The sequence below is a fragment of the Muntiacus reevesi genome, chromosome 13 (assembly GCF_963930625.1).
Source record: "Muntiacus reevesi chromosome 13, mMunRee1.1, whole genome shotgun sequence".
NCBI lineage: Eukaryota > Metazoa > Chordata > Mammalia > Artiodactyla > Cervidae > Muntiacus > Muntiacus reevesi.
In genome coordinates, this window is record NC_089261.1 from 57,943,638 (window position 1) to 58,015,726 (window position 72,089).

A 72,089-nucleotide genomic window follows, 5' to 3' on the forward strand; every position below is an offset into this window, starting at 1 on the left:
GATAAATAATTAAGCATTAATTTTGTGCAATATAATATAATAAGATCTATTTGGGGCTGGATGGTTAGGATATAAAGGTGAGCAAAAGTAGATATATTTTCTGCTCTCATAGAGTTTACAGTCTTGAGATCACACAAGCAAATGTAAAATTACATCTGTGGTGAGTGCCTTGAAGGAGTGGCACAATAGTCTAATGACTGAATGCAGGCTTGCTGGCCAAGTCTGAGAGATAAGTGATGGTTTCTGTAAGGAAATGACTCGTGAGTAGCATAATTTTCAGTAAATGCCATTTTATATTTTGTAAACATATATATATATTATTATTATTGCATATATAGATTTCACCAAACATATAGCAGAAAGATGATAGAGTAGAAGTGTGAAGTGTTTAGCACAGGGTGTGGGGAGACCTGGGAGGCCTGAAGTCTCTCAGTGTCAGCTTTGCCAGCAGATGGCTGTATAGCCTAGGGCAGCTCAACTTGTCTTCCCTCGGCAGTTTTTCAGCTCTACAGTGAAGGAGTTGGATAAAATGATCTGTTAGGTCATTTCCAGATCTAAATGTCTGTCAAAATTTGTATATTTTCATTAAAAGTCTTGTCTCTCTTAAGTGTTTTGATTTAAGAAATAATTCTACTCAGGTCATGTAGAATTTCCTAAGAAAAGATCATTTGTTCAAGAAGTATTTTGGGGTACTTGTTGTCTAATTGTGTGTGCGTGAATAAGTGTGATAGGGGTGTGTGTGCGTGTGTGTGTGTGTGTAGAGAAAGGGGAAAACATGTGAGTAAGATGGGTCATTTTAAGTGAAAATAGAAATATATTTCTATGTTGACAAATACATATTTTTTGTTTGTTTCTGGGAGATGCATTGACTGAAGAACAGGGTTTCAATCAACAATTACTTTTTGGAGCATTAATTAAGTATTTCTTTGGGACTTTTTGTATGAATCCTGACTTTGTTTTCAATTGTAAGATTTCTCAGATGTTTGCATGCAACAGTCTTAACACCTGCTCTGAAAATATCATTGGAAACTGGATGAAGAGTGCATGCATGCATGTGTGTGTGTGTGTGTGTGTGTGTGTGTGTGTGTGTGTGTGTGTGTAGTTCATTTATTGGTAACAAAAGTCCTCTTTGGGGGAAACACAAGATCTATTTTCTAATTTCATAGAAATATACTTAGAAATGGCTGCATGATTTGGGAAAGTTATATGTAATAAAAAAAACTAAAATAGATTTTAGAATTAGACTAGCTCTGTTTCTTGAAGTGAGTGATCTTTATTATTTTGTTTATCAGTTTGTACTTATTCTGGTATGTGATTAGAGATGCTTATGATTTAGAAATAGTAATATAATCCAAGTGAATCAATTGCCCATATTTTTTAAAAATAAGGACATACTCTTCCATTTTTTATTTTATTTAATTTAATGTCAAAATATCCTGTTCACAATTTTAATTTCTACTTTGGGCTTCAAATTGCAGGGAACTTGTTCTTTCACCACTGAAGCAGTCCTTCTCACCAAGGACAGCGTGGGAACTCTGTTGAACTCACAGGAAGCGTGAGTCTGCCATGATTTCTTTGGGTACTGTTGAGTCAGTGAGGAAGAAGGAAGCATAACTGACAAGGGGAGGAGCCTCACTGGGGTCACTGAAAACAGTCAAAAGAGAATGGCTCATTTCACCAACACATTCTTTCCTTCCTGGGAAACCGAGGTTCGCCAGGGGAATGCAGTCCTCAATCCCTTTTGATCTCGGAGGGCCTTTGAAATACACACATAATTACAAATAGAAGCCTATTTGTGGCATGTGGAAATACTTAGGTAGCATCACCTTTGGAAAAGTGTTGGTGTCCCTCCACAGATCTCAGTTCAAAAGCTGAATTCATTTCCTGGAAAAAGTTTTGGATTTTTCCCATTTTCCATAAAGAACTTTGTGTTTCAGTTGCTAACTGCCATTTATAGTCTGGTCACACAATGAGATGACTATTAATGCATGAATAAATACATGTGAACTACTAACAGGTGTCTCTAGAAACTAAGGTCCCTTTCCACGATTCATCTGAGAACTATAGTATAGGCAAAAATAGTAACACACATAACCTTGATCAGCTGTGGGTATATCCAAATAGCCAAAATGCAGCTGTGGGGGGATTAGGCCACATGGACTAAATCCTTTCTTTATAACTGCATTAAAGTGCAAGACAGAAGAGATAAAATAAATGAAGGCGTTTACATATTTCCTAAAACTACAAAGTCTGTGCCAATAGTTCAGAAATGCATTTTATTACTATGCGTATATATTTGTAAATATGGAATTTTTTAGTCACTAAAAATTATACCAGTCATTCCTAAAGGAAATGTACCCTGATTATTCATTGGAAGGACTGATGCTGATGCTGAAGCTCCAATACTTTGGCCACCTGATGCGAAGAACTGACTAATTGGAAAAGACCCTGATGCTGGGAAAGATTGAGGGCAAGAGAAAGGGTGTCAGAGGATGAGATGATTGGATGGCATCACTGACTCAATGGACATGAGTTTGAGCAAACTCCAGGAAGATAGTGAATGACAGGGAAGCCTGGCATGCTGCAGTTCCTGGGGTCTCAAAGAGTCAGACATGACTTAGCGACTGAACAACAAAAATTATACTGTGTATGAATATTTGTTGCAATGGGGACAAGTTTGTGGTAGACTGTTAATTTAAAAATCAGATTCTTAAAACTGTGTACTGGATGGTCTGTTTGTAGTAAATAGATGTGTATATATTTATAATAAAAAGAGAGCTGAATTGATAACTAGCAGTTGTTAACAATGATTGCCCCTCAGTTCAGTCGCTCAGTCATATCTAACTCTTTGTGACCCCATGAACTGCAGCATGCCAGGCTTCCCTGTCCATCACCAACCCTCAGAGTCATGTCCATCGAGTCTGTGGTGCCATCCAACCATCTCATCCTCTCTCGTCCCTTTCTCCTCCTGCCTTCAATCTTTCCTAGCATCAGGGTCTTTTCCAATGAGTCAGGTCTTCACATCAGGTGGCCAAAGTATTGGAGTTTCAGCTTCAACATCAGTCCTTCCAATGAACACCCAGGACTGATTTCCTTTAGGACTGACTAGTTTGATCTCCCTGAAGTCCAAGGGACTCTCAAGAGTCTTCTCCAACAGCACAGTTCAAAAGCATTAATTCTTCGATGCTCAGCTTTCTTTATGGTCCAACTCTCACATCCATGCACGACTACTGGAAAAACCATAACATTGACTAAATAGACTTTTGTTGGCAAAGTAATCTCTCTGCTTTTTAATATGCTGTCTAGGTTGGTCATAGCTTTTCTTCCAAGAAGCAAGCGTCTTTTAATTTCATGACTACAGTCACCATCTGCAGTGATTCTGGAGCCCAAGGAAATAAAGTCTGATTACCTGTAGATAGGTGTTTTATTTACTCTTTTTACTGATCTGTGTTTTGCAATTTTTCTTCAATAAGATTGCATTGCTTTTTCTAATAAGAAAGAAACAATGACTATTACTTTAAATATATTATATCACAAAAAGTGTTAAGATCATTTGAGAGCAACTGAGCCACTGATAGATAACCTGCAGTGATCATATAAGACATGAGTGAGAAGCAAAGAAATAACAGTATAAATTATTTTCTTAATTCTGAGACAAATTCCAACGTGTGGGTTTTGCCCTCATCACCAAGAATTTCTCTGACACCAGCTGGGTGTATTGCAATTTAAATCATTTCTGACACTTACCTACCAAGAACCCCACAGGTTAAGGGCTGAGTTCCTCAAGACTAGCTCTCACCCCAACATACGCACACACACATACACAAACGCATCACAGACACATACATACCACACACAACTGCAAGTCTATCTGTGCCCTGTGCTTCTTATTGACCAGCTATGTGGCGATTCCAGTGACTCCCTCTTTGGATTCAATTAATTTGCTAAAGTAAGTCACAGCACTCAGAGAAACATATTACTTGCCACATTACCAGTTTATTATAAACAGGTGTAACTCAGGAAGTGCCAGAGGGAAGAGATGCACAGGGCAAGATGCAGGGAAAGGACACAGCTTCTATGCCCTCTGAGAGCACCACCATCCCCAAATCTCTGCATATTCACCGAGGAAGCTCTCTGAACAACATCATTTTGAGGCCTCTTTACATAGGCATGTGTGTGTGCTTAATTGCTCAGTCGTGTCTGACTCTTTGCAACCCCATGGACCGTAACCTGCCAGGCTTCTCTGTCCATGGGATTCTCCAGGCAAGAATACTGGAATGGGTAGCCATTTCCTTCTCCAGGGGATCTTCCTGACCCAGGGATCGAACCTGGGTCTCCCACATTGCAGGCAGATTTTTTACCATCTGAGCCATCAGGGAAGCCCCATCACATAGGCATAGTTGATTAAATCATTGGCCATTGACAATTGATTCAATTTCCAGTCCCTCTCCCCTCCCCAGAAGTCAAGGGATGGGCCTGAAAGAATGATATACTGCTATTTGAAGCAACATGGATGGACCCACAGAATATTATGCTTAGTGAACTGAACTGAACTGAAAAGGGACAAACTACTATATACAAAATAGATAAGTATATACTGCATAGCACAGAGAATTATACCCATTGTCTTATAACCTATAATGGAATATAATTTGCAAAAATATTGAATCATTATGCTATCCACCTGAAACTAACATAATATTGTCAATCAGCTGTATTTCAGTTTTAAAAAGGATACCTTTATCATTCTTATCAGTTAGAAAATATGAAGAGTTTTAAGAGTTCTGTGTCAGAAATGTAGGGGAAAGCCGAATAAATATTTCTTATCACAGCATCACAATTCCTTAGGGCCAATCTTCCCCACAGTGTGCTCCCCAGAACACACATGCCACAAAACACTCTGTAAAAAGTACAAAGGAGTTCAACTTTAAGACCTACTACAATATCAGCAAGATTTAAGAAAGGACTAACTTACACTATTGGGTGTAAGACAGGTTCTATTCTCCACAATGTGGAGAATAGAGCTAATACTTTGCAACAAGTGTAAGTGAAAAGTAACCTTTAAAACTTGTATTAAAATTGCTTTAAATTAAAAGAAAGGGCTAACTTTTATTGGGGCTTCCCCAGTGGCTCAGCTGTAAAGAATCTTCCTGCGATGCAGGAGATGTGGGTTCGATCCCCGCGCCTGGAAGATCCTCTGGAGGAGGGCATGGCAACCCACTCCAGTATTATTCTTGCCTGGAGAATGCCATGGACAGAGGAGCCTGGCGGGCTATAGTCCATGGGGTTGCATAGAGTCGGACACAACTAAAGTGACTTAGCTTGCACGCACACTCTTTTATTGATTCCAAGAACACTCTGGAAAGTTCTGCAGTGGAGAAACCTGCAGCAACTACTACTTATTGGACCAAAGATACCTTTTCTCATAAAACCCTTATTAGCATTCCACGGCTTACTTGAGGAGCCAGTCTTCCAGTTAAAGCCAAGGAGATGCTCCTCTTTGTTTTAAGCCCCAAAGGCCTCTTGTTTCAATTACTGCAATTGCCTAAAGAAGAAATTCCGTAGCCAAAGTTTTCAGTTGAACATGCCTAAATGAGTTAAAGTGCAAGTAAGGGACTTCCCTGGCAGTCCAGCCCATATGCTACGAGGTGCAACCAAAAGGAAAATAGAAATTAAAAAAATTATGAAGTGCAAAATAAATACAACTGCCAAACAAAGAGCCACCAGTGTGTTCTGTTGCCTGACACTGAGCAGAATTCTCCTTGGTGAGAAACACACCAAACATTTAATTTCTTTCCAGACTCTAGAGGAGAGTGGACTCTCCACAGCCAACTACGGGGGGCTCCGACTTTCACCTCCGGCCATCATTCTTCAAGACCTCCTCTTGGCTTTTGCCAATCTGTTCTCATTTCCTTTGTTCTGTAGAAACTGATGTTTCAACAGGACGTGATGAGAATTTCCAGAGCTGGCTTCCAGTGTACCCAGGTGCTTGTTGGGTGTTTGGCTTACATAAGACTAACCACGTGGGGTATATGTTAAAATTAATTTTTGTTACAGTTCTAAAATGGCAATAAAATATCATTTTTCACTGTGGTAAAATAGATATAATATTTACCATTTTAACCATTTTTGAGTGTAACAGTTCAGTGGCATTAGGTATATTCACATTGTTATGCAGTTATCATCACCATCCATTTCTAGACATTTTTGATCACCCCAAACAGACACCCGTACCTGTCTGTACCCATAAGACACTAACGCCCCACTTCCCTCCTCCCACCCCCACACCCCTGGTAGCTTTTAGTTTACTTTCAGTCTCTACAAATTATTCTTATACTTCGTATAAATAGAATCATTAATATTTGTCCTTCTGTGTCTGCCCTTATTTCACTTTGCATAGTATCTGCAAGGTTCATCTGAAATAAAATAGTTTTCTATGAATGATAATAATTATTATTTTATATCAGTGAAAGGGGCAATACTGTTCATAATCTTTCACCAAGATTTCTTTAACCCAGTAAAAGAGGGAGCACCAGAGGCATACATCCGGTCAGATTCTTTTTTTTTTTTTGGCCACACCAGGAGGATTGTACAGGCTCAGTTCCCCCACCAGGGACTGAACCTGGGCCATGGCAATGAAAGCTCAGAATCCTAACCACTAGCCCATCAGGGAACTCTCCAGATTTTTTTCTTACTCTGTTTTGACTGAAATAGAAACTCCTAACCATAATTACTGGTCATCAGAATTAGTAAAATTTTTCATGACCTCTGATACTCCTAAATCTGTCTCAAACATATACCCAGAAAGTATATATCCTGGTTTCTCTCTCAGCAGTAAGTCAGTTGTTAGGATAAAAAAATTTTTTTAATTTTTAGGATAAGAAAAAATTTAGGATTAAAAAAATTCCCACACGTAATATCCAGAATGTTCTCTGTCACAAATTCAGTGTTCTGGAGAAGGGAATGGCAAGATGACAGTAAATGGAGTAGGTCTCCACTTTGATTTCGTTTGGCTCTGGAAAGTGTTTCTCCAGATTTCAGGACGGCATTTGCATTAGTTTCTTTTATTTATCTTATTTTCAGGGATATGACATACAAGCACATTCCATAATGTCTTAAATTTCTCCAGTGAATGAAAAAAATCACATATTAAAATCAAACTTAAGATATTTATACCATAATTTGATCCTTTTAAGAAATCCTGAAGGTCACAATATTTTATATGATAAAAATGTATACTCTAATGTGATAGACTAAGGCTGTTAAAAAATAGAATATATCATTGAAATATGCTACTTGAAAAAACTACTTTTAAAAAATGGCATTACTAGTGTCATGGAGAAATGCTTTTATCTCATCCCTGATTTTAAAAGCTTGTTTAAACACTTTCATCTCGATAAACAGTTTACTTCTGTGTGGAAGAGAAGGCTTGTACTTACTGCCAATTTCTTCACAAAGCATGCTTAAAAGATAAACACTCAGTGACCACAGTTTAAATATATTAACTACTTTCATCAACTACGTTTTGGAGATGAAGCAAGGGATAAGAACACAACCATTTTATCCAAACAAGTAAACACTTCCTCCTTGAATTCGTAACCAACATTGGCAGTATCTTTCCAGCTTACATCATGGCTCACAAAATAATTGCCAGCTACATGAAAAATCTCTAGTGTGGGGGTGGAGCAATGAACTAACCAGTAGGTCACTGAGCACTTCCCTTTCATTTATTTCTGCACATTTCTGCCAAGCACTGATTGATACTCTGCACATCTTTGATTCTTTCCAAGTGTAAGCCAAGTGTCTGCCAGAAAGCGCTCATGACAGACATGGCCCTTCTATGCTGAATGGCATTAATATTATATGATGTACAGCAGTCCACTCGGATTATGAAATTCTCAGTGGCTAATTAAAGTTTCTTCCTGAGCATGGTAATTATCATTAGCCTTATAGTTGGATTTGTAAACTTTTCAGCAGTATGTAGCTTCTATATTTTTGGTTTGTTCATATGTTTTGTTTTGTTTGGTATACAACTTTGATGAATGCTTCTTTAGCTTTGGTCTCTTCTCCACCTTTAAATGACAAAAATTTATCAATTTCATATTAGAAAGCATTATTTTGTGCTTGTTCAGGAAAAACTCAATTGGTTTATCAGAAAGGTCACGATACTTTGAAAGCAATGCAAAAGCCCCTGTGGCTTCTTGCCATTCTTTAACAAAGTTTTGAAACAGACAATGCAATTGAAACCAGAGGCAAATTGATTGCTGGTCTGATAAAATCCAATTTTCACATATTCATCAAGATTCACTTGTTCTAACATATATGGCCTCACATTTGCTGTTTGCATTGGACTCCTGTTCACTGTTTACATTTATGCTACTGTGGTTCTATTTATATTACCATTTTCATCACTACCTTTATGTTTTACTTAACTGCCTCTAAGCATGTGATTTCTTTCTGTGACTTGCCTATCATAACACACAATTAAAAATGTAGAATTAGAGGTAAATAGCATTTATATAAAATCTAATACGGCAGGAGTGAACCATTAACTGGTACACTAGTTGAGATAAACATTTTCGGAACATAGTGATTATTAAGCACGCAACTAGATTCCTATCCAAATGATAAATTGATCTTAACATTCAAACCTGCAAAACGAACAAGAACTCAAGTGTTCCCTTGCTCTTTCCTTCTGTAGCTAGCCTGGGAACACAGATGATCCACAGTGATCATCACAGATGATGCCTGTGACCAAGAATTCCCCCTGGGGTGGGATTTCAGGGTGTTGGGATGGCTGTCTGCCCTCCAAAATAGCTCATCCTCTAACTAGCCTGATAGCCAAAGTCCTCAAGTCATTAGTGATTCCTCCTAGGAGCAAGATAGATCTGGCTCACAAAATTCAAGGTGACTTTTATTAAATATCATGAAGCCCACAGCATAAAGGTGGTTTATAAATACAAGCAATATATGAAACAGACACAGTCCCTTGCTTCTGGAGCTTATGATTCAGACCTTAAATAAAAACATATAAATTGCAAACTACTGATTATGGTAAGCGCTGAAGGAAAAGAAGGACGAAAGAGAGAATCATAAAGTGGCAGGTGGAGGAGGGGAGATCTAATTTAAATTGACGGGTCGAGGGCAAGTGCTGTGTGAATTATTCTCTTTGAGATCCTCAAAAAACAGAATAATCCACGGGTACTATATGTATGTACATTCTTTTTTCTAATAACATTTGTGTGGTATAGGAACACCTAAGAGACAACATCCTTTGTTCTTTCAAGGATTATTATTGTCATTGTTGCTTTTAGTGTTTGCTGTTCTAGGCACTGTTTTGGGCTCTGGTGTAGAGTTGTGGATGGGACAGACAAAATTTAGGTTCTCATGCAGCTTAAAGTTGAGATGCTCCTCAGAATATGAAAGGAGAAAAATGTAACTGAACTCTGGAGTAGTCTGTTTAAAAAAAACATGGAACTTCCCTGGTGGCCCAGTGGTTGGGACTTTGCTTTCTAATGCAGGGGGTGTGAGTTCAATGCCTGGTCAGAGAGCTAAGGTCCCATCTGCCTTGCAGGCAAAAAACCAAAACATAAAACAGAAATATTGTAACAGATTCTATAAAGACTTTGAAAATGGTCCATATAAAAATCTTAAACAAAAAAGCTTATAAAACCTCATTTCATCAATAATGCAAGATCACCATGGGGATAAGAAATATGCCCTTGCCTGACAACACCTGGCTGTAACCTGCCTGCATGTTAAATCATACATTTTTTTAAAAGGCATGTATCAGTCAAAACTAGAGAATAGCAATGTTGAAGATAACCGCCCCCCCCAAATGGAGCTGCTATATCAAGTTGTATAGATCAGTGACACCAGCCATTAATATCATCTTCCTCTTGTGATTGAAATTTGGACTCAAATGGAAATTGGTCTATAGAGAGAATTGTTGACAAGTCTATGTTACATTTTTATAACTGACCAATACATTGGCATTCTGGTCAATCTGTAGAAGTACCTGAGTGTTTACAAGAGAGATCATACATCAAGTCTGCAAGGCCTGGTAGCTGCCCATCAGGGTGGCCCCAGGCTTTCTCCCTGAGACCACTGGCTTTAGGGTAAGTTCTCTTTCTGATCAGCAGTTTGCATTAATCGATAATCATGAGATATTTGGAAGATACCTCATCAACTATCCCTAGTGAGGAAAATAATGATTTGGGATGTAAGGCAGGAAATGGTTATTTCAAGGTTTATAATAAACCATTTTCAACAAAATTGGCTGATATTCCCAAGAACTGCCGAATAGACTAGAAAAGGAAGGAGCAATTGAACCCACCACTTTTGATCCTTTTGTCAGTGTAGTTGCCTGCACTTATCAATAGGAAGACAGGCTAAGACAGTCAGTGGAGTGCAGACGTTTCTCATTTATCCCAACAAGCTGAAATAGTACGTAAGATCAAAAAGGAAGCATTCAGCAGTTCAGTCTTGTCTCCTTTTTATGAAACTGAAAAGAACCAAAGTAAGCACATTTGAATTTGGCATAAATGGGACTAAGAATATTTATCGTAGGCAGTTGAATATTAGTCATAAGATCAAAGCTGTTCCTTCCAAGTTTAGCAGAAAAACACAAAGAATTGGATAAATATTGAATTATGCTATAAGGCAACTGCTCATACTTTTAATATAATCTGCTTTTTATGAATTTCTTTCCTTCTCCTTTAAAATCAAAGCCCATCACCAAATACAATTTTAAAAATACTACATTGAATTGCTTTTCCTCTCAGCTTAGGGAAGGGTTTTGCTTGCTTCCATACCATCATCTTTAGCAGTTTTTCTCCTGAATAAAAGGGGGGGAAAAGCTTGAAATTTCCAGAGAAATGTAGTGAAAAATAAGCTGCTTGGAGAATGATGTGGCCATGTCAGACGTATCACATATATTACTCTTCAGTTAATGTATTTAAAGACATCAGATTAGATTATGGTAATTATTTTGGAAATTTGGTTTTCCATTTTATGGAGCTTCCTATAAACTGGAGCATATTTAAGCACCTGAAAACATCGGTCAGGTTTTCTAAACTTTGCACATCAGGATCACTTGGCTGGGACACAGGTGGATGGTGGAGAGGGTGGGGAAGGGTCAATTTTAAAATTACTAATACCTTATTCCCACCCCTGAGAATCTAGCCCCCTACCTGATCATAATCTTCCATCAAAATAAAGAACTACTATTCTAAAAAGGAATTGTGGTAACAACCATGAAAATTCTCGAAATTCAAAAGGCATTTAAGTTTAGGTTAGGTTGCCAGATAAAATAGAGAATGCTTATTTAAATTTGAATTTCAGATAAACAACAAATACAAATACTGCAAAGGCACCCTATGTTTTTATTTACTGACAGCCCTAAATTAGGTTTTTTGTTTTTTGTTTTTTGCTTAAAAATTCTTTGGAATAAAGTTGTTTACCTACTCTTGGAGCTGCTTAGAAACAGACTTGATTTAAAACAAAACAAATATCATGTGATATCACTTATATGTGGAATCTAAAAATTGGTACAAATGAACTTATTTACAAAGCAGAAATAGAGTCACAAATGTAGAAACAAACTTATGGTTCTGAAGGGGAAAGGCAGGGGTGGGGATAAACTGGGAGACAGGGATCGACATATACACACTGCTATATATAAAATAGCTGACTAATGAGAACCTCTTCATAGCACAGGGAACACTCCTCAGTACTCTGTAATGGCCTATATGGGAACAGAATCTAGGAAAGAGTGACTATGTGTCTATGTGTAACAGATTCACTTTCCTGTATAGCAGAACACATTGTAAATCAACTATACTCTGATAAAAATTCATTTAAAAATGGAAAACCAAACAAAAACTGGGTAAAGGTGCTAGATGTATTCCTTTCCTAGGTCCTAAACCTGTTCATCTCCTCTTAACACTTCCAAGTTCTCCCTTGGCTGTGTCTTGACGTATGTCCAGGGTTTGTAGTTGTCCTTAGCAGGGAGGGGCAGGGAGAAACTAGGCCACACCATCTTGTTGAGGCTCCAGAGCAAAGTACATCTCTGCTGCCATGATTGGAAGTTACTTTTCATTCAGAAAAGTAAAAGAAGTGCTCTTCGTAGGTTAAGTGAGAACATTAAGAAACTGGGAGATAGCTGCTGCTAACATTATATATTCCTTTAAAGCCTGCATGCGTGTGTGCTAAATTGCTTCTGTCAAGTCGGACTCTTTGTGACCCTATGGACCTTAGCCCGCCAGGCTCCTCTGTCCATGGGATTCTCCAAGCAAGCATACTGGAGTGGGTTGCCATGCCCTCCTCCAGCGGATCTTCCCCACCTAGGGATGGAACCTGCATCTCTTACATCTCCTGCATTGGCAGGAAGGTTCGTTTCCACTAATGCCGTCTGGGAAGCCTCTATTTCTTTCCAACTTCTAAATAAATACATTAGATAGATGTAGACCTAGGAATCAGTACTGGGAGATTTGCTAACTGAGGCAGAAAACTCTCAGATCTGCTGTTCTCTCTGTTTTATGTATCTCAAAGTGGAGGAGCAGTGACCGTCTCAGCTTCACATAGTTCCTTGCTGTTTCTTCCCTGCCTAAATATCCAATTCTCCCTAGACCATTGATTACGTAACTTTTCTCATTTATTTGTGATGGTGTCTTTCCTATTTACAAATTTTTGTTCATATTGTGAACCAGGTATTTTTTTTTATCGTGCCTTGTAAGTAATTTTGCTGTTATAAAGAAAAGTTCTTAATGTCTATCAATTTGTTTTATTTTAACTTCCTTAGTAAAGTTTTTATGAAAGAAGCTTGTCAAACTTATCAACTGCTACCCCTTCTTTAGTGAGAGTTTATTTCATCTCTAGAATCTCATCCTAGTGAGTGGGAGTGTTTTGACACCAGGAAGTAGGAGACCAATCAAGGGGTTTGGGTCCCTTTTGTGTGTGTTTGCGTGCTCAGTCGTGTCCGACTCTTTGTAACCCCATGGATTGTAACCCACCAGGCTCCTCTGTCCATGGAATTTTTCAGGCGAGAATACTGGAATGGGTTGCCATTTCCTCCTCCAGGGGATCTTCCCCACCCAGGAATCGAACCCACGTCTCTTTCATCTCTTGCATTTGCAGGTGGACTCTTTATGGCTGAGCTACCTGGGAAGCCTTTTATTCCTCACCAGATACTACTAAGTACGTTCAAACAGTCCTCATCTTGCTTCCAGCCCTCTTGTGAAGGAACAGTTTCTTGGGACCACTGCCTTACTCCTCACACACGGGGGGTGTGCAGACCCCTGTTACTACCTCCTCTGGGTCAGAACCTGTGTGCTCAAGGTATCCTTCAGTCTCAAGACATTTACCAGTGATACATGTGCTGTGGTGATTTCCAAAAACCTAACGTTAACCTCATTAAGGCTAACTTGTATACCTACACACATTCTCCTGTGTATTTCAAATTATCTCTAGATTACTTATAATACCTAATACAATATATATATATAAACTATATATAAACAGTTGCATGGCAAGTTCAAGTTTTACTTTTTGAAACTTTCTGGAATATTTTTTTCCCAAATATTTTTGACCTGATAGTGGTTGAATCCAAGGATTGGGAATCCATATGGAGGGTATGGAGGGCAGACTGTACTGACTTTTAAAAAAAATCACTTTTCTACTTTTTTCCCTTAGTTTTCCCACTCAAGTATTGATAATATCCATAAGTACTATAGTTTTTTTTAAACGTCATAGAAATGGAATCATATAACATAAAGTATTTTATATCTAGATTCTTTCACTAAATATTATGTTTTTGTGATCCATCAGTGTTGATCTGAAGCATTCTTATGGTTACAACTTTACAGAAACAGTCTTTATTTCCCACCCCTGCTCTGCTCCAAACCAAGGCAACCTGCTTGCGTATGTACGGATGAGTCCCTTCACTGTTTACCTGGAGTTATAACAACATTGTTAATTGGCTATATACCCCAGTATGAAATGTTTTTGGTGTTAAAAAGAAAATTAAAAAAAAAAAGAAGTTGGGTATGTTCATCGTCGGTTCATCCTTCTTTTGGTATCTTGGCTTTAAGAAGGAAGGATCTCCTCTTAGATCTTCACCTTGGGTAGACCCTGGGCTTTCATTTCTGTTTTTTACACTCTTCAAAGCTACTAAAGCCAGCATTTGCCTGGTTTAGGAAATGTTCCTAGGCAAAAGCTGTTCAAGTGTTCTAATAATATTTCCGGGGTCCCTTCACTATTTAGATTTTCGCCTGGAAATTCACCATTTTAAATTGCTCTTCCCTCCAGCTGGGAGAGTTGGTCTAAGCAATGTAGCCTTCCGTATTATGGGAAATGGAGGTCTTTTATAATAAAAAATTATATTCAATCTGTATTTCTATCCACTTTTTCATTCCAAATGCATTAATGTGTGCTTATATGTGTGCATTTCTTAATTAGAATTTCCTAGTGCATTTTTGTATTATTTTTTCCTCCAGAGATATAACTTGACTCACTTACAGCTCTAATATTTTTTATTTCCTAATTCTTTAATTTCTGCTTTTATCCTTATTTCCTTTCTCATTTTTCTAAAAATTCTCTAACTTATTGAGTGTAATACTTAGTTCATTTACCGTTAGGCTTTCTTTTTTAAATATTGAAAAATTTTAAATAATGAATTTGTTTTTGAGTTTATCTTTGTATACATCCCATTAGTTTTATTATTTCATATCCTTCTTTTGTAAAGGGTCTGTAATTGTAGTTTTGATTTCCTTTATGATCTAAGGCTTATTTGGAATAATTTCCTCCCTCAATTTTCAAAGGATTTCTTTTTTCATCCTTGTTTGACCACTTATTAAATTTGAATGTATTTTACTATTTCTAGAGAATGTGACCTTTTCAGTTTCATATTTTTAAAAAATTTACTGAGTTTTTTCTGGCTTAATATATTATCATATATATTTATATATATATAACATATATATGTTTATATTTAACATATATATATTTATTATATATATATATTTAACATATATTTTATAGATCCTTGTCAAAAAGAAGTAATGATACATTGGGTCTAACATTGAGGATAAACATAACATAGATTAGATAGATAGATACACAGACACTAATTTTTAAAATTATAGTCATCTAAGGTGATTTTTTTCCTACTTGATTTGTCTAGTCATTGTAATTCAAACGACAGGTAGAAAATATGAATCTTCTTAGGGGTAATATGTTCAAGCCTAAACCCTTCTAAATTTGAAGACATTTCCCTTTACTTTAAATCAGGGTGTCCCTGGTAGCTCAGCTGGTAAAGAATCCGCCTGCAATGCATGAGACCACGGTTGGATTCCTGGGTTGGGAAGATCCGCTGGAGAAGTGATAGACTCCAGTATTCTTGGGCTTCACTGGTGGCTCAGCTGGTAAAGAATCCGCCTGCAGTGTGGGAGACCTGGGTTTGATCCCCAGGTTGGGAAGATCCCCTGGAGAAGGGAAAGGCTCCCCACTCCAGTGTTCTGGCCTGGAGAATTCTGTTGGACACGACTGAGCAACTTTCACTTTCCTTTACATTACTTTAGAAAACTTAATTTTTTCACTAACTAGTGATACTGGAAAGAGTAAAGCACATGGTTATTGTCTGTGAAGTTCTTATTCCCTGAACCTCTTTCAAACTAAACGTATACCAACTATACCACAGTTGAATACATATCACCCATAGTCTTTATGTATCTTGTCTCTCCAATAAATAACATGACGACTGTGTTTTTTCCCTTCATGCCTTGGACAGTCACTGTGTCCATTTTTTCCTAGTAACCATATGTTTAGGGGAGAAAATGAGCAAGAATGGTATCTCTAACTAGTATTTTGACTTTGGAAAGTCCCTCCCTCTCTCTTTACTTCTTCTTTAATCATTATATTGATAAAGTATAGGAATAAAATAGGAATTTGATAGGAATAAAGTGCTTCTAATAGAAAATTTGAAAATAGTATCTGCAATATTAAAAAACAGGAAAAAATGGTATGCAACTCCATCCCTCCAAGGCAACAACTAGCTATCCTTGTTTCCTTCAGTTTTTTTTTTTTTGAGAATTATTTCTACACAGTTGAGATCAATTTTGTGTCCTGACTTTCCTAATATTTCTTTATTATTTTTTATATCATGGGCATTTTCCATTATTTAAAAGTTCTCCATCAAACTCATGTTTAAATGCTTCAATAACATTCCAGTATGTACTAAACATCTGTTTAATGATAGAGTATCATTTTTAATATCTTTGTATTATAAATAACATGTTGATAAATTTCTTCTTTTTTTTCCCTCCAATAATACAGTGGACCCTGAAATTTCAGGTGCATCAGAAGCACCTGCAGAGCCCCTTGTCCAGAGTTCCTGAGTCAGTAAGTCCAGAGCAGGCCAAAGAATTTCCAATTCTAATATCTTCAGGTCATGCTGATGGTGCCAGAACCACAGTTTGAGAGTCACTGGAATCACTGTAACGAATAGAATGTGCAGGGATTTGCTTCGATAAATTTCTGAGAAGCACTGCTTCTTCCTTCCATAGTAGGTTGTATCTTTGACATTGCAGGGGAAAAATTGTAATGCTTATTCTTATTAGAAAAGGAAGCAGTGATGTCTATTTAAAGGTTCTCTAAAGTCGTTTAGTCACTGGCTTTTACTAACCCATTTGCATTTACTGTGGAATCTTACTGGAACATGCATTCATTTGACCCTGGAGCTCCATCACTGTACAGCTGGTCTCTTTATTATTTTTTTTGGTAGGTCACCTGCTCTCATTTAATTCATTTCCTCTGGTGTTTTCCTTCCTGGGGGAAGTCTCTGACATCTGTCCCACATACTTCTCTATGAATACAAAGGCTCATCTTTTATCTTTTTATTTTTAACTTTTATGAGTCAATTACTCTTAACCTTTTTATAGTTGTGTTTTTTTCATGCCATATGTTTTAAAAAGACACTCTAGACTATAATTCTTTGTGGCCACTTTTTAAAAAAGAAATCTTATTTTTTAACACCTTTAATTACGTTCTGTTGACATTTATATTTAGGTCTGAGCCTAATGTCAAATACTAGGAGCACATGGCTTCTCACTTCATTGGCTCCATCATGTGGTGAATTTGTGTATCACACTGGAAAATCTGCTGTATATAGTGAGTCGGGATGTCATATTATCACATCCTTATGATGAACTTAGAGAGGTCATCATAAGCTGGGGGATCTACAGTAATCCCGTTACTTTAGTAAATAGACAGCAAAATGAGAGCTAATAAACATCAACCATTAAGCCTGTGGACATGAGTCAAGGACGTGAACTCAAACCCTGGCTCAAACCATTTATAACAAGTGTGGGTACCGGGTTAATCTCCTTGAGCCTCTGTTTTCTGCACAGCATGGGGGTACCGGTAGCATCTATCTCGCAGGGATGTGAGAGGAGCAGTTAGCATTATGATAATGTTCACCGTGGTCATTAAATAGTTGAATAATGTTAGCTATCACTGTGTGCTGTGGTTAGTCGCTCAGTCATGTCCACTCTTTGCAACCCCATGGGCTGTAGCCTGCCAGGCTCCTCTGTCCATGGGGATTCTCCAGGAAAGAATACTGGAGTGGGCTGCCATGCCCTCCTCCAGGGGATCTTCCCAACCCAGGGACTGAACCCAGGTCTCCCGCATTGCAGGCGGTTTCTTTACCATCTGAGCCACCATTAGCTATCATTAGCTGTTAACAAACCCTCACGTTTGGTTTTCCCTTTACATTCCAACTCAATAGGAAGAGTATCAGGAAAGAATAATTCCCCTCACTTTTTAGAAAATTATACCACAATGGTGTATTTTTAGAATGATCAGAAGTAGCTTAAAAGGGACTTCCCTGGTGGTCCAGTGGCTAAGACTCAGTTCTTCTAATGCAGGGTGCCTGGGTTTGATCCCTGGTCAAGAAACTAGATCCCACACACCACAACTAAAGATCCTGCATGCTGCAACAAAGACGGAAGATCCTGTATGCAGCGACTGAGACCCAGTGCAGCCAAATAAATGAATAAAGAGAAGATGATTGTGAATAATTATATTTAAAAGTAGCAGGAAGTTAAAAACTGCAAAAGGTAGATACTAAAAAAATCTTTAAAATGAGTTTTTTGTTTTTTGTTTTTTAGAAAAGAGGAAGGAAACTACTGGAAAAAAAGGTCTTCTTAACTCTACTTACAAAGTGAAGTTTGAAAAGCATCTGGCTAAATTAACTATAATTTACAGTCAAAAGAAATAATTATGAAGGGAGCAACATAACATCGTTTTCAAGGGTGGGAAAAAAACTTTCAAATATTAAAAAACGATTTATAGCCCCAAATCCTTTCAAAGGTCTATTAAAGAGAAATGTTTACTTTTATAAATCCTTGAGAAAAATACACTTAGGACAAATCTAGGTGTTGGAAATTTTTCTATTAAAAATGAATTTAAACTATTTGATTAGAAAAACAGGATGAAAAAGTTACTTAAGATCAGTGAAAATAAAGCATGTGAGGTATTCCCTACCCCCCTTAAAACCATACATCATGACTGAGTGGAATCGGCGTTCTTGCCAGAACCAGTCTTACATGCAGTTTCCAACTGTGGTTTCCTCAGATAGTTAGTATCATTCAATAAGTTTTTGTTACACCATTATGCAAATGTACTTTATGTTCATTATCTTTCTACTTAATAAATTCATCACAAGCCATCCAGTACCAGATTTTTTGTTTTGTCAGCTACACAGTCTTGTTCCCACATTCTTCATCAGCATTTTCAGACTGATTGTGAGGGAAAGAAAACAAGAAATGAGAATGATTTCATGAATTTTAAACATGCTGTAACTCTGTTTCAGTGCAATATTCCAGGGTATAACAGCCATCTGCCACTGCTCCCAGCATACCCAGTCTCAGGGCGGTGCCGAGTTGGTTGGAATGGGGATTAACATGTCCATAGTCAATTCTTATGTCATTCAACTTGTTGTGCAGAGCAGAAAAATGTCTTCTGTGTCAACCTGAACTTCTGTGGCAAGCAGTCTAGAAAATCTATGCCTTTGATTATTGAAATTTGGGGATTTTCCAGAAATCCCTCTATTATTGACTGCTATTTTAATTTCATTGTGGCCAGAGAGCAAATTTTGCATGAGTTGAATCCATATAAATGAGTTGAGATGCCTGGAGCATGGTCTGTCTTGGTATATGTTCTGTGTGCACGAATATGGTATATATCTTCATTTACCTAGATCTTCTTTCATTTCAGCAATGCAGAGTTCTCACCTTTCATTGAATTTATTCCTAGGTATTTATAATACTATTATAAGTGGTACATTTAAAATTTTAATTTTCTAATTGCTGCTTGCTATTATATAGAAATATTGATTTTTCATATACTGATCTTTTACCCTGTGAGCTCACTAATTTCAGTGATTAATTCTAGTAGATTCCAAAGATAATCTACATGGACAATTTGTTAATTTAAAGACAATTACTTAATTTAATCTATTAATCGAAAGGCAATTAATAGTTTAAGAATTAGACTTTCTATGTAGACCACTGTGAAGAGGCAGTTTTACTACTCTTTTCTAATCTTTATACCTTCTATTATTTTAGTTATTTTTCATCTACTGTACCATCTAGACCTCTGATACACAGCCAAATAGAAGTGGTAAGAGCAGACAGTCTCACCATCTTCCTCATAGAATTGACTAATTGACCACTAAACATGATAGTAGCTGTTGGTCTTAACAGTACCTATACCTGTCTTCATAACATAAACTCAGTTCTAATTTCTAGTTTTGTGATTGTTTTTGTCATTAATTGGAAATATATCAAATTGTTTTTTCTGGATTCACTGAGATATCACAGAAATTTTTCTCTTTTATTGATGTTGTTAAATTACATTGTTTGATTAAATGTCAGGCCAACCTTGCATTCTTGGAAAAACTCCAGTTGACCATTGTATCTTTTTCTATATTGCTGTGTCCAATTTACTAGTATTTCAAATAGGATTTTTGCACTTGTGTTTATAGATCTGATGGTGGTCTGTGATTATTTTCTTCTAATGTTCACTTAGATATTTCTATCAGGGTTATCCAGTTATTATAACATTTATTGGTAGTATTTTCTCCTCTCTTTTCTCAGAGAGTTTATGCAAGATTGACATTATGTGCTCTTTAAATGTTGAGAGAGTTTACCAGTAAAGTCACCCGGGCCTGGAGTTTTCTTTGTAAAATGGTTTTTGGTCATGAATTCAGACTCTGTAGTAAATGTACAACTACTCTGATCTTCTATTTCTTCTTGGTTTTGGTAGATTTGTTTTCCCAGGAATTTGTTCATTTATTCTAAGTTATCAAATCTTATTGATCTAAATTTGTTTATAATATTCTCCTCTTAAGATGTGAATTAGAATTTTTTGACCTCACCACTACTGATGGAAACAGTGACAGACTTTATTTTCTTGGGTTTCAGCATCACTGCAGATGGTGACTGCAGCCATGAAATTAAAAGACGCTTGCTCTTTGGAAGAAAAGCTATGACAAAACAAGACAGCATATTAAAAAGCAGAGATATCACTGCCAACAAAGATCCATATAGAAGGCTGTGGTTTTTCCAGTAGTCACATACAGACATGAGAGTCGGGCCATAAAGAAGGCTGAGTGCTGAAGAACTGATGCCTTTGAACTGTGGTGTTGGAAAAGACTCTTGAGAGTCCCTTAGATGTAAGGAGATGAAACCAGTCAATTCTAAAGGAAATCAACCTTGAATATTCATTAGAAGGACTGATGCTGAAGCTCCAATACTTTGGCCAGCTGATGCGAACAGCCAACTCATTGGAAAAGACCCTGATGCTGGGAAAGATTGAGGGCAGGAGAAGGGAGCGACAGAGAATGAGATGGTTGGATGCCATCACCAACTCAATGGACATGAGTTGGAGCAAACTTGGAAAGATAGCGAAAGACAGGGAACGTGGTGTGCTGTAGTCCATGGGGTCACAGAGTCAGACACAACTGAGCCACTGAACAGCTATTGATATTTGGGGCAAGAAAACTCTAGTGGGAGACTGTTCTATATGTTGCAGAATGTTTAGCAGTATCCTGACTTCTCCCCAAGGGATGCTGATAGTGTGAAAACCAAAAATGTGTCTAGACACTGCCAAATGTTCCTTGGGGACCGACAGCTCTGGTTGAGAATCAGGGTTTTAATGTCTATAGGATCTTTAGTGATCTTTCACTCCATGTACTGGTAATTTGTCTCTTTATTTTTTAATTTTGTTAGGAGCTTTGTATGGTGTACTAAACAAAGCAGGCTCTGCCCTAGATTTGGCCCATGGACCATTTTGCTGACCTTGACTTAGAACATTAACTCTTTTTTTTTTTTTTTTTTTTTTTTTTTTTTTTTTTTTTTTAGAACATTAACTCTTTTGCAATGGTGGTGATGGGTGTTTAGTCGCTAAGTCATCTGACTCTTTGTGACCCCGTGGACTGTAGCCCACCAGGCTCCTCTGTCCATGGGAATTTTCCAAGCAAGAATACTGAAGCAGGTTGCCATTTCCCTTCTCCAGGGGATATAATTTTTCCCTCTAAGAATACTTTATCTGTCTCATAAATTTCAAAATGCTATGTTGTGTTGATGGATATTAGCCAATTAATGGCTATGGGGAGTACTGTTTATCTACGTAGATAACATATGGGCATTATTATTCCAACAAAACTACTTACAAATGGATTTTGGGTTCTATGAGAGACAGCAAGGAACAATATTAATATAACAATATAATACAATTTAATCACATAAATATACTCTCGCAACTAGTTGATATAAATTCCTATAATTTGGCAATATTGTTTTTGCTCTTCTAGGTAAGAAAAACCAGTCTGCAACATCCAAGAATGTTTACCAGGATGAGAAAACAATGATTTTACAGCACCTTATCCAGTATTGATTTGCTGCCACCTGCTGGGAGGCAGATATGGGTTTCCAGCATCCTTAAAAGGTGAGAATGATGACCTTAGAAGTTGTAAAACTTTGCTTATCCCATAAAATGAAATATATGTACTTTTAGGCTTGGAAGAAGTCAATAACTCTAGGATAAATTAACTACATGTAAGGAAAATACGATGTGTATAAAAATGAAAGTATTATTTTCCATTGAAATAGAAGAAACGGAGAAATTATATGGCATATTTACATTTACCATAAAATGATATACAATAGTTCCTTAAAACAGTGAGCTCCTCAGGTACCAATTGTGGATTTGTGTAAAGGTAATTAATCACTTGACTGGGGCTTATGGAGAAGCTTAAGATCTGAAGAACCACTGCTAAATGAAGATTATACAAAATAAAACTAAGTCTAATGATAACATTGATTGTGATAGGCAGCAGAATAATAGCCCCTCAAAGCCATCCATGCCCTAACTCACAGCGCCTAGAGGGTGAAACCTTGAGCCCAGGGAGCAGAACCAAGAGCCACAAAGGATGATTCCTGGGCCTTGAAACTTAATGGAGACTGCCAGATTGAATTTTGTAATTGTCTGGGCTTCTGACTCCTTCCTTCCATTTTCTCCCTTTTTGAAAGGTAATGGTTATCACTGCTCTCCTGGACCTCCTCTATGGAATTCTGAGAGCAGAGGGCTTGTTCTCTAGTTTCACAGGTCTACAATGGAAAGGGATTTTTGCCCCAGTGTGGATTATACTCACTTATACCTTAGATGTAGGTGATGTTTGGGATTTTTGAGATTTAGATGAGATGCTGTAATGGGTTGAAAATCTGAGGGACTTTATGAGGGGGAGAATCGATCTTGCATATGAATGGACATGAATCTTTGGGAGCCAGAGAGTGGACTGGGACAAGCAGAACAGACTCTCCCAGAGATGTCTGTACTCCAATCACCAGAATCTGGGAATAAATTACCTTATGAGGAAAAGTGACTTTGCAGATATGATCAAAGTTAAGAACCCTGAAATGGAGAGATGATCTGGGTGGGCCTAATTTGATCACCCAAATCTTTAAAGTTCTTTGACCAGTGAAATCTTTGACCAATGTTACTAGCTTTGAAGATGGAAGAAAGAGGCCAAAGCCAGGGGATGTTAGAGGCCTCTAGCATCAGGGAAGGTCAAAGCAGCAGCTTCTCCCTAGAGCCTCCAGAAAGGAAGCAGTCAGCTGATGCCTTGATCTCATGCCCAGAGAGACCTGTATTGGACTTTAGACCTGCAGAATGTTAAGATAATATATTTGTGTTCTTTTAAAGCACCAAGTTTATGGTAATTATCTTACAACAGCAATAGAAAATGAATCCAGAAACAACAGCTAACATGTTATGCATTACAGCACTACATCCATCTAACTCTCTTAAGAAAGGAAGCTAAAGCTCATCCGAAATTATATTACGAAATCTGGCCTTGGTTACCTCTCTGATGTCATCTCCTACTGCTCTCCCTCTTGCTTCTATTATCCATTCACTCTAGCCTCCTTACTATTCTTTAACTATGCCGAGCAAGCCATTCCCTATTTTTAGTATGTGCTTTCCTTAGATATCCACAACTCACCCCTCACCTTCTCAGCGAGGTCTTCTTTTTCACCCTATATAGATCCACACTTACCTGGCACTCTCTAGTCCCTAATGAATTATTCTATAACACATAGCAATTACAATCATTTTCTTTTGTATTGGAATGTTTATTCTGTGTTTTTTTTTTCTTGCTCCCTAAATATAAACTCTATGTGAGCAGGGGCTTTATCTATACTGATGACAGTAGTATCTTCAGAACCTAATATAGTGCCTGGCACATAGTAGTCACTCAGTAAATATCTGTAGGCATAGAGGAACATTTTTAAAACTATTGACAGATTACAAGAATTCATTTATGCTAAAATTCTAATGTAGAAAACACAGCATAAAGTGGGGTAGATAATGCACATGAACATTGCTTTGGCTGGCAATTAATGGACTTCAGGGTACAGATGCAATATCACGCCTTGAAGAATGAGATCATTTCTCAAATGACTTCCTATATATAGTTCTTAAATATGGTACACCTATCTCAAGGTCAGATTATAAGAGAACTAGTATATAAATGGGGGCTTCCCTGGTAGCTCAGCTGGTAAAGAATCCACCTGCAATGCAGGAGACCCCGGTTCAATTCCTGGGTTGAGAAGATCCCCTGAAGAAGGGATAGGTTACCCATTCCAATATTCTTGGGCTTCCCTGGTAGCTCAGAAGGTCCGCCTACAATGCAGGAGATGTGGGTTCAATCCCGGGGATGGGAAGATTCCCAGGGGGAGGGAGGGCATGGCAACCCACTCCAGTATTCTTGCCTGGAGAATCCCCATAGACAGAAGAGCCTGCAAGCTACAGTCCATGGGGTCGCAAAGAGTCAGACATGACCGAGCAACTAAGCATAGCACAGCATATAAATGAATTTTGTATTTTCTTATAAATTAGCAGAACCAATGCATTTTTAAAAGGTAAGTGCTAGCTACATTTTTTCCCAACTTTTTAAGTGTCAAAAAAAATTTCAAACCTATAGAAAATTTGAAAGAAAGAACCACAATAATTAACATAATGCCGTATTTTCTCTCCGGGCTTCCCTGGTGGCTCAGATGGTAAACAATCTGCCTGCAATTCGGGAGACAGGAGTTTGATCCCTGGGACCGGAAGGTCCCCTGGGGAAGTAATGGCTACCCACTCCAGTATTCATGCCTGGAGAATTCCATGGACAGAAGAGCTTGGCAGGCTAGTGACTAAAAAAATCCATACTCCTATCCAAATCACAGTTGCCCACTAATGCAGACAAGTATTTCTGTCTTGCTTGTCTTTCATGATACTGACATTATTGAAAAGTCCAAACAAATCACATTCTGAATTAAACTGTTTCTTCACAGATTCAAGCTGTGTTTCTAAATGTTAGAACATCAGAACAGATTCTAAATGTTCTGACAAGAATGCTACACCACTGTACTTCCAATAATTTGTGTTTTACTCAGTATTGATGCTAGAGTTTTTTTTCCATGAAGTAATTATTAACTTTTTGCAAAGTACTAATGTTCCATGGAATATGCTTCAGGGAAAACTTAGATAAGGAAAAAAAAAAAAGTGAAATGCACTAAAATATTTTAGAGTTTGAAGTGAAAAAGCCGGTAAGGATTAAAAATCATTTTAAAATTACAAACTTCATTTCCTTAGGGTATGCAAACTGAGCTTTCATAAAGTTTTCCAAAACCCACCACAAAACACTGTCCTAATGCTCAGCTCCTGTCTTAAAGAAAGAAGCTTCTCCCAAATTCTATCGTTATTTTATTCAGTGTGTTCAGGAGCTAAAATCTAAAACCAGATCTGACTGCTTACATGTTCTTTCCATCAGCCTCTCTGACTTAGCCTTCAGTTTTAGTTTCTGTAATTGACTTTTCTTGGTCTACAATTACTCTGGGATAAAAGTGGCTGTCTTTTAGTCTAAATAAGAATAATAAAAATGATAAGGAAGACTTAACTCATTTTTTATTGTTCCATATTCAGTAAGAATCAACATCAAGTAACAGAGGAAGGTCTAATCCCTCCCACAGACATGCAATTATGCAAATCATATGCGGGGCCTGGGGTCTCGGCTCCAGACGCTAATTATAATATTATAATTAGGAACCTATTTACGACTATTTTTATTCACTGTAATTTGATCCCTGCTATTGCCTAATGATTGTCTTTACTACGTTACAGCAAACATATGGGAGATACCAGTATTTCCTAAAAGTCCTAGAACTCAAGCTCAGGTTTTACTACTCTTCCTCATGAAAGTGAAAGTCACTCAGTCGTGTCCGACTCTTTGGGACCCCATGGACTATACAGCCCATGGAATTCTCCAGGCCAGAATACTGGAGTGGGTAGCCTTTCCTTTCTCCAGGGGATCTTTCCAACCTAGGGATCAAACCCAGGTCTTCTGCATTGCTGGCGGATTCTTTACCAGCAGAGTCACAAGGGAAGCTCAGTGGTACAGACCCACCTGGAAACGGCAGAAACCAGAGGGAGAAACCAGACCAGAAGGCAGAAACCAGGAGGAGTTCAATCTCTGGGCAGCAAAGATCCCCTGGAGAAGGGAATGGCAGCCCACTCCAGTATTCTTGCCTGGGAAATCCCATGGACAGAGGAGCCTGACAGACTACGGTCCATGGGGTCCCAGAGTCCACCACAATTAAGCTACTAAACAATAACAACAACAAAGGATTCAACAGGTTTCCGAAAAACTTAGTTACTATTCTGACTCGCAGTGAGGTCGCAAATATTTAGCATGTTCATTTTCACCCCCATTTTAGGCGAGAGCCTTCCCTCTTTGGGTGACTTTCTGGCGGCGGTGAGCGTGGGTCCTTGGTTTTGGTACAAATTAGGAGATAGTAATCCATAATTAAAAGACACTTACTCCTTGGAATGAAAGTTAGGACCAATCTAGATAGCATATTAAAAAGGAGAGACATTACTTTGCCAACGTCTGGTCAAGGGTATGGTTTTTCCAGTGGTCATGTATGGATGTGAGAGTTGGACTGTGAAGAAAGCTTAGCACCGAAAAATTGATGCTTTTGAACTGTGGTGTTGGAGAAGACTCTTGAGAGTCCCTTGGACTGCAAGGAGATCCAACCAGTCCATCTTAAAGGAGATCAGTCCTGGTTGTTCATTGGAAGGACTGATGCCAAAGCTGAAACTCCAGTACTTTGACCACCTCATTTGAAGAGCTGACTCATTGGAAAAGACCCTGATGCTGGGAGGGACTGAGAGCAGGAGGAGAAGGGGACGACAGAGGATGAGATGGCTGGATGGCATCACAGACTTGATGGGCATGAGTTTGAGTAAACTCCGGGGGTTTGTGATGGACAGGGAGGCCTGGCGTGCTGCGATTCATGGGGTCGCAAAGAGTCAGACACGACTGAGCGACTGAACTGAACTGAAATGAACTGAATCAGTACAAATGGGTAACTTTTAAGAGAAAACACTGAGAGCCCTTCAGCTGTTACAAACCACGCCATGCTTTAAAAACTCGAGTTCTATTTCAACTAAACACTGAGCATTTACTCCTACAGGTTGGAAATTGTTTGCCGAGTTTTAGTTCCCTTAATTTCACCAGATTATCAAACGACCCGTATCTCACCCTTCACCCATATACGTATTTTTTTAACTAGAGGATAATTGCTTTACAATATTGTCTTGGCCTCTGCCTTACATCAATATGAATCAGCCATAGGTGTATATATATATATATATATACACACATACATACATATGTACATATATATATATGGGGGAACATACGTACACCCATATACTTTTTTTTTTAATTTTATTTTATTAGTTGGAGGCCAATTACTTCACACCCATACACTTTTAAGCTTCCAGGAAGCGTTAGGAAAAGGTCTGTGGCTGGGACCGCCGCTGGCTGCGCGGATCCGGACCGGACTAGACGTCTACTCCGTCTCCCCGGCTTCGCGAAGCGCCGAGGCCGGGAGAGTAAGGACTTTACTCTCCGCCTTTGGAGCCGGACAGAGAAGGCAATGGCACCCCACTCCAGTCCTCTTGCCTGTAAAATCCCATGGGTGGAGGAGCCTGGTAGGCTGCAGTCCATGGGGTCGCTAAGAGTCGGACACGACTGAGCGACTTCACTTTCACTTTTCACTTTCATGCATTGGAGGAGGCAATGGCAACCCACTCCGGTGTTCTTGCCTGGAGAATCCCAGGGACGGCGGAGCCTGGTGGGCTGCCGTCTATGGGGTCGCACAGAGTCGGACACGACTGAAGTGACAGCAGTAGCAGTTTGGAGCCGATGTGAACCTGCAGGAGGGCAAAAGCTATCCGTAAAGACCGTCAACCGCCCTTCTCTGCTGCACTTCTCAGACAGATGTCCGGCGCCCCATGCGGCGCCCCGCGGATCTCCCCACCCTCGAGAACGCCGCCAGGCCTTCAGGCTCCCTGGACCAGCGTCACACACCGGAATCCCGCGGCCACGCCTGCCGGGACCCATGCCACGCCCCTCGCCACCGCCCGGCCCTGGGTCGCTCCCCGGGGCCCGACACCCGGCAGTGGGCGCTGCGCCTGCGCGCGGGAGAGCGCGGGGCGGGGCGACGCTGCCCACCGGAAGGGGCGGGGCAGGAGGGCCCTGCACTCTTACGGCCGCGGGCGGGTGAGTACGGGGCGGGGGTTGCGCGCCGCGTCCGGGTTGGGGCCAGGCTCGTGCCTCTGGCCGCCGGGGGCTCAGCTCTGCGTCTGGGGCGCCCCCTGGAGAATTCGGGGCGGGGAAAGGAAGAGGAGCCTGGGATTGAGTCCGATGATGATAGGGGTGCGGGAAACGTGTGAAGGAGCAAGCGTCGGCAAAATGGATTCACAGGGAAGGTTGGTTGGTTTTCTCCTGAAAAAGGAGATTCTCTGTGAACAGCGTGTTAAGTTTTTCATTATTTTGGACAAGCTTGTGATTTTACCGTTGTGCCGCGGTAAGACAGTTTTTATAAAGTGACTCCTACTTCGCCGCTGGCAAACGGTTAACCAGACGGTGGCCTCTAAAAAGGCACTGTAGTTCAGTGTAGCAACTACCCAAGAGGGAGGTTAAAACTCGTCTTTAACGGAATAAAAATCAGTAAATAAAAATAGGGCTTAGATGGGAAGTCACAGACAGCATCGAGGTTCGGTGAAATACCGTGCTGGGCGTGGGCTAGATCTCTTCCAGCAGACAGACTGTATTCAAGTAATTTGTGTTTATCATTATGAAAGATAAATACAAATTGTTATTATGAAAGACAGTCTAAGCCAAAATGGCATGAAAATTTTTAATTACCTTGAGAGTTGTGCCCTAACATACTTTGGAAAACAAACACTACTATAGGTTTTCCAAATTGGTAGAAAATCAGGAGTTTCCCAAAAGCCTGTGTACGTTTCTGCTTGTTTGGGGGTCTATAATGTCCAGAATATTCTTTTGTATAATGAAAACCTCATATCGTTTTGTGTTCAAGGTAATGAAAGCCAGGACAGTTCAGTTCCTTTAAGGGCTGTATTCTATTAGGAGAGCCAAAAAACAACACATAAAAAGTTGCATAAGAAATGTAAGTTATGGTTTAAGATATTTGAAGAGGTCTAAAAACCTATATTTGGCATGGAAAAAGCTGGTGAGTGCTGGAAACATGTGCTCCTCCGCTGATTATTGCCATGTGGGAATGTGGGTCCCTCATGCACAGATCTGACTTTCCCCATCACAGGACAAAAATATCTATCTTTGTAATATTTCTTGATTTTTATTGTTATTGGCAACCAATTCGTTATGCACTCACATACCCTTTATGGGCCAGGAACAGCCAGTTTGTGACATCTGCAGTACTCAAAAATAATTGGAATTAAAAGAGGAGAAAGTTTCTGGAAACTGTCAGGAAGGAATTTAAGAAAACAGTGGGATTTAAGCTAGGTTGAGGAGAGGTGTCATGGAGGAGAAGAATGTAACCAGTGAAGACTTCCCTTCATTCGTCTAGTGGCTAGGACTCTGCATTCCCAGTGTAGGGGTCCCCGGGTTCAGTTCCTTGGTGGGGGAACTAAGATCTCACAACTAAAGATTCTGCATGCTGCAGAATCAATGTGAAGCAGCTAAGTAAATAAATATTTAAAGAAAGAAAGAAAAGAGAAAAAAAAAAAGAAAGAAAGAAAAGAGAATGTAACCAGTGAGTAAAATCTCAGTTGGGAAAGTGAATAGGAAGTTTGGAAGATCATAAGTAAACTCTTCTTAGTAGAAGCCTGAGAAGGCAAGTACAGTAAGTGGAGGAAAACTAGTTTGGGAGACCCTTCAATACCAGACTAGACTGTATCCTCAGGCACTGGGTTCTCAAGTTTGAGCTTACATCATAATTACCTGGCAGGTTTGTGAGAGAGTGGCAGGCACGGCCCCCACCTCCAGAGGTCTTGCTTTAGAAGTTCTGGGGTGGGGCTTGAGAATTTTCCTCTTATCCATTCTCAGTTGCTGGAGTTGCTGTTGGTTTGGGGACCACACTGATAACTACTGTCCTAGCATGGGGGAAACTATTGGAGGAATTTGAGGTGGATTAGTAAGGAGATCACATTCATGGTTCACTATAAGTCTTGCTGTGTCATCCAAGATGGAGGATTGGGGAAGGCAGGAAAGAGAGGGAAGAAAAGATGATTCCTTACAGTTGGTTAACACCTGTTGGTGCCAGGCCCTCTCATGCACACAATTTCATTTCATAGTCTGGCTGTGATGTGTCAGTCTTAATATTTTCATATGGAGAGTAGTAGAGATTGCCCAGGTCCTATAGCTAGTCTCAGAGCCCCTTAAGACTAGTTCAGATTTGAACTAGGGTCATAGCAGTGGAAATGAATCAAAACATCGGCTGGTGTTTAGAAAATCGATTTAGAAAAATCGAGACTTCTCCAGAAGACTGAAACCTTAAAGTAGAAGTTGGGAAATCAGTCCCAACTGGAAAAGTGATAAAAGGTAAAGTGGACAGAGAACTTTTAGAATATTCCCTGCATGAGTTCAGTGCATGTTCTGTATGACTCTTCTATAACAATGACCTAGTTAAAAGTTGCTTATTTAAAAAGCCATTCTGTTCTACCCAGATTTTCTGAAAATTATTTGAAAAGGAGAAAGTAAAGCCTCCAATGGGGGTGGTGGTGGTGGTTTAGTCGCTAAGTCATGTCCAACTTGCAATCCCATGACCTGAGCCCTCCAGGCTCCTCTGTCCATGGAATTCTTAAAGCAAGAATACTGGAATGGGTTGCCATTTCTTTCTCCAGGGGATCTTCCCAACCCAGGGATCAAACCTGGGTCTCCTGCATGAGAGTGGTGGGAGATGGTAAACAGATTGATGGCATCTGATAGCCTAGCTTCACATTAGTAGTAATTAGCATGGAGAAATGGAAACACATGGTGTAACACCACTTTGCCTGTATGAACTGTTGTGCCGCAGACACTGACCTAATGTATTGATTTTGGAAATCCTCTCTGCTTTTTCTTGCCAGAGTAGTTATTGAAATTAAGAATATTCATTGGATCAATTTCAAGACAAATAATCCAAGTCAGACTGGCTGCTGCTGAACAAATTTTTAATGAAGGAAAACACCCATATATTGAAATCAGACTTTAAGAAGGAAGTCCTAAAAATATATTTATACAGTGAAATCTAGAAAAATGTAAGTTTTCAAACATCAATCAACTGAGTAATCAACATGATGGAGTTATACATACAAAATTATAGCATACATTCATTCATTTATTCTTTGACTGATAAACTATGTTGTGGATCCCAATGATAAATCAGTCTAGGAAGACTGACATTTTAAAAAAAAATGGTCACAAAATGATGTGATCAGCATTGTAATGCTGATTTCAAGAGTTAGAAATGGTGACTGAAGGAGTGTAGAAAGGAGGCCACGGAAATGTTTTTAGAGGAAACCCTTTAAAGTTAATCTTGAAGGCTGAGGAGGAATTGGCGAGGTGATTAAGGCATTCCAGTTAGAATGGACATCAAGGACAATGGCCATGATGTGTTAAAGACTGAATTTTTCTGGGACCTTCTTGAAGATCAGGATAGTTAGAGCAATATGATAAGAGTGGAGGAGGGGGATGAATTCAGTTGGAAAGGTGGATAAGAGCACTCATAAAGAATATGAAACTTATTTAATGACTGTCCGGGCTGGATTGTAAACTTCATGTTAGGAGCCATGTTGGATCCGCATACCAGTGTATGCTAGGGCCTTAAGAGAGCACCTAGCATATGGTGGACTCTCAGTAAATAGTTGCTCAGTGAATGAATGGCTAAATCACAGGGGGAAAACATTGAACAGGTAATACACGAGGAACTTTTAAAGTATTTTAAGCGTTTTAAAGTATTTTAAGTGAAGTAATATAGTCAGTTTTACATTTTATGAGGATAAGTGGTAGTATGGAAGATGAATTAATAATGGCCATAGTTAGCAGTCATTCTAATGGGTGTGGGGTGGTATCTCATTGTAGTTTTAAATTGCATTGTCTTTATGATTGATGATGGTGAATATCTTTTCATGCGCTTATTGATCATTTGTGTATCTTCTTGGAGAATTGTCCAAGCCCTTGGCACATTTTTGATTTGGGTTGTTTTTGTTGAGTTTCAGAAGTTCTTTATATATTCTGGATATTAATCTCATGTTGGGTATATGATTTGCAAGTATTTTCTCCCATCCTGTGGGTTGCTTTCTACTCTGTTGACATTGTCTTTTGATGCACAAATTTTTAAAATTTCCATAAAGACAAGTTTGTTAAAAAATACTGGCCATAGCAATGGATATAATAGGTTGTGCCCATTGGTAGATTACAATCTTCATTTTAAGAAAAATTTGAAAAGTATTAGCATATAGCACATGTAATAGGAATTAAAGAGCTTGTTTCAAGTATCTGTGTATTGACTGGAGTAAGTGTGTTTCTTTCTATGAACTTCTATTAGAGTTTGAAAGCCATTATAATAGAGAAATCTGGGCATGATGGTAAGAGAATGGGATGGATGTAAAAGATATTTAGAGGAAAACAAGTGTGAAACCACACACCTTAAAATTCTGCTGTCCATGTGATGATCCCTCCTGGAGGAGAGGGGATGTACTTACCCAACCTCTTTCAGTATTTTTGCCCACTTGGTGCTTTCATTATATATTAATGGTTTATTAGGAATAGTGGTGCTTTGAGGTATCTTACTGAGTGTTGTAAGTGCTAGAAAATTTCTTTTATTTTCCTGGTGCTCAGTGTAAAATTGTAGGATGAAACCATATTCTTAGGAATTGTGAAAATTCATTCCAACAGTTTGATTATTGGCCAGGGTCTTTGATTTCTTTCTATAAGAAAGCAGGAAAAGGTGCTTAGATACATGAGCAGGTGAGAAGCCCTTCTCCCTGTTTTTGCTTAGTTGCTAAGTCGTGTCAGTCGGTTCTGCAACCCCGTGGACTGTAGTCCGCCAGGCTTCTCTGTCCGTGGGATTTCCCAGGCAAGAATGCTGGCGTGGGTTGCCATTCCCTCTTCAGTGGATCTTCCCAGACCAGGATTGAACCCAGGTCTCCTGCATTGGCAGAGAGATTCTTTACCCCTGAGCCACCTGGGCCTGCATGATTTTGCCACTCTAGTAGACTTAGTCTATTCTGCCTATGACATGTACATACAGGCAGAAAGGTCCTCATAGAAGTCTGAGTCATACTGGTGCTGTTTAAAAAATGTGAGCACGAGCCTTTATTGTGATTTATTTATGTATTATTGTTTTTTATTGCACTTCATCTTCATTGCTGTGTGCGGGCTTTTTAGTTGCAGTGAGCACGGGCTACTCTTTATTGTGGTGCCCAGGCTTCTCATTGCGGTGGCTTCTCTTGTTGCAGAGCTCAGGCGCTATGGCTTGCAGGCTTTGATAGTAATGGCACACGGGCTTCATTTGCTCCAAGGCATGTGGAATCTTTTGGACTAGGGATTGTTGAACCCATGTCCCTTGTATTGACAGGCAGATTCTTAACCACTGGACCAATATAGAGGGAAATCCTCTATATTGGCTTTTAAAAAGTTTATGAACTTCTTTAAAATCCAGTTGGTTTTGTGAACTTAATGAGTTTAAGTATATTATGCATTTAGTTATCAAGTGGAATTATTCTGTGTAGAACAAGAAACCATTAAAAATTTTAGAAATTTGGTCTCTTCTTTCACCTAATACATTATTAGGATCTCCTACTGATAAGGTTTGCCCAAAAATGTAAATTAAGGTTTCCTTTTGGCCTAAGCCAAAGAGAGAGAAAGAAAGGAACAACACGAAGATAAACAGCCTGAGCCACAACCAGATAGGATTATTTGGTGTTCCCTTAATGCGACATGACACCACTCCTCTTTTTATACGAGAATCTAGAGTGGATACTGTATAGATCTGGCTCAATGAAATCTGTAGTTTCTCCAGATTCTGCCCCTAGTTGTGAGGCGTTGGTCAATCAGCCTTGTCTTACCAGCCTCACCTGTGAAATGGACTCTCGTCTGCTGTTCTGAGGCTTAGCTGAGGGAATGCATGCTCAATAGCTCACACATCATCAACATTCAGTAAAAGGTAGCAGCTGCTGCTGCTCTGCTTTCAGAAGGTCCAGAGGGTTTGGAAGCACCAAGAAAATTGGCCCTCAGGGAGAGATTTGAAAGTATAAAATTCTGGAATTATATACATGTGGATAGCTTTCTAGTTTTGGCAAAGAATGAATGACCTAAAATGTTATCCTCTTCCTGGCTCTTTCTTTTCATTTAAAGACCTTTTGAGATTTCTGTTGGCATGAAAGGGCAGGGAACTTTACAATCCCAAATTGTGATAAGTCCTACAATATAAGCCATAAGCTTGTCAGGTAGCTGGCATGGATTTTCTGAGAAAAACTACAAATAAATTGTTGTAAGAAACCACTATTCTAAATGTTAGAGCAAAAATCTATATTCTGTTGATATTTATTGTTGTCGTTCAGTCACAAGTTCTGTCTGACTCTTTGCCACCCCATGAACATCAGGCTTTCCTGTCCTTCACTGTCTCCTGAAGTTTGCTCAAACTCATATCCACTGAGTCAGTGATGCCATCCAACCTTGTCATCCTCTGTTGCCCCCTTCTCCTCCTGCCTTCAATCTTTCCCGGCATCAGAGTCATAGTGAGTCGACTCTTGGCATCAGGTGGCCAAGAATTGGAGCTTCAGCTTCAGCACCAGTCCTTCCAATGAATATTCAGGGGTGATTTCCTTTAGAATTGACTGGTTTGATCTCCTTGCTGTCCAAGGGACTCTCAAGAGCCCTTTCCAGCATCACAGTTCAAAATCATTAATTCTTCAGTGCTCAGCCCCCTTAATGGTCCAGCTCTCACATCCATACATGACTGCTGGAAAAACCATAGCTTTGATTAGACGGACCTTTGTCGGCAAAGTGATGTCTCTACTTTTTAATACTCTGTCTAGGTTTATCTAGCTTTTCTTCTGAGGAGCAAGTGTCTTTTAATTTCATGGCTGCAGTCACCATCTGCAGTGATTTTGGAGCCCAAGAAAATTAAATCTATCACTGTTCGCATTGTTTCCCCATCTAATTGCCATAAAGTGATGGGACTGGATTCCATGATCTTAGTTTTTTGAATGCTGAATTTTAAGCCAGCTTTTTCACTCTCCTCTCTCACCTTTATCAAGAGGCTCTTTAGTTCCTGTTCACTTTCTGCCATTAGAGTGTTATCTGCATTTCTAAGGTTGTTGATACTTCTCCCAGCAATCTTGATTCCAGTTTTGATTCATCCAGCCCAGCATTTAGCATGATGTACTCTGCATAGAGGGGGCTTCCCTTATAGCTCAGTTGGTAAAGAATCTGCCTGAAGTGCAGGAGACCCGGGTTCCATTCCTGGGCTGGAAAGATCCCCTGGAGAAGGAAATGGCAACCCATTCCAGTATTCTTGCCTGGAGAGTCCCCTGGATAGAGGAGCCTGACAGGCTACAGTCCCTGGGGTCGCAAGTCAGACATGACTTAGCGACTAAAGCACCACCACCACCACCACCACTCTGCACAGAAGTTAAATAAGCAGGGTGACAATATACAGGCTTGACGTACTCCTTTTCCAATTTGCAACCAGTCTGTTGTTCCATGTCCGGTTCTAACTGTTGCTTCTTAACCTGCATATAGGTTTCTCGGGAGGCAGATCAGGTGGTCGTTATTCCCATCTCTTTTAAGAATTTTCCAGTTTGTTGTGATCCTCACAGTCGAAGGCTTTAGCTTACTCAATGAAGCAGAAGGAGACGTTTTTCTGGAATTCTCTTGCTTTTTCTATGATCAGTGGATGTTGGCGCAAGATAAAACCTGTATCTCATCCTTGCGTGTTCTCTTTCTCTCGCATCCCTGTCCCATGAGTTACCAGGTCCTCCAGAATCCATCCAGAATCTAACTGCAGCCTACCTGGTCGAGGTCACTGTTACCTCATCTGCATTTTTGCAGTAGTTTCTTAGCTGCTCTTCTCCTTTCTGTTCTTGCATCTGTATCAGATCCCGTTGATCTGAAGGGAAGTCAGATTGGGTTCTCCTCTGTCCCTTGACTTCCCCTCTCAGGCAAAGTCGAATTCCTTCCAGTCATCTTTACGACCCCCTCTTTGGCCTTCTCCCTTATACTTTCTTGCTCATTCACCTCCGGCCAACTGACCTTGTTATTCATAGCCTGTTGTCTGTTTCCCTTACTGGGATGTTAGCTTCATGGGGGCAAGAACCACTGTTCTGTCAGATCGCTGTTGCATTCCCGGTGCTAAACTACTGCATGACACATAGCAGACGATCAGGTACTTGTTGAATGCGAGCTTTATGATCTTGTTTCTCTCTCTTTCTCTTTATATTACTCTGCTCTTTTTGAAGAGCATAGCTCTGCTGGGTAAGAGATTGCCATGGTAGAATTAACTAAAGAATTAATTTAAAAGGTTAAAAAATTAAGTTAATTAAATATTTTAAATGCAGCTTGTTCTTTGGCTCCTCCTAATGCTACCCCATCACTGTACACTGAAAATGCTTCTTACCACTTTGGGAGGCACAGAGTTACTAATATCTATTTTCCAAAGGAGCTCCTTTATTCTCAAACAATTTATGGAGAAAAAAATGCCACAGAGAGTCAAAAACCTGGGTTTGAGTCCACTGGCTGTAACTGTAGTCAGCTATCTCACTCTTGATTTCTCTTGTTAAATGAGAATAACTATCCAATTGTCTTCATGGAATTGTCTGGGAGAATAAAGTGAAATAAAGTATTCAAAAATGGTTCATACACTCTTGAGTGACAGGCAGGTGGGAAATGAAATAAGATCAGATTGGCATTCTTTAGAATAATTGCTGTGTGTCAGACTCCATGGCAAGCTTTGAGGCTCCTAACATGGAAGTTCAGTTCAGTTGCTCAGTTCTGTCCAACTCTTTGCAACCCCATGGAATGCAGCACGCCAGGCCTTCCTGTCCATCACCAACTCCCAGAGCTTACTCAAACTCATGTCCATTGAGTTGGTGATGCCATCCAACCATCTCATCCTCTGTCATCCCCTTCTCCTCTCGCCTTCAATCTTTCCCAGCATCAGGGTCTTTTCCAGTGAGTCAGTTCTTTGCATCAGGTGGCCAAGGATTGGAGTTTCAGCTTCAACATCAGTCCTTCCAATGAATATTCAGGACTGATTTCCTTTAGGATGGACTGATTGGATCTCCTTGCATTCCAAGGGATTCTCAAGAGTCTTCTCCAACACCACAGTTCAGAAGCATCAGTTCTTTGGCATTCAGCTGTCTTTATAGTCCAACTCTCACATCCGTGCATGACTACTGGAAAAACCATAGCTTTGACTAGATGGACCTTTGTTGGCAAAGTAATGTCTCTGCTTTTTAATATGCTGTCTAGGTTGGTCATATCTTTCCTTCCAAGGAGCAACATCTTTTAATTTCATGGCTGCAGTCACCATCTGCAGTGATTTTGGAGCCCCCCAAAAATAAAGTCTGCCACTGTTTCCATCATTTCCCCATCTATTTGCCATGAAGTAATGGGACCAACTGCCATGATCATAGTTTTCTAAATGTTGAGTTTTAGGCGAACTTTTTCACTCTCCTTTTTCACTTTGATCAAGAAGCTGTTTAGTTCTTCTTTGATTTCTGACGTAAGGATGATGTTATTTGCATATCTGAGGTTATTGATATTTATCCCAGCAATCTTGATTCCAGCTTGTGCTTCATCCAGCCCAATGTTTCTCATGATGTACTCTGCATATAAGTTAAATAAGCAGAGTGGCAGTATACAGCCTTGATGTGCTCCTTTCCCGATTTGGAACCAGTTTGTTGTTCCATGTCCAGTTCTAACTGTTGATTCCTGACCTGCATACAGATTCTCAAGAGGCAGGTCAGGTGGTCTGGTATTCCCATCTCTTTCAGAATTTTCCACAGTTTGTTGCGATCCACACAATCAAAGACTTTGGCATAGTCAATAAAGCAGAAGTAGGTGTTTTTCTGGAACTCTCTTGCTTTTTTGATGATCCAGCAGATGTTGACAATTTGATCTCTGGTTCCTCTGCCTTTTCTCAATCCTGCTTGAACATCTGGAAGTTCATGGTTCATGTACAGTTGAAGCCTGGCTTGGAGAATTTTGAGCATTACTTTACTAGTGTGTGAGATGAGTGCAATTGTGCAGTAGTTTGAGCATTCTTTGGCATTGCCTTTCTTTGTGATTGGAATGAAAACTGACCTTTTCCACCCCTGTGGCCACTGCTGAGTTTTCCAGATTTGCTGGCATGCTGAGGGCAGCACTAACATGGAAAGAAGGTCTTGAATCTGGCTTCTCTTTTCCACCCCTTAATGCCTTGCCTTGGTCCAGGTCCCCATCCTCTCTTTTGGGTCTTTGCTAGGTGGGCTGTATGTTACCAGGGTCTGATCACTCTTGACTTCTCTCCACTGTTCCTAGTGTTATCTCCTAAAAACCAAAGTTGATTAGGTTACTTGCCTCTCCAAAGATTTCTTCTGTAGTTTCTCCTCCACCATCAAGACAAAATCTACTTCCTGGGTCTCAATTTCCATCCTGATCTGGTCTCATTTTCAATCACTAGTTCCATATATTGGGTTGGCCAAGAAGGTCATTCATGTCTTCCCGTAACAGCTTGAAAAACCCAAACAAACTTTTTGGCCAGCCCAATATATCTGTCCAGTGTCTGCTTCTTTGAGTTCCTCCGTCTTCTCTGATGTGGTAGAGACCAAGCTCAGCCTCTGTACAAATTCGTCCTCAGCCTGGAAGGCCTGCCTCGTCCTGCAGCTTTCTTTAACCTTTCAGACCCAGCCCTGCCATTGACTCCTCGGTGACTCTGAACCTTCTCCTTCCCCAGGAAAGTTCTTTTCCGTGACCTTGTCTGTTCTCACAGTGCACTGTTCTTTCTCCGAACACAGTGTTTATCATTCTGTGAGCTGTTGAATTAGGGTAAGATAATGAGACAGTTCACCAAAGGAGGTGTAGTGGATTGAATGGTGGCCTCCAAAAAGATTTGTCCACGTCCTAATCCCTGGAACTGGAGAATGTGATTCTTTTTGGAAAAAGGGTCTTTGCAGATGTAATTAAGTTAAAGACCTTGGGATGAGACCATCTTGGATTATCTGAATGGGCCCAGTTCAGTGACAGATCCCCACACAGAAGAGAGACACAAAGAGTAGGCCATGTGAAGAAGGAGGCGGATATTGGAGTCTTGTAACTGTGAGCTGAGGAGCCCCTGGTGCCCAAGAAGCTGGGAGGAGCAGGGAAGAGTCCCTATCTAGAGCCTTCAGAGGGAGCGACGTCCTCCTAACATCTTGATTTCTGACTTTCCACCTCCAGAACCATGAGATGATAGGTTTCTGTGGTTTTAATCCACCAAGTTTATGGTAATTTGTTACAGCAGCCTTAGGGTGCTAATATAGAAGTTTATAGTACAGTGACTGGAACATAATAAAACATCATTGTCACCACCATCAAAAACGTTATCATCACTGTTACTCTTGTAACCTGGCCTGGGACAGAGGGTAGAACTGCTCAGAAAATGGCCTTGCCTATGCATGTCCAGTGTGGTGGTAATGACAGTGGGGTGGGTGGGAAGTGTGGTTAACGTGGTCCCGAAGGGAGCTTCCAAAATAGAGCCCCTCTTAACTTCTTTTTGTTTTAAATGTCTCTTTGTGTATTTCTGTGAAGGGTAGTAGTGGATGTTTTGAAATTGTCTTTTGGATACATTTTTACACATTTTAAATTGTCCTTTTAGAATAAGACTAATAGAAAAATGATGAGCAGCTCTAACAATAAAAATGTTTTTAATGTTTCTTTTTTCTGCTACTAAAACTGTTATTTAGTTAAAATTAATTTTCTGCTGGCCTTAGAATATAATTTAGAAAGGTACTTTAGAGCAATAAAGTAATTTATTTCATTGTGCTACATGGTATTTGAAAACCAAAAGTTTCAAATAATCATGAATGAAGACTTAAGTATTATATGTCATTTGCCTGACATAATTTTTACTAAAGTTTTATAAATTGGCATCTCAATAATAAGAGCTTATTAAGTTTATTAAGGTAATAAAGTTTATTAAGCTGTTACTCTGTGCTAGGCACTGTCCCCACCTGTTTATATGAATTAACTCATTTTATTCTCACAGCTTTCCTAGTCCTTGTTCTGTTGTCTTAACTCAAGAGGAAGCTGAGGCGCAGAGTGGTTAAGTAACTTGCCCAAGGTCATTATTGCTTAAGTGGCAGAGATGCCGAGTGGCCACAGCCCATAACCTCTGCACTGTCCTGACTCCCAGTGGACCCTGTGAGCCTTCCTTGTCTAATACAGTTTGAAGCAGAATATCAGTAAATCTAAAAAACACCCTTGTTCACTTCCATAGTTGTTCAGACTTTAGTGTGCTTATCCACAGAGATTCTGATTCTTGGGGCTGGGGTGTGTAGTTTTAATAAGCACCCAAGTGTTTCTTTCCATACAGAGAGCCCTCAGTTCATTGCCAGCAGAGGCTTGTGGGTGGTTGTGCTGGTTTGTGTGGAATGTTAGACCATCTTGGCGTGTGTTCCAGGTGAGTCTGTTGAATGCATGCTGTGCTGTGTTCAGTCGTGTCCCACTCTTTGCGACCCCATGGACTGTAGCCCACCAGGCTCCTCTGTCCATGGGATTCTCCAGGCATGAACACTGGAGTGGGTTGCCATGCCCTTCTCCAGGGGATCTTCTCAACCCAGGGATAGAATCCACGTCTCCTGCATTGTAGGTGGATACTTGATCATCTCAGCCACCAGGGAAGCCCCAATACTGGAGTGGGTAGCCTATCCCTTCTCCAGGGGATCTTCCCAACCCAGGAATCCAACCAGGTCTCCTGCCTTGCAGGTGGATTCTTTACCAACTGTGCTATCAGGGAGGCCCATTGAATATGTACTTGGATCTAAACTTATGCCTCAATGCCTGTATTACTAGGCACTTTCATTTTGTGGAGATGAATAAAAGAGGGATTTTTTTTTTTTTTTTTTAACCTATTGAATGAGTTTCCAAATAGGGTATATTTAATCTGAGGAAATTGTTATGATAAATAAAAGGTTTGTAGACAGAAGGAAATAACCATTATATAAAGTTTCTATCCTAATGGATTGTGGGTTTTTTTGGCAGGAGGGGATCAGTTTGGTTTTTGTTTAAAAGAAAATTTTAATGTGCTGTGCACTTCACAGCAGAGCAACAGTTTCATGGTTTGGGTTACTCTGAATATTAACTCTGGACAAGGTGGGAGTCTTCGCTTTTAAGTTGGGGAAGAAACTTTTTTGCCTTTGTACTATCAAAATCCCTGATTCTCTGTGTTTCGGAATCTAGGGAGGACACTACGCTTGCCGCTTCACCATTTTAATATCTTAGTTGGATGTTGAACTGGCGAAATACTACGTTTTTCTTTTCTCTCTTAGGGAGTCACAAATCACATTGAACCAAAAACCGTCCAGCGTTTTCTTCCCTTACAAGCGCAATGAATATTCCCATGCTGCTCCAGTGTCCTCCCCAGCACGTCCTACAAGGCCTTTTGAGAACACCTTTCCGACGTTACCACTTCGTCTTTCACCCACGTCCTCACCTCGGCTCTGGAATCCCACGTGCTCAGCCGCTCAGTTCTCCTGGACTCCATTGTGCAAAGTGGATGCTGCCATCGAATGGTTTACCAAGGAAGTTATGTCTGCAAACAGCCTTAGAGGGACACACAGAAGGACTTTCTGATAAAGAACAAAGACTTGTGGATAAGCTCTATGCTGGTTTAATCCAAGGCCAAAGGGCCTGTTTAGCGGAGGCCATAACTCTTGTAGAATCAACACACAGCAGGAAAAAGGAGTTAGCCCAGGTGCTTCTTCAGAAAGTATTAGCCCACCACAGAGAACAAGAAAAATTAAATAAAGGAAAACCACTAGCATTTCGAGTGGGTCAGTCTTTTTTTTTTTTTTTCAGTACATATTTTTCAAAATTCTCTCTCTTCTTTTAAAATAAGTCTAAATAGCTTATAATTTAAAGGGGATTTTTTTTTTCTTGCAGAAGTTTGGAATGAATTTTAGAGGCCTTTTCTTTGCAAATATTAGTCTTGTTATGTTGGTGTGTAGGGGAAATGCCATGACCATTTGAACCAAGGCTCTGTATTTTAAGAGAATAATATAAGATTTCTATTTTGGCAGAGACCTTGCTGTGAACTTCCTTAGTGGCTCAGATGGTAAAGCATCTGCCTCCAATGCGGGAGACCCAGGTTCGATCCCTGGGTTGGGAAGATTCCCTGGAGAAGGGAATGGCAACCCACTCCAGTATTCTTGCCTGGAGAATCCATGGCAGAGGAGCCCTGAGCACTGTGGTCTGTCGGGTCTCAAAGAGTTGGACACAACTGAGCGACTAACACTTTCTTTGTCGTGACTTCCAGAGTAGAAACAGGTGTAGGAAGAAGTGTTCACCGGTTTCCTCCCTTCTCTCAGCAGAATTTCTGCTTAATAGTCTAAAGTGAATTCTTTGTGGTTGTGGTTATATCGACCATAATTATCCTTATCCCATTTCAAAATTCTGCTTCTTAGGTGTTTCATTAGTCTTTCTCTAGGCAAGTTTCACTTCTGTCAGATACTTTTTTATTAGAGTTTGGAAATGGCTTGGTTCTAAGCATAGTCATCTCAATACCCAAATGTATTTTAAAGGAGACTCCATGTTCACTTGACTTCATGAACAGTTGACCTGTTTCTGTAATTGCAAATAAGCTTGTTATATTTTCCAAATTGTAGATTCTAGAGCAATGTAGATGTGTTTGACCAGAAGGAATTAAGCAGATCAATTTTGGGTAGGATGAGTGCTTTTCATGATGGCAGACTAAGTGATTCCAACCAACCCTACCACTTAAAACAACTAGAAGTGGTGGACAAAGTGCAGAACGTTTTTGAGGAGTGAGTAAATACACTTAAGAATGGGTTGGCATTACATTATACTCATATCTCAGTTTATTTGCAGTATAGAGCCTAAAACCTCCTAGATTTTGGGGGTAATGGGGCCTGAATACTTTAAAGATAATTTCAAAAAGAGCTCACCAACTGCTTTTTATACTAGTCCACATTTTTCCTACATCTTATTCTTCCGCCCTCACCAAGAGGTGTCTCTTTTTGAAGGTACTACACTGGACGTTAATAATAATTATGTACTGTAGACAGATAAAATAGCAAACTCCCATAGAGAAATTCCAGTTATGATCAAGTGTTTACATATTGGCTGTAGAGAATCTTTGAAGAGAAAATGTCCAGAAATACCTAGAGTTAATGAGCAACTCACACATAGCTGCTGTTCAGTCGCTCAGTCGTGTCTGACTCTCTGCAACCCCAGGGACTGTAGGACGCCAGGCTTCCCTGTCCTTCACCATCTCCTGGAGTTTGCTCAAACTCATGTCCATTGGATCGGTGATGCCATCCAACCTTCTCATCCTCTGTCGTCTCCTTTCTCCTCCTGCCCTCAATCTTTCCCAGTATCAGGGTCTTTTCTGATGAGTTGGCTCTGCATCAGGTGGCCAGAGTGTTGGAACTTCAGCTTCAGCATCAGTCCCTCCAGTGAATATTCAGGGTTGATTTTCTCTAGGATTGTCTGGTTTGATCTCCTTGCTATCCAAGGGACTCTCAAGAGTCTTCTCCAGCTCCATAATTTGAAAGCATCAGTTCTTCTATCTGGACCTTTGTTGGCAAAGTAATGTCTCTGCTTTTTAATACGCTGTCTGTGCTTGTTATAGCTTTTCTTCCAAGGAACAAGCATCTGTTTTAATTTCATGGAAATTTACAGCACTCTTCTGGTTCTTTCATCTTGATCTTATGAGGCCAAGTAAACCTGGGTCTTTGTTGCAGTTGTTTTATCACCAGCATAAATTAAAGCAGCAAATGTTTATTCAGCACCCATTAAGACAGAGACCTGCCCTGAAAATTATGGTATGGAGCCAAGCATGCCATATGGCATACATACTTTTGAGTGTAGTTACAATTAAGTGCTTATGTTTTATAGATTTTATTGAACACAGTTATATATCTCTCGACACCATGTGCTGTTCTAAACATATTGCAAAATTAACTCATCTAATCCTCACAATAACCTGAAGGTGCTCTTATATCCATTTTATGGCAGAGTGTACTCAGCGTACACAGTGATTAAGTGACTTGCCCGAGATTACACATCCCATAAGAGGCAGGGCTGGAAGCAGAGCTGGCCCACTGACTGCAGTTTGTGTCTGCACCTTCCGTGCTCTGCGGACCCTCCAAATAGGGGAATTTCTGTCTGTCTGAATGTAATTTTTCCCCCAGGATTCAGTTTATATTATCTCTTTGAGTTATGGGTGAGATGAAAAAATTATCTTTCATAAATAGAAAGTGAGTTTCTCAGTTACTGGGAATTTGTGGAGTAAAGAGTTGTTTTTCAAATGGGAACATGGCTTTGGGTGGGTGGAATAATTCCTGATCATGGTGAGAGGTGGGCAGATATTGTAGAAATTGAGCACAGTCACAACATAGGAAATGAAATCGGCCCCCAAAGATCTACATTATAGTAAAAAAGCAAATCACATTTAGTAATTTTTACAAGTGAGTCTGGTGAACATATGGAACTCAGAATCATTTCCTCTGTGTATCCCTATTACTCAGGGAGTAGATAATAGGTAGATTTTCATCTACTGCTTTAGGAAATGTTAAACTGAATTAATGGTGGTTTTAATAAATTAGAAATAGAAGGTAGCCTAATATTTTAGTCTAATAAAACTTATTGTGCTGATTTCATTTATTTCATTAAATTACAAACTCTCCACCGTAGGGTTGTCTGGGCCTCCTGGTGCTGGAAAATCAACCTTCATAGAATATTTTGGAAAAATGCTCACTGAGAGAGGACACAAATTATCTGTGCTGGCTGTGGACCCTTCTTCTTGTACCAGTGGTGGTGAGTATCACAGGTTCTTTATAAATTGCAGAGCAGGGGCGTGGGCCCTTCTTGTACTAGTGGTGGTGAATGTCACAGGTTCTTTATAAATTGCAGTGCAGGGGCTCTCTGTTACAGTTTAGGGGCAAACTGAACCAGATTTGAGTTTGGTCTCAGTGAAGGTAGAGAGTTCAGGGGGCACGGTGGAGACTGAGGGAGATGGTTTGGGTCACTGGGTTCTCCAGAGGAGGTTAGCTTGCAGGTCACCCAGGAGTAAGGTGGGTACTGAGAGAACTGGGAGAACAGGGGCCAGAGGTTGAAGATAACCAAAAGCAAATGTCAGTGCTTTGTCACACCTGGGGCTCAGCCCCTTTTCCCTCCTGTCGTCTTTCCTGCCTGCATCAACCCCTACTCACTAATTTCCTCATATTGTAACGTCTCTTAAGCTTAAAGAAAAAAGTCTTCATGCTCTATCTAACCTGTCACCTGTTTCTACTACTTGTTCAGTTAAACAGAGAGCTCTTAGAAGGACCGTGTGATATACTGCGGTTCCCCACGGCACTTAGCCTAGTACGTTGCACATGGTGCTCTGCAATTACTTACTGATTTGAGGTCATGCAGTCACTCAAAACTTAATTTGCAGCTCATCAGAGATAAAATGGATAAACTTAGTTCCCAAAAGGATCATTTAAGGGAAACATAAAGCATGCTATATAAATACTCAGGAAAGCTTTTTCTTCCCTTCTCTTTATGATTTAAGCATCTCATGTGGCAGTTACTCATTTAACAAGTATTTTAGCACATACAGTGAGACCCTGGGCAAAGAAGGTGCTGTGTTGTTTAATGGTGAATAAGACACAGTCCTCTTGGCCTTGTGGAACTTTATATCTTATGAGGAAAATAGGTGCACACAGGCCATTACAGGGTAATGCGTATTCTGAAGGGAGAAATTCAGCATGCTTTGTGGAAGGGTTTTATATCCTATGGGTTTAATGCTAAAAAAATAAAGATATCATCATCATATTTTAGGGCTTTAGATCAGCAGAGAGGTGGATAGCAATTCCTATTAACCACCCATTGAGAAATTTAGCTGATAACATTCACAGTTTTTGATTCACTATAATGAAAAGGTTCGCCATAAAATAAAATTTATACTTGCAAAGTTCAAGATTAAATCCATGTCAGTGCGTTATCTCTTTTTATAGTCTAAGAACTTTGTTAAAGGTAAGTACCAGCAGGTGTAAAGTACTAAGGTGTAAAGAATTTATTTACAGTGGCCTTTATTTCCATATAGGTGCTAAGGCTTTTCTCCTCACCTTCGTAAATACTCTACCATACTTGGAATAGCAAAAGAAAACAGTAGCTTGAAATGAAAGTAACAGAAATGGTGACATAAGATAATCTGATTGGGACTTCCCTGGTGGTCCAGTGGTGAAGATTCTGCACTTTCATTTCCAGGGGCACGGGTTCAATCCCTGGTTGGGGAGCTAAGATCTCAAATGCTGCATAGTGCAGCCAAAAAAATAAATAAAAATTTTAAAATAGATGTCTTTTTTAAAAAAAGATGGTCTAATTAAAGCTGCATAGCTATGTGGTTCTTGACTTTTCTCAAACCAAAAATGATCCCTTTTTCAGGTGAAAATACATAGACTTTGAAAGAAAAAACTACATAAAGATAAACAGGACACTCTAGTCTTACCTTATCATTGCAACAATACATAAACATTTGAAAATAGCATTCCATTGAAGTTTGAGAAGCCTATTGTCAATCCTTATTGTGTTTTAGATTCACAGGCCCCCTGCAGTGGAAGTTTGGAGACCTCCCTAAGGGCCTGCAGTCAACAGTTTTGGATTTACTGACAGACAGCTCTATGGGACAGTGATTTCATAAATGTTTAGTTTGGCGTGTAAGGAATCTATAGGATAATAATTTAAGGTATAGCTTTGGCAGATTGTTGACTTATACAGAGATGATTTCACCCAGAAAATTAGAACAACATTTTCTGTACAGTAAATATGGTAGTTGAGCTCTGTCATAGGTATATGCTCTAGAATTAGAACCTATGAGAATTTGAAATTGGACTCATCAGGAAAAAGATCATCTCCTTAAGGAAATCCTCAGTGTTTCGCATCTGCCTTGGAAAAGTCAGCTCTTAAGCTGAAATTAAGATTCAGGTTATCACAGCACCCACGCCCTTCAAATGTTGTTGTGTCCTTAGTCGTTCAGTTGTGTCTGACTCTTTGTGACCCCATGGACGGAAGCCTGCCAGAGTCCTCTGTCCATGGAATTCTCCAGGCAAGAATACTAGAGTCGGTTGCCATTACCTTTGTCAGGGGATTTTCCTGACCCAGGGATCAGACTCTGGAAATGTTACTATGTGATTAACAAAAAGAAGATACAAGGTAATCTCACTAGTGCTAGAGCTTTCAGTCTTCTAGAATTTGCAAGTACTGATGTTTGCCAAAATAACTGTAGTAAGCCCTGAAACAGCACCAGTTCTATTCCATAGGTATTGCATTAATTGCCTACCGTGAACAAGCATTAGGTGTACAAAATATGTAAGACGTGATCCTACAGACAGTGAACACAGGTTAGAGCAGAGCTTCTCTTTAAACGGCACTCTGTGTCGTGGGCAGTTGTTAATGACATTCTGTAATTGTTGTGTCGTGGGCAGTTGTCCTGCACACTGAAGGATGTTCCGTATCCTTGGTCTCTACCTGCCAGATCCCAGGAACACCCAACCCCCCAGGTGTGACAAGTACATGTATCTCTAGATACTGATAAACATAAACACAACATCAAGATGTCAGTAAAGAAACCAGCCCAGCTGCAATGGAAGATTTGTTTGGGGATTAGCAGAAGCTGAACTGGACAAGCAATTAGGCGGCAGTCTCAGGGCCTGCAGTGCAGGGCTGGAGAGTCTAGATTTGAACCTCTAGTCAGCGAGCCATTTGAGGGGCTGGAGACGTTACACAGATTAATTTGGCATCATTACAATACACTGTTGGAAAAAAAGTTTAATAGTATGAGATATAGTTTGAGGTTTGGGGAGAAATGTCCTAAAGCATTTCCCCTAAGAATTGGCTGATTGATCATTGGCCTTTTTAGGTGTTCTCTGATTGTAAAATGTAACTGTGTGTTTCAGGATCACTCTTAGGTGATAAAACCCGAATGACTGAGTTATCTAGAGATATGAATGCATACATCAGGCCATCCCCTACTAGAGGCACTTTAGGAGGTGTGACGAGGACCACAAATGAAGCTATTCTTCTGTGCGAAGGAGGTGGATATGACATCATTCTTGTTGAAACTGTGGGTGAGTGTGTTTTCTATTTCATAACAATAAAGTACTATTATAACGGACGTTCTATAGAGATGAGTGACGACGAATTTCATGTTGTTCATTCAGCAGATACTTACTAAAGAGATAATTAAATATAAGCTATCTCAGATTCTGTAGGAGATACGAGTATATAGGTTATAAGCCTTTGTTGCTGTCGTTCAGTCACTAAGTTGTGTCCAACTCTTTGCAACCCCGTGGACTGTAGCGTGCCTGACTCCTGTCTTCTACTGTCTCCCATACTTTGCTCAAACTTCTGTCCATTGAGTCGGTGATGCTATCTAACCATCTCATCCTCTGCCACATTCAGTCTTTCCCGGCATCAGGGTCTTTTCCAGTAAGTCGGCTCTTTGCATCAGGTGGCTAAAGTATTAGAGATTCAGCTTTAGCATCAGTCTTTCCAATGAATATTTAGAGTTGATGTCCTTTAGGATTGATTGGTTTGATCCCCTTATAGTCCAAGGGACTCTCAAGAGTCTTCTCCAGCACCACTGTTCAAAAGCCTCAATTCTTTGGCGCTCAGCCTTCTGTATGGTCCAACTCTCACATCCATACATGACTACTGGAAAAACCATAGCTTTGACTATATGGACCTTTGTTGGCAAAGTGATGCTCTGCTTTTTAATACACTTGTCTAGGTTTGTTAACAGCTTTCCTTTCAAGGATCAAGTGTCTTTTAATATCATGGCTGCAGTCAACTATCCACAGTGATTTTGGAGCCCAAGAAAGGAAAATCTGTCACTGCTTCCACTTTTTACCCTATTTACCTGAAATGATGGGACCGGATTCCATGGTCTTAGTTTTTTGATTGTTGAGTTTCAAGCCAATTTTTTCACTTTCTGCTTTCACCCTCATTAAGAGGCTCTTTAGTTCCTCTTCACTTTCTGCCTCTAGAATGGTATCATCTGCATATCTGAAGTTGTTGATATTTCTCCCGGCAATCTTGATTCCTGCTTGTGATTCATCCAGTCTGGCAAAGAAAAGGATAAGCCTTATGTTTGGGTAGTGATGACACGAGGTGGTATGTTTTCAGTGCCAGAGGAGAACTGTCAGCATTAGGATGACCTATGGAGACGCTGCTTTACACCCAATTTGGGAATTCCCTGCTGGTCTAGTGGCTAGGACTCAACAGTTTCACGTCCATGACCCTGTTTCAATCGCTGGACAGGGAACTAAGATCCCACAAGCCTTGTGGCATGGCCAAAAAAAAAAAACCCCACCAACCAAACAAAAAACATAACACCCCATTTTCTTAAAACAGTCAAATGTCTACAATATGTTTTCATTAAGAAAACTAATGTACTTGGGCACATCATGTTTTATTTTATCTTTATATCCCTAGGACATAGTTATACCCAGTGGATGTACTGAAAAGGAAACACTGAGAACCTCGCATTCCTATGGAGAGACAGTCTGTTGTATTACTGTGTGATCAGCGTTTGTGACACAACCTCTGTCAGATTTAGGGGATCGGGGAAGACTTTGGGGAGGAGGTGACAGATGGACTCAGTTTTAAAGGGAGAGTTAGAGTTAAGTATAGAGGGGCTAAAGGACCTTCCGCTGACACTCAGCAGTGATTGCACGTGGCCCCAGCGGGGCACTGCAGTTTGGGAAACGGGAAGGAAGCTGCCTGAGGGCATCGAGGGGTGTTGGCTTTTTCCTGGACCGCGAGGAAGAAGTAGCTGGTGTTGGAGCCTGCAACCCTCTGGCGGCGCCTGTGCACACCGTTGAGGGATTTCTCTGGAAGAGACACAGACAGTAGGACGGATCCATGGTGGGGTTTGCAGGGCTAGGAGAAGGATGAGAAGGCAAGAAAGCTGCCGTATTGACAGGCCTGGTCTAAGGTTAGAATCAAGTGCTCCCGCTGTTCACCCACAAAAGGGAAGCCGAGAAGGAGCATTGCGAGCGAGGAGAAAGCGCAGGTCTCCACGTTCCCTGTTCAGAGACTGAGCTGGTGGGAATGGGGGCGGGGGCGAGGTGGGGAAAAAGCTTTGCCCATCAGGTGAGGCAGCGGCATTTAATACACTGTTCACAGGTGGGTGTTGAAAGTGGGATCAGGTTGAGCATGTGATGCTGAGTGATTCATGAACTGGGATGGAAGTGATGGTCAGGGCAGTCGGGAAAGTCAGATTTTTGTGAGTGTGTTAGTAGACAGTTGTGACTTACAATTTCAGGTGTGGGACAGTCGGAGTTTGCTGTCGCCGACATGGTTGACATGTTCATTTTACTCCTGCCGCCAGCAGGAGGAGATGAATTACAGGTAATTATTTTGACTTTCACACCCCCTCCCCAAAACACAAAGTATACATCTCTGAAAGTATGAGTTCCCAGTGTTGTGAGTTTTTGTCAATGAAGTTGATATTAGTGTAGGGGAAGAAATATCATTCTCTTTGGCTAAAATACCTAAGTCAGGCACAGTCTCCATGTATTTTTTTCCCGACTTAGAGTTGTAGAACTTATGACCTTGAGCTAATCGTGCAACTTAGACTTTTCTACCTGTAACATGCAAGTGTGCCAATTTAGCAGTAGCTCCAGCCAAGAGACTACTGTTCCATGGTTGGTTGTGCTACAGTTGGTTGAAATACTCCACATGAGATATTCCTTTGATGTTAAACTGGGATCCCACTGATACAGTTTGTGTATTATAGAATAGAATTCTTCCTCTGGCCTGCAGTGCATGTCTGGAACTGACTCCCTGAGTTCGCAGAGTGGGGGCCCCAGCCTTCACAAGACTGGCTTCTCTCCAGACTCCAGCAGCAAGCCTGGGGTTCCCAGGCTCCCCATGCCTCTGAGTGGCTGCGAAGGTGGGGGTTTGCGCTACCCCTCGGGTTCAGCAGTTCACTAGAAGGATTCCCAGATCTCAGGGAAGCACTAAGTTACCAGTTAGAGTTTTATTATAAAGGAGACAAGTCAAGACCAGCCAAATGAAGAGACACAGAGAGACAGGTCTGGAAGGGTCATAGCCTCGAAGATTCTCTGTCCTCAGGACGCATTTGCCTCTTGGCACACTCGTGTGTCACCAGCCAGGGAGTTCTGCACTTTCGGGCCTGTCGTTTTTGTTGGGGTTCATTATGAAGGTGTGATTGACCAAATCGCCATCCGCATGAGGAAACTCAGTCTGCATCCCCACCCCCAGAGGCCATCAGGCTGCTGTCACGTGGCTCAAAGCCCCTGCCCCCTAATCGTGGTTGACTTTCTGGTGCAGTTAGCCCCCATTCCGAATGATCTCTTTGCATAAATGCAGGTGCCATCCTGGCCACTCACTGTGAATAATGGAGTCGCTCCTGTCACTCAGGAGACAGCAGGCTCTAGAGGTTACCTCCCAGGAACCTTGGACAAAGACCAGTTGTGGCTGTTGTTGTTCAGTTGCTAAGTCACGCCCTGCTCTTTGCGATCCCATGGACTGTAGCCCACCAGTCTCCTCTGTCCTCCACTAAGTTCTCTATTATACAACACCTCACTTTCAGTTGAAAAATTCTGAAAAACTAGTGACATCAGACTCTGGTTGCTGCAGTTTAGAAACATTAGTAGAATTTAATCATTGAAAGTTATGTTTTAAAATGCTTGAAAAGGAATTTTAATCTTAGATAGCAAAATATTCATTTTCCATATAAGGTTTAGCCTTAGGATTTTTCTAGTGTTTTCATGCAGTGTAATTTAAATCAAGAGATTGAGACATTTTTAGCCATCAGGTTATTTTTTCCTCAGATGCAAATAGAAAAAAAAAAAATGCTGCATCTATTTAAGGGAAGCTTCAAAGACTTTGTTTCTGGAAATGCATATGTTAGTGACAGGGTGTTTTCTTCTTTAGAAGCACCTGAACGATGATGATTTTGCTTCCTGCAGGGTGAGCTCTGGGAGAAGTGGAATCCATCATGAGACCGTGTGAACTGTCTCCTGTCATTCAATCACATTGTGTCTGAATGATACATTTACTCTAATTCTGAATGTATTGCAGCATGTTAGTCTCCACGTTTGAAAGAGATATTACAAATGACTTTCATAATCCTGAGACTTGGTGCTTTTGAGTAAATTCTATCATAGTAGAAGATGCAGAGAAAAAGTTATAGTATTTGACTTTCAAAACCCTAGCATGAACTGGTGTCCCATTGTTTTCTAGAATTAAATATTTGGGATAAGTCACTTTCCTCTCTTTTTCTCATGAGGGCATCAAAAGAGGAATAGTGGAGATGGCAGATCTGGTGGCTATCACCAAATCCGACGGAGACTTGATCGTGCCAGCTCGAAGGATACAAGCAGAGTATGTGAGTGCGCTGAAATTACTGCGCAGGCGTTCAGGAGTGTGGAAACCAAAGGTTAGCTTGCGTTCCGTTCTGCATTTTTCTCCCCGAGTAGACTGTGCACATCAGAAGAGAGGATGTAAGTCCCAAGCTAGACATATAATCAATCTTTGCTTGTATGTGAGATCACAGTTTTAAAAATTATGACAAAGCCAAAGCTCATAGTTATGATTTTAAGTACAGTCCGTCAACCACCAGATGTCAAAAACTGGATGTGAGGCGATAGATTAGATTGCTTCATGCTGGGCTCGCGCTGTTTGGAAGTGATGGCAAATCCATTCTGAAAAGATCCACCCTTAAGATTATGGCACAATTAATGACTTGATTATCTATGTTAGAGTTTGAGTAAGAGAGAGAAGTCTTTTGATATGGTATCTTTCCTTCCCATTATGTTTGTTGGGTGATGTTTTTAATAAGGAAAAAAAAATCCAGTAGGAAGTGATGCAGTAATATTGATGGGGGCACTTTATCTGTGGAAGGACACCATGTTGTTAAAGAATAAGCTGTCATCGCTCTGATGAGAACGATGGTGACGTCTCTTGCCGTTGGCTCCCAGAATGGTGTCTGTTTCACTATGTCTGGAGCCGCCTTGTCTGTGTGGGCACTGATGCTCGGCTCACAGCACTTGCTGGACCAGGCAGTTTGACGGAACAGTGCTGTGTTCTCTACTCGCTTTCGTTGTATGGCACTCAGGCTGCAGGGAAACCTGCGTAGCATTGCCTGTCTCATCCCATTGACCCTCCCACTGTTCACCTCTGCGACCTTTAAAGACCATGCAAGCAATCCTTGGTCAAAATAAACCTCTGAGCTAAAAACTTGACCTAGAATCCGTGTCTGATTTCTGCCTTGCACTCAGTAATCTTCATAAGTTATCTTAGTATATTTTTCAGCGTATTTACTTTGACACAGTGATAAAATATCTTATTTTTGTCATGTACCTCTTTCCATAGACTGTAAATATTAACTGGCAAATGCCAGAGTCCCCATGAAAGTGTTTTCTATCATTGTGAGTACAGTAATTCTGGTTCTTCCCTTTTCAACAGGTAATTCGTATTTCTGCCCGAAGTGGAGAGGGGATCACCGAAATGTGGGATAAAATGAAAGAATTCTGGGAGGTGATGCTCGTCAGTGGGGAGCTGGCTGCCAAGCGGCAGAAGCAGCAGAAGGTCTGGATGTGGAGCCTCATCCAGGAGAATGTGGTAGAGCATTTCCGGACCCACCCCGCAGTCCGGGAACAGATCCCTCTTCTGGAAGAGAGGGTTCTCAGTGGGGGCCTGTCCCCGGGACTAGCAGCGGACCTGTTGTTGAAAGCTTTTAAAAGCAGACACTAATGAAGTGCATCCTACACAGTGATTTTAATGTATCTTTGAATAAAGTATTTTAATATTAAAAGTCACCTGTGTGCTTGTCTTTCCAGCAATTCTCTTGTGGTGCCCCTCGGACTCCTTACTTGTGAACCATGCTTGGAAAGTTGAAGCGCGTTAGATACAGATGTCAAAGTTCAGGCGGTCAGCAGCATTTGCAAGGAAACTGCGGTGTGTTTCTCAGCCCCACTTCTTCCTGTTCTCACACCCTGCCACGGTGGCCTGTAGGCCGGCATCTTCTCAGCAGTCACAGCTGAGGACCGAAAAAGATCGTGTACCTTAAAATGCTTTCTTTGGTTCTCTGTTCTCTTGAGTTTCCAGGGAAAATGTAAGCCAGAGTGACTGCATTTTTGAAGTCTTCCTTGAAGCTCGAATAATATACACTGGGTTTCTAAGAGCTGGAAGTCATGTCATTTAGCACAGCAGACTATCCTAGGAATTTCTGCAGTGGCCATGTACACGAGTAGCACGGCAGTTGTAATGGGTAGGGCTGTGAACACAACTTTCAAGTCTGCTTGTCTAGACTTGAGGATTCCCCGTGGCAGGTAGGGGAGCCCAAGGGACCTGGAGAAATCAGCTGCAGAGAACGCGGGTCCAGTCATCCCCAGGAGTCAAAAGTGCATCATGCAAAGGCCCAAGTGAGGCCAAAACGATTGAAGGGTTATTCAGTTTGAATGTTATCAGTTTTTGCTTCTCTTCCTTCTGGGCCATTTGACTTCACATTAGCATCTTAAAAATCTACTTGATTCTTGATGATGAGGATCAAGTTTTGTCCTCTGGAGGAAGGCTGGCCCAGTGATTAAGACCTTGGGTTCTGGTGTTGGGAGTGGTGAGTTTAGATCCAGATCAGTTACCTACTGGCTGTGTCAGTTTGGACAAATGACCTACTTTTCTTTTTATTTATCATTATTTTTATTGGAATACAATTGCTTTACAGCCTCATGTTAGCTTCTGCTATTAGCCATACATACACATACCTGCCATTCTGAGTTTCCTGGTTTCTTCCCTGGTAAACGTGCTGGTTCAGACGGTAAAGAATCTGCCTGTGATGCAGGAGATCCAAGTTTGATGCCTGGGTTGGGAGGATCCCCTGGAGAAGGGAATGGCTACCCAGTTTAGATTTCTTCCCTGGAGAATTCCATGGACAGAAGAGCCTGGTGTGCTGTGGTCCATGAAGTGGCAGTCAGACATGACTGAGCAACTAACACACCAAATGGAACTAACATGGTAACTTTGTAGGGTTGGTGAGGATCAATGAGCTAATAGGAAAGTCATTTTGCTGTCGTGATGGATGGAAATGCTCAGAGTCTGCTTGACATTATCATTCTGTTACAGTTACAGTACACGAAGCTGTGCAGACCGTATAAGATGTTCAGTTTTTTTCCCATGGTCTTATTACTACCATCACACTCTCATGATATTTTATGATAGTCTTTAAAGTACCTGCTCTAGTTAATTCTTTGAGTATATTTTATAGTATTTGATGGTAGTTATGACTGTGTATATTTAAGTAAAATTATTTCTAGCCATAAAATTTCTCCGTTATTACTATTTTAGCAAACATTGTTTTACTTTTTTTTTTCCTTAAGGTTAGTGTTATTGGCATACCTACCTGATACTTTAGGATTAGGAGAAAATTGAAAAGGTCACACAGTCAATTTACCTAACTTTAAAAAGGACCACTTATCAGACCACCCTATCAGATGAAAAACCATTTTCTAGAATCTTCCGGAGAAGGAATTCCGTGACTTCCCTTAGTAAGTAAACTGTTACAGGCAATAGCAACCCTGCCACTTGTGGTCCAGTGGAAGCAGCACCAGGACACAGACACACTGTTACGAACAAGACAGAGAAAGGCTGGCATTTGTTGGTCCTAAATCTTCCTATGCGTTTATTTCTCAGCTTGAACTGCCTTTATATGTTATATATACAGCCATAAAAAGCACTGGGAAAACCTTCCTTGTGTTTCTTGGGTGGTTTTTATACAATTGGCCATAATACAGAGACCAATTTCCAAGGTTCACGTTTCTGTTATTTGCTATACTAGAAGTTGTATAATAAAGTATATATATACTGTATGATATAGTAAAATATTTGTGACCTTTAAAAAGAATTCATGTTCCCTTTTATTAAATGCCATCACTCCTCCCCACCTCTGATTTTAGCATGCTGGACCCCTGACCTGGTCAAAAACAGAGGTTTTGACTTAGATACCCAGAGTGAAGTCTCAGCTCTGTCACTAACCAGCCATATGATTGGAGGCAAGTTATTACTCCTCTGTACGCACCAACCTCCTCATCTGTAAAATCGGGGCAAGAATAGCTACTTTATGGGCTTAGGTGACTTAGTGGTAAAGAATCCACCTGCCAATGCAAGAGACACAGGCGACACGGGTTTAATCCCTAGGTCCGGAAGATCCCCTAGAGGAGGAAATGGCAACCCACTCCAGCATTCTTGCCTGGAAAATCCCAATGGATAGAGGAGCCTGGCGGGCTACAGTCGGTGGGGTCACAAAGAGTAAGGCATGACTGAGCAGACACATGCACAGCTACTTTATAGAGTGGCTGGAATAATTCAAATGAGACACTGTATTTAAATTGCTTGGCACTCAGTAATTAGTGCCTGTAGTGTGTGCTACAGGCTAGATCGCTTCAGTCCTGTCGGATCCTGTGGACTGTAGTCGCCAGGCTCCTCTGTCCCTGGGATTCTCCAGGCAGGAATACTGGAGTGGGTTACCGTGCCCTCCTCCAGGGGATCCTCTTGACCCAGGGATTGAAGCTTTGTCTCTTAAGTCTCCTGCGTTGGCAGGTGAGTTCTTTACCATTAGCACCACCTGGGAAGCCCACAGTAATTGGTAGGTGTTGTTAGAGATGTTACAGTTGACACTCTTTATTTTACAAAACAGACTCCCATCATCTAATTTTAGTTTGGCCACACTACTTAATCTCACTGTGCCTCAGTTAATGAATGGGATTGATAATAGTAATCCCCCGGAGTTGTTGAAAGGACTGTCTTGCAACTCCCCTGGTGGTTCAATGGCTGAGACTGCACTCCCAGTGCAGGGGGCTCAGGTTTGATCCCTGGTCAGGGAACTAGATCTCTCATGCCACAATTAGGAGTTTGCATATGCGGCAATGAAGACCCGATGTGCCAAATAAATAGCTATTAAAAGAGAGAAAGGACTGTGTTAGTTAGTATACATACGGTACCTGGATATAATAAGTGCTAAATAAATATTTAACAATGGAGAGTTTCTGCCTGTTAGGGTTGTTGTAAGAATTAAATGAGTTCATCTCTCTCTATCTCAAATGGATAATTCTTTTCTGGAAAAAAAGTAACAAACCTGACTTCACTTTTGTCAAAAGCAAAATTATCATTAATTTTTGTAGATGGGTAAAAATGTGCTGTGTTCCAAACTGAGCTCCAAAATTGACAGACATTTTGCTAAAGTGATACCAAATTTCATTAAAATGTCTGGACTTTCTTGTAGAGGTATAGCTGTAGTTAACAGTAGCTGCCACAATACAACCTAGCAGGAAATTTTCTCCATAATCACTAGGCTGGCTGTTTACCTCTTTTCCTAAGCCTTTGTCACTTATTACCCAGTATACGCTGGAGACAAAAGCTCATGAACAGTGTATATGTGGTCCTCAATGTTTATGTAATTCAGTCTTTAACGCAGAAAATAACAGGAAGAATCAGTGAAAACAGTTCTGACATTGCACTCACCCAATAGATTGCCATCATAGGAGTCACAATGCTACTGCCAAGAACAGTCAACTGCAAGGACTTTGAGAAGCAGAGATGACTGATCCATGCAGACGGTGGAGCCCAGCTGCCCCTGGAACTTGAGAAATCCACATGGGGCTTCATAAACACAAACGCTTTCCAAGTCAGACTTTCTGAAACTCCTTATAAAGTCTAAGTCTCATCTAGGGATACATCTTGGGGTTACAGCATGACTCATATAGTGTATTAGAATACTCACTAAATGTCACCATTGTTATTCAGGTAAGACAGAATATGATGAACAAGTGGGAATTTTCCTTGAAAAAGAACCATCAGAATGAAATTGTAGACTATTTGGTTTTCTTTCCTTCATTGTAGTATTTTGGTTACTAAATTTAACACCCATGTGACATGAATATATGTTGATAATTCTGCCCTGTGACATTTTTAGAAGTTCACTTTTTGGGGTCATCAGGTGCATGTTTGGTAATAAGAGTATTGGAATGGCAAAAAGCAGTTATATAATATTGGATGCTTTTTTTTTCCAAGAAAAAATTCACCTTCATCACGTAAAATGTAGATGATCCTATTGTGAGTCAAAGTACATGAATATTTACCTGAAAGTTTGATGCATAGAGGTAGCCTGGAGCTTATTAACTTTGCTGAGGCACCTCAACTTCTTGACAGAATGAGGTGTGGACACATCCACGTCAGTAAACTTTTCCACTCTCAGCAAGTCCAAATGCTTCATCTCAATTAACGCTGCTGTTATCTAACGCAGAGGCAGGCAGGCAGCCTTGTCCTCAGGGCCCTGTACCATCCACCTGCCCAGTCTGAGTTGTGGTGAGAATTCCACAAAGGGATGCCTTAGGATGACAGTAAAGCCATTTGCTAAAAGTAAGGCTCACGAAAAGTCAAAGTGTTAGTCGCTCAGTCGTGTCCGACTCTTTGCGACCGCATGGACTGCAGCCCACCAGACTCCTCTGTCCATGGGATTCTCCAGGCAAGAATACTGGAGTGGGTTGTCATTCTCTTCTCCCGGGGATCTTCCTGACCCAGGGATCGAACCTGGGGCTTCTGCATTGCAGACAGATTCCTTAGCATCTGAGCTACCAGGAAAGTGTCAAATCTGTCAGTGTCAAATCTTACATATCAAACCCAGAATTGACACCCTCTTCTTATGAATAAAGTTGCTTTTACACTGAATTTTGATGACTCAGGATTTCATCACATCAGGCAGGACCACGGTCCCCTCAAGTATCTTGGACTCCTAGGGATTCCTCACTGATTCACAAACAAGCTCAGCTCTCAGGTGCAGCTTACTCCCACAGGCTTCTGTTGGGCTCCACTATTTCAGCTGGGGCTCTTCCTGCAGGAGAATGCTGCCCTCTTAAATGTTCCTGAACTGTGAAGCTCATAAGTTGCCAAGATAGTGCTGTTCCCAGAGCAAAGAATCCTTGCCTCTCCTCTCACGGAGAGGAGATGGACTGGTCCATCAGGCTGGGGTCGGGACCAACTACCATAGCAACTCTCACTGACCTTGCCTCTCCTTCTCTTCCCCAGCAGACAAGCCCACAGTCTCTGCAGAAAACCTCCTCCACACCAGCCCCCTTTTCAAAATGTCTATCAGCTCCTGCAAGGACGGTGGGTAGTTGGCAATCTCTGCTTGTCTGGAAGTATCACCTTCAGTTGAATCGTATCGCCCAGGTTCACATATACAGTATGTCCCCTACGTACGAGGGAATTCAAGAGCACATCTATAAGTCTCAGTTCGTTCCTAAGTCCAACAGAGTTAGCCTAGGTTCCCGACTAACAATCACCTAGATAGCACTGTACTGAAATAGGTTTATAATACTTTTTACACAAATAATACATAAACAAAAACAAAAAAACAAAACCCTTTTAAATCTTACAGTACAGAACCTAGAAAAGGACAGTAGTACAGAACAACAGCTGGTGTACAGGGGCTGGCATCAAGTGAACAGGCCAGAAGAATTACTCTAAGTGGAGGAGGGAGAAGAGGCGGGAGATGGCAGAGCTGAGGATCGTCGGCAGTAGCAGATGAAGGGCACGCTCCAATTGTACCCAGGCCTCATGCGGACGGTACAGGTTCTGGTTCCTTGTTGGAACCAGGTGCATGTTCACGTCTTTGAAAGCTTGTAACTTGAAGGGTCATATGTAGGGGATGTACTGTGTATGAGTGCTAATACTGTCAGCAACCCTTTAAAGGTGTCAAGGCCCCGTTTTACAGAAAAATATATTGAGCAATAGGAATATTAAGAAATTTATCTAAATTCACTATCCCTAAATGTGATATATTATCTACATTAGATTTTAAAAATACTGTTTTCCAGTTGCTCAAAGTATTTTACGAACCTCATTTCATACTTTCTGTAAGATGGTTCAGATATTATCTTTATTCATGGATACCTCTGTTGTATAGATGAGTAAGAGATTTGTACATAATTCAGATGGTAAGATCCTGCTTAGTATGTTATGTTTAAGTATGTTTAAGACCTTTCTTCACTGTAACCTAACATCTTATATTTAACTCTTTTGGAGAATGGTGCCTCATGGTATTTCTTTTCCAGTTGATTTTTCTGCTTATGGTTGAAGTTAATATTGCAGACATTAAAAACCAAGCCTCCCAAAATTTAATACCAGCTTCTGTATTAGCCAGCACTCTTGTCTAGAAATGACAGAAACCTATTAGCTTGGGCAAAAAGAGGAGCTTATTGGCTCATCTAATCATTCAGGGAGAGGGAGAGGGGTACAGCGAGCTTCAGGGCCACAAGTGACACTAGGATTCTCCATCTCTTCTTCTCTGTGTTTTGAGACCATTCTCCAGCTTCCTCTACCTAGCTGGAGAAACGGCAAGCAGCAGCACCCAGGTCCAGAGGAAGGACTGCCCTATCTCCAGAGATTCAATTCTGAGTCTTGAGAAAGCACCAGACTGGTCCGCCTGACAAGTCACATGTCTGTCTGCACGGCCAGTGGGGTGGGCTATTACAACTGACTGGAACTATTTGGGGTTAGATCTGCCTGCCAGTGCAGGAGTTGCTGGAGGTGCAAGTTCGATTCCTGGGTTAGGAGGATCCCCTGGCGGAAGAAATGGCAACCTATTCCAGTGTTCTTGCCTGGGAAATCCCATGGACGGGGAGTCTAGGAGGCTACAGTCCACAGGGCAGCAGAGAGTCAGACAGGACTGAGCATGCATGCACATTTGGGGTTGGGGGAAGACCCATTCTCCCAAGACACATGAGTCATTAGTTGCAGAACAAAGTAGAATGCCAGGCAGACAAAACACATGTCTACTGAACATACTTTAATCTGTTTTGGAATAAGGTGAGATGTAAATAAATGTGATTGATGTACTATTATAAAGTGTGATCCTGCAGTGTTGCAGATGTGATTAGCCAAGACGAGGTGATATTGGAGTTGGATGGGCCCCCATCCAGTGTGACTGGTATCCTTACAAGAAGACAGTCATGCGGGGGCTAAGACACACAGAGTGAATGCCGCTGATGAGGCAGGCAGAGATTGGACTGATGTAGCCACAAGCCAGGGAATGCTGGAGATGGCCGGGAAGCCACCAGCAGCTAGAAGAGGCAAGGAAGGATCCTCCTCTGTGTTTCAGAGGTGCCTGAGCCTTGCTGATACCTTGATTTCAGACTCATAGCCTACAGACCTGAGGCATTACATTTGTTTTTCAAATAACACATTTACTTATCTACTTCTTTATTACGCCAGGTCGTGTTGAGGCATGCGGAATCTTTTACTTGTGGCATGTAGGATCCTGCCCAGGGATGGAACCTGGGCCCCCTGCGTTTCGAGCATGGAGTCCTAGCCACTGGACCAGCAGGCAAGTCCCCATTTCTGTTGTTTTAAGCCACTGAGTTTGTGGTACTTTCTTAAGGCAGCCCTAGCAAACTCATATAATCATCAATTCCTGTCTGAGCCTAATTCAAACAGGGAAACTTCGGCAAAGATTTTACTGCACTCCACCCCCAACTTCAAATAAGAACATAGTCTTGGCCTCCCAGTTCTGCCTTCCCTCAGTACCTTGAAAACCCATAAAATAAAAGGAGCACGAGAGACTTCTGCTATTTCTCTTGTCAAGGTACCAGGCTTCTGTTTACACTCACAGTTTCTACCATACCTTGGTATTGAACTCAGCATCTGGCTTTGACTATCCCAAAGGACAGGGTGCAAGCCTGGGAGGTGGGTTCCTGTGAGAGGGGTGGGGACATCGCAGGAAGCACTTGGCCACGAGCAGCAGAAAAGCCATGGGGAAATGTCCGGCTGCTCCAGGCTGTCCTGCCAGGAAATGAGAGAGTGAAACCCCCGAAGAGTGCGGGAAGGCTGGTGTGTACTACCGTGCTCTGCCCTCCTAAACTCACTCCGGTTCTTTCCAAGCTGTATCATGTGCATTAAGCTTCTCTAGCATTGGGCCCTCTCATTTGACTTTGGATTGGCCAAAAAGTTTCTTTGGATTTTTTTTCATACTGTCTTATGGAAAAACCCGAGTGAAACTTTTGGCCAACCCAATATTTGCAATATGAACATTTAACGCAAACTAATTTTTCTCAAATAATCTGTTGGAGAAACAGAATGTCTTAGAACAACAACAAAAGTGACTTCACTGTACATGATTTGCGTACTTCCCAATCTTTAGAAAGTGTGCCCCATTAAATGTGCATGGTGTTTGTTGCCTTTTAACACAGTTCTCTACTTAAATAGGTCTTCATTAGTGAACAAATCCTAACCAGGGTGGCAGGAAAAATGCCGCTGGTATAACACATGTCACTGTGTTTGTAGGAGGTAGGCTATACGGTGCAAAATAGTAGGTGGTGCTCAATGGCCCAGAGTAGGTTCACAATAAATGTTTATTCAATGAGTGGATGAATGAACAAATTTTGAATAAAGCTCATACATAGCCACAGAGACAAAGCTACATAGTGAACAGTCCTTACAAAGACTGGTACATCAAAGGGCAGGAATACATTGAGTTAGTCCAATTCCCCAGAGCACCCTAACATTGCGTCTATTGAAATACTCAAAATTCTGTAGCACAAAATACTGTTGAGTGTCTCTTGGTTCAAAACATAACCTCAGAATTGCTAACAGAGGCCTGTAAATACCTGTGCACATTATAAACCTGTTATTGTCATATTGTATACAAAGGAGGTGGGATGAAGTATCAACCTTGATCGTTCCAGGGTGGCCTTTTCCCAGGCCTTGTACAAATCCCTAAACCTGTGGACCCCAAGTCAGCACATGGTGCAACTAACAGGAAAAAGGGAGTGGAACTTAGATTCCCATTTGACTAAGCCTACAGCATAGGCAAATAACCCCGCCTCAGTGAACAAAGAGAGAATGAAGGGGCAGTTAAATCTTAAGAGGATTCCTCTTCTGGTCTCTGCTCACCAACAAACATGCATTGACTGATGATTTAACAACCGTATTTTGTGCCTTCCCCCTACTCCCACTGCAATATCCATATAGGAGTCCACTTGGTTAAAGCTGTGAGGAGTTTATCACCTTTTATTTGTCTTCAAGCATTTAGCAACTAATCCACTAGGATCAATCCCTTCTTTTAAAAAAAAATGTTGATTTATTTTTAATTGAAGGATAATTGCTTGGGGTCCATTATATACCTGATCTTTTTCTACTTCCCTATTCCCTCTTCCCCCACCAGTACACACACACACACACAAAATGGAAGAGAAAAACAAATGTAAACTCAAAAGAGACCCTTTGTAGGATTAGAGAGATTCATTATATATGGATGTATTCCATTTGCCTGCATTTTTGTAGTATAACATGTTGACTCTGTGAATTACATATATTCATTGCAAAACATTTAGAAAATAAAGGAATGTAAAATATAAAATCACATGTGATCCTGCTACTCAGCTGTGATAAGTATTAACATTTGTGTATATAGCCCACGAGGCCTTTTCTTATATATACATATACTTTTTATTAAACAAAATTTGGATCACAGTATCTACACATTGTAATCAGTTTCAGTTTTCAAATGGTAAACATAACTAATAAATTTCCGGAAAGGAAACAAAAAGATCCTTCCTTTAGGCTTCTCTTCACTAATTTTATCAATTTCTGTTTCCTGTTCTTTTGTATTTTACCCTTTTTTATTTCCATCCAATTCTGGTTGCAACTAGCTCCTTGTTTTTTATGTCTTGTAGACCACCTACCACACAGTTTTTGATAAGTTACTAAAATTTCCAAATCACCCAGTGGGTAAGTTTGAAGAAATTATTACAAGATCAAGGACTGAAAATTAATATTATTGTAACTGACAGACTCAAACAGTTATTAACTATAACGCATTCCATATGCTCAGTCAGCTGCTGGCAGTGTTTATCCAAATATCAGAATTTGGCACCTTATGGGCAGGAGACCGATTCTTGTTGAGATGGAAGCTCAAGCTTCATATGGGTCTTTTTTCTCAAGAGAATCCTGCTGGGTTTGGGCCTTTCTATAACTTGGTTTCTTCCTGGGTTTCATTTTGGAATCACATGGGTTTCATCAGTAAGTTTCTGCCTGACGTATCTAGTCTGTGTGATGAAAATCAAAAAGTAGTGACCTGTGTGTGTTTGTTGAACTCCATGCAAACTACTGTATGAACACACACATAGGTCACTTCTATTTTGATTTCTATCAAACTGCCACACAATTGTGCTCATTTCACATGCTAGCAAGGCAATACTCCAAATTCTTCAAGTTAGGCTTCAGCAGTATGTGAACCAAGAACTTCCAGATGTACAAGCTGCATTTAGAAAAGGCAGAGGAACCAGAGGTCAAATTGCCAACATCTGCTGGATCATCGAAAAAGCAAGAGAGTTCCAGAAAAACATCTATTTCTGCTTTATTGACTATGCCAAAGCCTTTGACTGTGTGGATCACAATAAACTGTGGAAAATTCTGAAACAGATGGGAATACCAGACCATCTGACCTGCCTCTTGAGAAACCTGTATGCAGGTCAGGAAGCAACAGTTAGACCTGGACATGGAACAACAGACTGGTTCCAAATAGGAAAAGGAGTATGTCAAGGCTGTGTATTGTCACCCTGCTTATTTAACTTACATGCAGAGTACATCATGAGAAACGCTGGGCTGGAAGAAGCACAAGCTGGAATCAAGATTGCCAGGAGAAATATCAATAACCTCAGATATGCAGATGACACCACTCTTATGGCAGAGAGTGAAGAGGAACTAAAAAGCCTCTTGATGAAAGTGAAAGAGGAGAGTGAAAAAGTTGGCTTAAAGCTCAGCATTCAGAAAATAAGATCATGGCATCCGGTCCCATCGCTTCATGGGAAATAGATGGGGAGACAGTGAAAACAGTGTCAGACTTTATTTTTTGGGGCTCCAAAATCACTGCAGATGATGACTGCAGCCATGAAATTAAAAGATGCTTACTCCTTGGAAGGAAAGTTATGACCAACCTAGACAGCATATTAAAAAGCAGAGACATTACTTTGTCAACAAAGGTCTGTCTAGTCAAGGCTATGGTTTTTCCAGTGGTCATGTATGGATGTGAGAATTGGACTGTGAAGATAGCTGAGCACCAAAGAATTGATGCTTTTGAACTGTGGTGTTGGAAAAGACTCGAGAGTCCCTTGGATTCAAGGAGATCCAACTAGTCCATCCTAAAGGAGATCAGTCCTGGGTGTTCATTGGAAGGACTTATGCGGAAGCTGAAACTCCAATACTTTGGCCACCTCATGCAAAGAGTTAACTCATTGGAAAAGACCCTGATGCTGGGAGGGATTGAGGGCAGGAGGAGAAGGGGACGACAGAGGATGAGATGGCTGGATGGCATCACCGACTTGATGGACATGAGTTTGAGTAAACTCCGGGAGTTGGTGATGGACAGGGAGGCCTGCTGTGCTGCGATTCATGGGGTCGCAAAGAGTCGGACACGATCGAGCCACTGAACTGAAGTTTAGGAAAGCTGCCCCCTTTGAAAGATTCACAAGGCACATGGAAATGTTAAAGGCCCTAAAGTTCTGCAGCAAAGAATCATGTTTATCCCAACTTGTTCTAAACTTACTTAACCATGAAACTCCTAATTAATACCTAATAACAGCTCATTAAAATAATCAGCCTTTTAAGACAAAAGCCTGGTCAAGACCTGCAGATTAATACCCCATGCCTACATCAGGTGACACGGGCGCCACCTGCTGGTTATATGGGGTATGAGGTCACTCACTCAGGAAGCTTCTCTTTTCACTAAATTGCACTCAAAATCCAGAGTTCATTATCACAGTGCGCTTAATTGTGTCTTTTCACATTTAACAAACCAGGAACTGAACAACATAGCTTGCCATAATTTAGTCACAAAAGGAAGTTTTTCACACAGACCATCAACATGGAAGTCAAATGATACAAATCAGTACTGAATACCAGTGTCCAGGAAAAGTGAAGCATCTGATACAATGGGAACAAAGAATTCTAGGGTTTTATAGACTAAATACTTGTGATAATAAACTCAATTAGTCCATTCTATTTATCCTCTAATTTCAAGTCCAACTGATTTTTAGCCGCCTTAGCCAACGTCGACTGATGAACCAAGCTACAATCCTATCAAATCCGATATTAGACCTTTTCACTTAAATTGTTAAGTTTCACTGCTCTTGGTTCTCAAGGTTTTAATTGTTAAAATGATATCATAATTCATTTGGGGAGAAGAAAAGAAATAAATAAAAATAAAGGACAAGAATGTCATCATAAGGTATATTTATACCATAATCATTTGTTGAAGAGTTTACATTTGTTTAATCATCACAACCACAGAGTCTAAAGAGAAAAATTTTAAATGTTTTCTACAAATAATGTTTCACAATCTGTTCTATTTATTTTCCTGCCTCAAAAAATATTTAACTAGCAGAGTTTGTGTTTTTTTTTACCAGAACATCACATGTTTATTTCAGATGTAACAGCAATTTAAAAATCAACAAGTTTAAATCTTAACTGCACCAAGTAAACTTAGCTAGTTAAGTATTTTTAAAGTTATCCCCTCCAAAAAAACTGAGGGAGCTTTTCTTTTCCACCTCACATCCCACAGTTTCCCAATAGTTCTATTTTTAGGACTTTCAATTGATGAGTAAATGCTAGCAGAGGTTTCTAAACCACAATTTTTACTAGAATGGCTAAAGGTTTAAGCATCAAAGCAGTTGCTACGTGACACTGGGTGCATTGAAAAGCATTGGGTGGCCTGGTTTCCGCTTCCCTCCTTCCCTCTATCTCCATCTTCCTCGTGTTTCATCTGGGTTTCTCCAAGAAACCTTCAACTCTCCGAGAAAAAGCAGCATGCTCTGCGACCATGTGCCTAATCCTTCTCAGCAAAGATGCTTATGTTCCAAGTTTCAAATTTTTAAAGAAAGATACTCCTACTTTGACATACTAACAAGTATCTGCAGTAATTTCACCCTCAAAGAAGCATACCTTGTGGCAAGTCAGCCTCGCTTTGAAAGACTGTTGAGATTCAGCTCCTGGAGCAGTCTTCCCAGCATTGAAAGTCAACAGCCACACCCTCATGTAATCACAGAAATACTGGATTGGCCAAAAGTTCGTTTGGATTATTCCGTACACTGTTAAGGAAAACCTGAACGACCTTTTTGGCCAACCCAATATGATGATTCCAGGGCTTTATTCCTATAGTCTGTGCAGGGCAGGTGAGCCTCTACATGTTTAAGGCACCCAATGGGTGCTGATCCAGCCACCTATGGAGACTCTTTCTTTCAGGCTGATGATGGATCCACCCCTGGAGGCGCCGATCAAGGTGAGGCAGGACCCCTATTTCATAGAGCATCCCACAGGTCACGTGAATGAGCGCAGAGGGCTGAGAATTTCTGCTCCAAGAAGTGCTAAGAGCAAGGACACATGTGGAAAGATCTATTTCAATTTGCCAGTGAATTGTTTGTGCAGAGAAGGAGAGGCAGGTGTACTAACCAGCTTTAGAGTAATTATTAGTGAAGGATGCAGGGAATCAGCTGAACAGAAGATAGGATGCTATGACTTCTCAATCTAAAAGAGGTTCACAATGGCATTTCAATGACCTTAATTCTTAACCCCAGCTGCTCTCTAGAAGCTTCCAGGAGTGAGCTTTTAAAAATGACCTTCGCTGTCCACCTGAAACCACCATCACATTGTTAATCTGCTATACCCTGATACAAAATAAAAAGTTTAAAATATAAAATAAAATGAGCCAAGTCAAGGCCCTACTCCAGACCAATTAAATCGGAATCTATGGCTGGGGGTGGGGTCTTATTTTACCAGCCCCCGGGGCGACTCCAGAGGGCCACCAGCTTCAGTCCCATTGCTCTATGACACATGAGAAGCCGCTCGAGTCGCCTGCTATTGTTGACATCACAAAAAGGACACATTTGCCTCCAGAATCTTGAAGGTCAGTCTTTAGAAGAAATGAATGTTTGGCACTGTCCTCTCGCTCCACGTCTTAAACCATCATGAGTAGGACTCACTTATTTATAAAAGCAGTGGCCACCTGCTTTCTTTCCAGGATTCGTAGCTGTGTATCACTTAAAGCAAAAGCCAGAAAGTTCTAAATTTGCTAGTTAAAACTGGAGGGAGGTAGGAAGTAGAACTTGTGGAATTATGTGACCTGTTGCTTGGCAACTTTGAGTTCAGCTTCAGCATTCTCTGAGCCGTGGGAGTCACAAAGTTTGCTGGGCTGGGTTGATTACTTCCCACTACAAAAAGGAAATTAATTCTGCATGACAGAGAGGGCTCGAAAAGCTGTCCTTCAAAGCGGGCCATGTCACACTTCTTCTACTTGACACCACAGATTCTTCTGCCTTTCAGCCCTCTCACTTCTCACGAGTTTGACGTGATCAGACGGAAGGCTACAGCATCTTGGCAGGATGAAGCAAGGTGGTCTGATTTGTCGGTGACAACGTACACGGGCAGTTACAGGAAAAAGCGGCTGGACGAGTCCACGGGCGGCTGGCTCAGAGCAGGACAGCCCTGGCCTGACCGTCGCAAGTAAGATCGCCTTGTGATTTGCCCCTGGCTATGTCTCTCTGGCTAGATGAGAAGGATACTAGAAGGAGGAGGGTGTTGTCAACCCTGAAACACTTCCCGGACTTCCACTCTGTAAATTTTCCCGGGTAAATGTCCGGGGGCGTGCATGCAAAGTTGCTTCAGTCCATGTCCGACTCTTTGCAACCCCATGGACTGTAGCCTGCAAAGCTCCTCTGTTGATGAGATTTCCCAGGCAAGCATACTGGAGTGGGTTGCCATTTCCTTCTGCAGGGAATCTTCCTGACCCAGGAAGAAGAGCTAAATATCAGTTACCAGCTGAAACTATGAGTGTTATTCGGTTTAGTCCTTCTAAAATTGATGCACAACTGTCTTTACTCTTGACAAGGTAAAATGTGAGTATTTGGTTAAGATGGGCTTCCCAGGTGGCACAAGAGGTAAAGAACCCACCTGCCAATGCAGGAGACAAAAGAGATGCAGGTTCGATCCCTGGGTCAGGAAGATCCCCTGGAGCAGGGAATGGCTACCCACTCCAGTGTTCTTGCCTGGGAAATCCCATGGACAGAGGAGCCTGGTGGGGCTGCAGTCTACAGGGCTGCACGGAGTCAGAGACACCTGAGTGACTAACCCTAATAAATGTTAGTTATTTTGCCTTCCAGGGCTTTCCAAACTGTCGAAACAATACTTAAAGCTGAAATGTCCCAGGGGTACTTTCCAGTTGGATACCTTGTCTGGTGTATTCCAATGAACTACACAGTCTGCATTTTCACAATAGCTCTCAAGTTTGTTTGGAGAAGGCAATGGCACCCCACTCCAGTCCTCTTGCCTGGAAAATCCCATGGACGGAGGCGCCTGGTGGGCTGCAGTCCATGGGGTCGCTGAGTCAGACATGACTACTGAGTGACTTGACTTTCACTTTTCACTTTCATGCATTGGAGAGGGAAATGGCAACCCACTCCAGTGTTCTTGCCTGGAGAATCCCAGGGACGGGGGAGCCTGGTGGGCTGCCGTCTAAGGGGTCGCACAGAGTCGGACACGACTGAAGTGACTTAGCAGCAGCAGCAAGTTTGTTGGCACCTCAATTAACTTTGGAAGCCCCTTTGCTAATTCTGTGAATTTTGAGGCAACTCTGGGCCACCTGGGGGAATCTTCAAGGCAATACTTGCCTCCCCATCTCAACTTTGGACTCTCTGAGGTATACAAACCTAGAAGAGATGAAAACTGTGAGAGCCCTGACTGGGCCTTTCAGAAGCATCCCAAATTATTTGAAAAGCAGTGATTTTCCTTTCTGCATTAGTACTAATAGAGACAAATCCCTGAGTGAAAAAGCATCGTCATGGTGGATCACGCTTCTGAAATAAAGAGGCACTGTGCCCAGGGCTTACTAAAAAGCCACAGGACAAATAGGGAGCGTTTGTTTGTTACAGCAGCAACAGGAAAGTACAGGTAGACCTTGGAGATATTGTGGGTTTGGTCTAATAAAGTGGGTATCCCAGTAAAGCAAGTCACACAAATTTTTTGGTTTCCCAGTACATAAAAAGTTATACATACACTATACTGTAGCCTGTTAGGTGGGCAATAACATTATGTCTAAAAAACAATGTTCATGCCTTTATTAAAAAATATTTGGTTGCTGAAAAAAATAAAATGTAACCATCATCTAACAACACAGGCTTGCCACACACTTTGAATTTGTAAAACACACAGTATCTGCAAAGTGCAATAAAGTCAAGTGCAATAAAACAAGGTATGCCTATAACACAGGTAGAACAGAGATCAGAAACATGCTTATAATAAAGTGAAAATGTTTATAATGGAGAAAAGCGCACAATACAAAGTTTTCATGAATGTTAAAAACAGGAACTATAAAACAAAGTTAGTGCTTACCGGTAAGTTTCCAAATGAAATTTTTTAAAAATGACACTTTGCTAAAATAGTCAAGATATGTAAGATCTCCAAACAGAAAACTATAAGACCTTAGTGAGAGAATAAAAAGATCTAAGTCAATAGAGAGGTGAACCATGTCCATGGATTGGAAGACTGAATATTATAAAAAATGTTACTTCTCCCCAAATTGATTTACAGATTCTATACAATTCCAACAGATGTTTTTGTGGAACTTCACAAGATGGTTCAAGGCCAGGAAACAGTCAGGACACTCTTAAGAAGAACAAAGTAAGAGTGTTTGCTCTACAGATGACAAAACTTCGCATAAAGCCTCAGGGATTAAGGCAGAATGGCACTGTGGCACCAAGATAGCCAAGACACGACTGGAACAGGAAAAAGGGCCCAGAAACAGAACCTTGCATACATGGGCTCCGATTTATGTAAAAGGTGGCAGGACAGCGGAGAAAGGTCGTGTGCAATTCCAGGTAGATTCCTTCCAGATGAATTAGAGGCCAAAGTGTGAAAGGCACAATAGCAAAAACCCATTAGATAATGACACAAGGAATATCTTGATGATCTTGAGGTTGGCAAAGATTTCCCAAAGAGAACACAAAAAGTCCTAACCACAAAGAAACAAGGAAGTAAATGAGACTAGCTTAAAGTAGCTCTGTTTAACAAAATACACCCTTAAAAGTATGAAAGCTGAGCTACAGTTAGGAAGGTGAGAGTCTCAACTCAGTGACTGACCAAGGGCTCATTACTACGATACATATTAAAAAAAAAACAAAAGACAAAAACTCCCGGGGACTTCCTCGTGGCTCCATGGCTAAGACTCCGTGCTCCCACTGCTGGGTGTCTGGGTTTGATCCCTGGTCAGAGCCACAATCTGCAACCAAGAGTTCACGTGCTGCAATTAACAGTTTGCAAGCCGCAACGAAGACCTGGCACAGCTAAATAAATAAATAAAAATATTTTAAAAAGAAAAACTCACACAAATTAGTATGAAAAAGACAACCTACTAGAAAAATAGGAAAGAGACTTTGACATGAAATTCATAAACCAAGATATCCACGTGATCAATAAAATGTATCAAAAGTTCCTTAACCACATTAATAATCAGGACATGCAAATTAAACCCACAATGAGCTTACTCATGTAAACGTCCAGAATGGTTAAAATTTAAAAAGTGATTAATACAAAGTGCTGGTGAAAGTATAAAACAATGAGGTCTCTCATGTACATCTGGTGGGTATATGCATTGAATTGTTTTCTTGAGGAAAACAGTTTGATCTTGTTTTCTAAAGTTGATGCCATAGATATCCTAGGACTTAGCAATTTTAAGTATGTATCCAGATGGAAAGTGTTGTCACATGTGCACCAAGAGATATGTACAAGTAGCTCATAGCAGCACTTTTCACAATAAAAAAAAAACTAAAAAACAAGCCTAATGTAGAATATATACTATTCAAATATAAAACAATGAATAGACAGTGGTGTGATTGTACAATGCCAGTGTAAATGA

At 40.7% G+C, this 72,089-nt stretch overlaps 1 protein-coding gene and 1 non-coding gene across 9 annotated transcripts; both read left to right on the plus strand.

Annotated features, from left to right (window-relative positions):
• The first annotated feature begins 21,884 nt into the window (after positions 1–21,884).
• Positions 21,885–53,955, plus strand: MMAA (metabolism of cobalamin associated A). Of its 8 annotated transcripts, XM_065904579.1 has the most exons (9): positions 28,213–28,380; positions 31,006–31,176; positions 40,476–40,562; positions 41,431–41,934; positions 44,816–44,938; positions 48,064–48,234; positions 50,433–50,518; positions 52,425–52,574; positions 53,603–53,955. In XM_065904579.1, exons 4-9 carry the CDS (start codon positions 41,490–41,492, stop codon positions 53,888–53,890), a joined length of 1,263 nt encoding a protein of 420 aa, XP_065760651.1. In that variant the 5' UTR covers positions 28,213–28,380; positions 31,006–31,176; positions 40,476–40,562; positions 41,431–41,489; the 3' UTR covers positions 53,891–53,955. The 8 variants fall into 8 exon arrangements, with proteins under 8 accessions (XP_065760653.1, XP_065760654.1, XP_065760652.1 ...); XM_065904576.1 differs by lacking the exon at positions 40,476–40,562; XM_065904577.1 differs by lacking the exons at positions 28,213–28,380; positions 40,476–40,562 and adding an exon at positions 30,378–30,478 and having other exon boundaries at positions 31,011–31,176.
• On the plus strand, positions 42,198–42,269 carry TRNAW-CCA (transfer RNA tryptophan (anticodon CCA)). The gene has a single exon. It is a non-coding gene; the product is annotated as a tRNA-Trp (tRNA).
• Positions 53,956–72,089: the final 18,134 nt, after the last annotated feature.

Bases quoted from the DNA above. Each gene is read 5' to 3' on its own strand.
- MMAA (XM_065904581.1), top strand. From the start codon at position 41,490: ATGAATATTCCCATGCTGCTCCAGTGTCCTCCCCAGCACGTCCTACAA. The intron at 44,939-48,063 runs GTGAGTATCACA...TGTGTGTTTCAG, and splicing joins TTCTTCTTGTACCAGTGGTG to GATCACTCTTAGGTGATAAA. The intron at 50,519-52,424 runs GTAATTATTTTG...TTTTCTCATGAG, and splicing joins CAGGAGGAGATGAATTACAG to GGCATCAAAAGAGGAATAGT.